Below are 72,089 nucleotides of genomic sequence, written 5' to 3' on the forward strand. Positions count from 1 at the left end.
TTTGTTAATCGGGCTAACTTTGACAAGTTGTACTAACTTTCACTTATTGTCATACTTTTTGTTAAGAGGTTACTATTCCAGTTCAACATTTGACTGGCTTCGCATTTGACTTTGTCTCTGATTCGTTCAACACAAGTTCATGTCTAACGAATGGAAAGGATCTATTGATGGGAAGCGTATACTGCTAGTGAGCATTTGTTTGTGTGAAATCTCTTTGGAGGTGGGAAAGCATTGGTTCACATGCGAAATGTTTGTTTTCACTAACAAATTATCAATGCTGATAATATCCTTTTCTAATTTTTCGTTATAAAAATAAAAAATTCAAAAATATTTTCTTTGTTTTTCAATTTTTCATTATAAAAATCTAAAATTAAAAAAAGTTTCTTTGTTTTTTATTTTCTCCTTTTAAAATTCAAAAATCCAGAAAGATTTTTATTATTGTTGTTTTTGCTTTATCAATATCTAAAATCCAAAAATATTTTTGTTATGTTTGAAATTTTGTTTGAAAAATAAAAAAACAAATATTTTCCTTATTTTTTAAACTGGGAAAATTATTTTGACAATATGTTGTTCTCTTGCATGTCAAAAGCGAAACTTGATAGGGAACTGGTATGATATGAAACTTTTGTAATACTTAAATAACCCTAAAAGCATGTGGCAACAATTTGTACACAAGCCTCATACAATCTTTGTGTAAAAATCCTTAGTGAAAATTTTCTTACAAAAGTTTCTTCCCAATCAGGCTGTATTCAAAATAGTTGACGAGCTACCTTTCTCTTCTCATTTTGAGTAAAGAAATTTCTGCTATGTCCAATTTTTCGTAGAGGTACAATGAGTTTTCACATCCAATATTTTTTACCCAAAATTTCTTACAGAATCACACACAATGACACATTCCCAAGACATCTCTGGTCAAATCCAACCAAGATATAGGTATGTCACAAATATGTGTTTATGATCTTAAATCATTTTTCTATAATGAAGGTGAGACCCAACAAACCAAAACTAAATGAATTGATGGTGAACATTTATTGTTCAAGATTCTAACAAAACACTTGTTTCACTTTACCATTTTCAATGTTCAAAATCTCATTTTCATTTCTTTTGCGTGATCTTGATGAAATGTACTCATCCCAAGTAATTTCTTCCCAGTAGATCCAAATTTTTAATTTTTTATGAAATAAGATTTTCGTATGAACATTTGTCTATCTTCTTTGTAACCTCAAAAATTTTCAAAGCCTACTTGTTCTTGACTACACTGCTCTTCCAAGTATTTTCACTGATATGTAGTTCAATCCAAGTATCAATGAGGCTGAGAAGATTGTTAATGAAGAAGAAGTCGATGACGATGATATGATGGTTTCTTTTGCTGATATGTAGTTCAATCCAGAGGAAGATGATGTGCCTGATGATGCAATAAATTCGGGTAAACAATTCAAAATTCTCAATTCAAAGATGAATTCAATTCTTCATTTTTTGAATGATACTTTTGGCAAGACTTTTCTGGTTTTGAGGTTGAATACCTCTTAAAAGCTCAAGAGTCTTGCATGAAAACTCCCATTGAAGATTTTGATAAATGAATAGATGAGAGACTGGTTACTTACTCTCATTCTTTCGATTCCTAGCTTTCGATATTACTTGATACTACTAAAGAGCGTCGTGTACTTTTCGAGAAGACGGTGTCTGAATCTAAAGCCTCTGTTGACTTGAAGATTAAGGAGTTTAGTGATTTTTTCGCCAATGAGGTTCGGAAGCTTGATAACTTCTATGTTTTGATGAATAAGAAAGTTGATTTATTGATGGGAGCAACCACTCGATTGGTGGAAGATATTACTGCATTCAATAATGACTATTCTGGTGATTTGAAGTCAAAGTTTGAAGAAGATGGGAAAACATTTGAGAAGGTTGATAAGTCTCTTTCTGATTTTCAAGAGACTTTGTCGAAAGTTGCTCTTTCGTCTCAATCTTCAATTTCTCAAGAATATATCTCTGCCATGATTTCGTCCATTGAGTCAAGATTCAAAACTGAATTGGTTCCAATACCGAATTTGGTTCTTTGCCTACCAATGAATGTTCCATGTCCTAAGAATGTCTCGTAAGGGAGAGAAAGGGTGGTTGGTTCATCCAAAGGATCTGGCGAAGATAAAGGCGTAGTTGTGGGAAGGGTTTTGTCTATGCAAATTCCTACATCAATCCAATGAAACCTATAGTATCAACAACAACAACATCAAAAACGAATGCTTCTCAAGTCAATGTAGACTTTTCAAAATAACAAAAGAAAGGAATTTTGATTGATGAAGAAGGTTAGAGTTTTGGAATTGTCAAGACAACACCAACAGTCGATCCTAAAGATAAAGGGAAAAGTATCCAGGTTGAACCTTCCAAAGAAGAGAAGAAAATATTGAAAGAGGTTGAAATCAAAAGGTAGAATCAAGTGAACAACATAACGAATCAAAGAGTGAATGATCCTCCCGGATTGAACAAGGGTGATCCCACAAGGCTTGGTGTTATGAGTCTATCGAAATTGATGTGCTCGACAAAGTAGATGAGTTTATGAAGAGACCCAAGAGACGTTATGCCATCAAAAAAACCAACTTCAATAAGCGTGATTTTCCTATAAATTGTCTGATGTTTTCTTTCATTCAATTCAAACTTGCTCCTAATTTCAAGGACAAGGATGAATACAAGAAGTTGAAAATTCGCTTTCACGCAGTTCTGGGAAAAAGCTAACAAGAAGTTTTGTCATTGGTGAAAATCGTGAGGGGGAGAATATGATACTATTCCAATTAATACTTTTGATGATTTCTTTGATGAACCTGAAATGACTATTTCTTCTGAGGCAAAAGTGGTTGATAATCAAGAAGATGAGTTGATGAAGCTTATTGATGATGCAATAAATAATGTTCAAGTTAGTATTGAGGTGGAGCCATCTATTCAAAATCATGACTCTAGTGTTCCAGTCAAGGTGGAGAATATAAGAACTCTCATGTCTCACACATGAAAATGGAGTCTAATTCTTGTGTACATTCAGATGATACTACATCTTTGTAGGGAGAGAATACAACAAGTCAAGATGATCCAATCCAAGGGAGAGTTCTTTACCTGATGACTTTATCCAGTGGGAGAGTTAACATGATCTTAACCAAGGCGAAAATCAACAAATTGGAGATAATGGTAATTATTCAAAAAATGAAGAAGTCTATTTTGAAATTATTCTTAAATATGATTCCAATTATCCACCATTGGTCAAATGGACGAAAGATCATCCAAAATCGTAAGTAATTGGTGAAACATTAACATGTGTTCTTACTAGAGCTCAACAAAAGGAGAAACATTCATTGCTGAATGAGAATCAAGAATTTTGTATGATCAAGTCTATCATATCAAAAATCGACCAAATACTATGAAAATTTCACTTGATCATTCTGATTGGGTCAAAGCAATGCTAGATGAGTTAAATGAATTTGAAAGAAATAAGGTTTGGAGATTAAATGCAACACCTCCAAATACTTTAGTCATATGTTTGAAATGGGTCTTTTACCAAAAGTTAGACAAATAAGCTAATGTTGTGTGAAACAAAGCACGTTTGTTAGTGAAAAGATATCTCTAGGATGAAGGAATTGACTATGAAGAGAGATTTGCTCCAGTTGCGAGGCTGGAATATGTTTGCATTTTCTTGGCATATGTTGCTCACAAAATTTTTGAATTTTTTTAGATGGTGTGAAGTGTGCATTTCTCAATGGAGAACTTGAAGAAATAGTATACGTTGAACAACCACCATGTTTAATTAATGAAGAGTATCCCAATCATTGCTATATACTTGAAAATTTTGTGTGTGGTCTTAAGCAAGCTTCTCGTGCATGGTATAAAACGCTTACTCATTTTCTTAAGTAATCTAAGTATAATCAGGGTTTCATTGATCCCACTTTCTTTCAAAAGAACGATAGTGATCATTTGATGATTGTCCAAATTTATGTTGATAATATTATTTTCGTTTCAACAAATCCTAAGTTGACCGATGAATTCCGAAACCTAGTGGAAACTAAATTCGATATCATCAATGAGTCCATTTTAGCTTTTCATTGGATTAAATATTAAATGGAGCAAAGAGGTGATTTTCATAAATTAGGAAGCTTTTACAAAGTCCATGCTTACAAATTTTGGCATGAATGGTGATAGAAATCAAAACTCCAATGGCGTTCAGAACCAAGTTGACACCATCTCTTAACAAACCAGCAGCATATCTTACTTTGTATAGACAGATGATTGGGTCCTTGCTTTATTTAACATCTAGTAGACCAAACATAATGGTTGTTGTTTGTTATTGTGTGAGATTCCAAGCAAATCCAAAAGAACCTCACATAACGATAGTGAATAATATTTTTAGATATCTTCTCAAAACTACTTCCTTAGGGTTGTGGTATTCTTCTTATATTGGGTTCTTTATGCATGCTTATTCAGATGCATATCTTGTGTAAGTACCAAATTCTCCTACGTATCAATCAAATTCACTTTGATGGTGTGGAATCCCAATCAAAGTGTATGATGCAAGATATAAGATGAATAAGAACAAGATAATTAATCTTCAATGCACACGATATATTGATTAATTGTCCGGTACACAAGATTCCAATTACACAATGTTTTTTCTATGTTTCTCTCTAGATCTCGTTCTAAGCTTATGGCAGCCCCCAAAACGTTCCACACTTCTATCTAGGCTAAAATAACACTATTTATACCTAGACCTAGTAACAAAGCCCAAGCCCAAACCCAAACAAAACAATATTAAGCTTAACCAAAATCACATGTGATTTTGGTCCAAGCAACACCAAAACATGGTGTTTTCGGTCCTAGACCGAGAACTTCAATAGCTTATGAAAAGCAAAGTGTAAACCATAATTTATAACCTAACAATCTCCCCCTTGTTTTATAACTCTCTTTTCACTTAGAATAAACCATAATTTAGTTCTAACAATCTCCCCCTTGGTTTATTGCTTTCTTTTCTTTTCAGTCTTCCTTGATCTTTGGCTTTCAGCTCTAATCTTTGATTTCTTCAAAACTTCAAGATGAACATATGAATTTCTTCATGAATGAATTCATCTTGAACAGTTGGACTTCCTTCAAAGAATTGACCTTGAATGCACATTGGATGTAGAGGCTTCTCGTAGAGATTCTTGAAAATCAGCACTTTCAGCTTTGAAACACTTCAGAGAAAATAACAGATAGACCAATTCTTATGGATCACTTTAACAATTTCATTGATAGTAGCAAATTGATTGAGGAGGCTTCAATGCAATCTGTCACAGAACTTCAAGTACAGCTTCACCTAGCTTTTGGGGTTGAAAGAATTGAATGTTGAAAAATAATATTCACTTCTTGTTCCTTCGAATGAGAATTCTTTAATGATCACCGTTGTGCTTTGAAAAGTAACCATTACTAAAAAGTCCCTGTGGATCAAAGAATCATAAAGATACTTCTCACCATAGTTGTTCAAGGACCCAACCTTGGCTCAGAAGGAGACTACTCACACTCTCACAGTATCTGTGTGAATACGGAGGAACGCACTGCGATTTGTTGAGTATCGGATAACTACTCATGAACTTTTTTTTGTTATCCCAATTATATCCTAGATCAAAGATCTCAATACATTTTTTCAAGTTAACAAGTTAACTTGGCCCCTGGTGATACGTTTAGCGATAATCGTGCCTTGCGAGGTGCATCGCCCTGGTTCCATGACATCTGGATAGTTTCAGACTTTTAATTCCTTAAATATGTCAATTCTTTGAAAGCTACTGCCTAACTAACAATTTGCACAGTTTCAATCCTTCATTTCCTTGTGAAAATAGAGTGATGTATAATGACCATCAACTCCTTTCCAAGTTTCTTCTCCTTGCTCAAAAATTCCGATACAGTCTCCTTGAGTCTCTAATCTTCTTTTTGAATTCGCTTTTAAGACAAATGAAACTTTGAGATAAAAAATAAAAGTAAAAATAAACTTAGCACACAATAGAAATAACTAAGAAATAAAAATAAAATTAAAATACACTCAAAATAAAAATAAAATATTTTGGATTTTTAATTTTCTAAAATGGAAATAAAACAAAAATAAACATTTTTTTTTAATTTTATGATTTTTTGTTTGATTTTTTTTTTAATTGCTTTTTTTTTGTTTGAGTTTTTTTGTTTGATTTTTTGTTAAAATTTTCCCCCTAAATTTTTGCATAGAGGAAAAATATGAACAAATTTAACAAAAACAAAAATAAGATACAAAATGTACAAAACAGAAATTTTTGGTATTAAAGTTGTCAAGCAATTTAATATCGTTTATCAGCACACACATGCATGTTTCGCTCTGGTCAATCACTAATATTGTGATCCACTTTAACACAAAGGATATTGACAAGTTGGACAGATTATAAGTGATAAGACATTGCACTTATATTCCTAAATAGACCATTTAGCTGACGACGACCAAGGATATTGTTGTCCACTTAAATTAAGTAACAAGATCTACAGATAGCCTTTAATCATGAACCAATTCAATTTTAAGCTCACTAGAACGTGTTCCCCAGTTCACGACATACCTTAGCAATCAAGGAATTCTAAAAAGCTCTTTACTTTAGGTGAGTGCTCAATTATTTGAGAGAGAAGATAGATATAGAGATGCATATGTTGTATCCCAGGTCGGATGTCATCCAATCATGCAGAGGGAACAATATATGACTAACATAGATAGAGGTTTAGAGAAATAGAAGGGTGCATATGCTGTGTTCCAGGTTGGATCTTCCGATCACGTAAAGGGGACAACATATGACTGACATAGATAGAAAGAGAGAAACATAGATAGAGATGTATAGAAACAAAGGTGCATATGTTGCGTCCCAGGTCGGATCTTCCGACCACACAAAGGGGGCAACATATGACTGAAAGAGAGGATAAGAAAGAAAACAAATTTCACACCGACCTACTTTATCAGAACCCCCCCAGTCACCCTATCAGCACCAGAATTAAGGACATAAGTCCGTACACTGAAGAAATGTTGAGCCACAGTTCTAGAGGATAAGTAACTTTAATGAATCTCATAGGCTCCCTTGTTTATCTCACTGCTCAATCTATCTAAGCGTCGTATGGTCAGTCCAAATGAAACTATCTAAGTCAAGATGTATTAACATAGTCTAGTCATTTCATTGTCAGTTGTGTGTAGTCCTTTAATTTTTCATCCTTCGTGCCTACCAGCACATTAAACACATGGTCTAAACAATTTAGCTTCAATGCATTACACGCATCTCATATCGCCCTTTAGCACTAGACTTCATATCACTTCCCAATAAAACTTACGAAAGAAAACATATATATATATATATATATATATATATATATATATATATATATATATATATATATATCTCCCCCTTAATTTGTGCATGGGAAGAAAGAAAAGAAAATAAATGTGCAATTTATAAAAAATTTGTCCTCAAAACGAATAATTTTATGAAAAACTTAGAAGTATCGAGAAGAAAACTAAAACCGTAATTCAACAATTGAAATTGCATCCAGATGATCTGATAATAGCACGCATATGCAAAAACACATTCAACCTTAGTTGTGTTTCAATTCCGGAAAATATTCAAAAATTCTTCACATCGTTAAGTACAATCCCCACTTGTGATCCTCTTCTTTCTTCCTTTCCCGCAAAAGACACATACTCTCAATGAAGATTCTGAATGTCGTACAAATGAGAGATGTCTCCTATCATGTGCCTGGAACAACCACTATCAACAAACCAAAGTCTGATGATATTCCTCCATAGCTGCTCCAACACAGAGTGCGAGATTAGTTGGTCTTTGCAACCCAATCCATTTTGAAGATGGGTTGACCATTATCATCTACACAAGGTACTCTCTCCTATGACATATCCTGTTGTCACACACAGAAGATGAAGAAAAGTTAGAATCATTAGATGATTCAGGAGTATGAACTTTTGGTACCCGTCCATAGTCGGGTTTCACCCATTTCTTGTTTGATCGGATGGATGCCTCATCACTTGCTTTAGAACTTGATACCGATCACCGAGATGACTTCGACCTAACCGATCTTTGTCTAATAGAACCATCTCTTGAATTTGGTTTCTTTTCATACATTCCCTTCCTATCCTTAGAATTTTGATTCTTTGCCTTTTTTGCATTCCAGTCACCATTGCGCGATTGTGACCTCGAAGAGTTTCTTTTGGAGGATCTCCCTCTTGGCGCGTTTTGCCAACCTTGTCTGTAGTAAGGAAAATACAAACGATGTGGGCAGTTTCTGGCAATGTGATTGGGAGTCCCATAGTTAAAACAAGTCTGTCTTTTCATATAAATCAGATTGTGACTTGGTCCTTGTCTAACTGATGTTCGTTTCGAAGAACTTCCACAAGAACAAGCACAAGAACATTTGTTACACTGCTTGACATATTTTTGTGGCTTGGATTTTTCAACAGTGGGAGTGTCATCATCACAAGCTTTTGAAACACTTTCAGCAGACTCATAATTGATTTTGATCTGCTCACTCCCATCTTGCACTGCTTCTTTATCTGCACATGAAGTAGAAGCATTAGACTTGTTCATCTTATCACAAGTTTTTGAATCATTTTCAGCAGAATAAGAGTTATTTTTGTTCTGCTCATGCCCATCTTGCACTGTGACTTGCTCTACACTTGAGGTAGAAGTATCAGAATCGTTCACCTCAACACTTCTAGTGGGGCCGGATTGTTCAGTCTTAGCTGAATTTATTACCAGGGGATGGCCATATTGTGCAGGTGTCTCTATCTCATTGGTTTCAAGGTGCGGGGTATAATTATCAGTGAAGGGAGGTGGAACACTGTGATACCCTAGACCCTTATTCTGATTATCTTTAAATTTTAATTGTTTTTCAATCATGGACTCAACTTTCTTACTTGACACATCAATTTTTATAAAATTAAAGTCTGCATTTTCAAACTTATTTTTCAATGTGTCAAGCTCGGCAGTTAGATTGGCAATCCTTATTTGAGCATAATCGTAGCGTTCACATTTAGTGTTATATTCTTCTTGAAGTTTTCTAAAGTCCTTGGTTTTAGCCTCTAATTGTTGTTTTAAGGGTTTTTGAGCCTTTCTGAGGGTATAGCCTTTATATTTAAGGTCCTCATTCTCTCTACGTAATATACCAATTTGACCACGAAGAAATTTAATTGTATCACTACAGGCTTGAGAACAGGAAGTTTCATTGACCTCTTTTGTGATTGATGAACTCATTATTCACAAATTTTTTTTACCTTAAATAGAAATGATTGTGAAACCAAGAAAAATGCCATTTGATCTGAAACCTCAAAAGTCAAGCTTAAAAGTCAAACTTTAAAGTCTAAGGTCAAACTTGAAAATCAAAAGTCAAACTTTTTGTCCAAAAAAAATAACCTTGACCGAAAACGAAAATTTCTAGACCGAAAACGAAATTTTTAGGCCAAAAACGTGAGTTTTTGAGCAAAAGTTAAATTTTGGACCGAAATCGCAAGGCCTCTTAACCAATCCAAGAAGGCTCGCACCGAAATCACTTAAGTGGACCGAAACAGCTTGACTTTCGGACCAAAAACTGCTGACCGAAAACCCCGAAGCTTCAGACCGAGAACGAGGGACCGAGAACCTCCGGACCGAGAATCTACGACGCCAAAGACTTCGGACCGAGATCTTGCGAATTCGACAACAAACGCTGCCGAGCTCCGAAATCTGCTGCTAGCTGCCGAGAACCTCCTAGGGTTTAACCGAGACAAAGGATTTCCGCCTAGATCTCGCAAATCTTGACCTAAAATGCCCAAACCTTGCCAAAAACACGGGATTTTCAAATCTTTAATGCCAAACTCGATCAAAACTCCAAAAATATGAAGAACACGAAGACCAATGGCCAAAAATTCATAAAATATAAATCAAAAACACCAAGAAACTCCAAGAAAAATCATTTGCAATGACCCGATTGATACTGATCCAAGCTCTAATACCACTTGTATGTCCCAAATTCTCCTACGAATCAAACATATTCACTTTGATGGTGCGGAATCCCAATCAAATGAATAATGCAAGATATAAGATGAATAAGAACAAGATAATTAATCTCCAATGCACACTATTTTGATGAATAGTCGGGTACATAAGATTCCGATTACACACTGTTTTCTATCTGTTTCTCTCTATATCACGTCCTTAGCATATGGCAGCCCCCAAGAACGTCCCTCTCTCCTATCTAGGCTAAAATAACACTATTTATACCTAGACCTAATAAAAAAGCCCAAGCCCAAAACCCAAACAAAACAATATTAAGCCTAAACAAAATCACATGTGATTTTGGTCCAAGCAACACCAAAACATGGTGTTTTCGGTCCTAGACCGAGAACTCTAATAGCTTATGAAAAGCAAAGTATAAACCACAATTTATGATCTAACATCTTGGTGGTTGTGATCTTAATTGTAAAAGTATAACTGGTGGATGTCAATTTCTTGATGGGAAGCTTGTAAGTTAGCAATCAAAGAAGCAAACATGTGTTTCATTTTCTACAACAGAAGTTGAATATATTGTTGTTTGCTTCTTGCACGTCGCATTATTTAGATTCAAAACCAATTGCAAGATTTTGGTTTAAGCATGAAGAAGATCACATTGTATTGCGATTCAGAGAGTGTTATTCGTATATGTTATTAAGGATCCTGTTGAAGATGAGAGTGTAGAAGTTCACCTTTTTAGATATGCTGATCAATTAGCAGACATATTTAGAAAAGCTTTACTAGAGGCAACTTTTAATCGAATTCTTCAAGGATAGGGGATGATGGAAGCAGAATCAGTTCCTTTTTCAAATTCAAAATGAAAATGCGAAATGTTATTGTTCACATGCGACGGGATGCGAACGTTCGCAGACAATCGCAACAGGTTTGTTCACATCATATTGTGACAGACACTTGTTCTTATCTTTGTTGTTCACAGTTTTTCATTTCTCGTTGTTACTATTCATCTACGATAGGCTACAAATGCTCCCAACACGTCGTAGTCGTAGCTTACTTGTTTTCTTCTTTTGCGATCAGTCATAGTTCAATTCTTTAACAAAACTTTCAAAAATACAGAAATATTTTTCTTTATAAAATTTTTTCAAGAATCCAAAAATATTTTTTCTTTTATAAAAATTTTCAAAATTCAAAAATATTTTTTTTTTCAAAAATCCAAAAATATTTTCATTATTTTTTTTTGGAACATTAATTTGTTCTGGTATGCAACAAGGAACTGACAATGAACACATGTCGTTCAAGCATGCAACTGAGGAATTTATGAAAAACACTTTTTATTTCGCAATGCTATTTACTAGTTAAGTGTCCCTTGAAGCATGTTGCAACATGTTGTCTAAAGCCTCATAGAGTCTCTCTTTGTGAAGACTTAATGAAATTTCCTTCCTCGAAGAATTTCTTCCCAATTAGCCGTATTAGCAGTAATCATCGAGCTATCTTTCTCTACTCATATTCGGAGTTTAGAGATGCCTTATTCTTATAGCAGAGATACTATGATTCTTCTTAATCAATCTTGAAACCAATGATGTCTCAGATATATACCAACATGGGTATAGGTTTCACAATCTCTAAACCATTATGAATTGACTATGAATTTGTTTACAGATTCTAGAATGGAACTATGAATTGATGGTAGAAACAATCTATGTTTCAATGTACCAACTTCATTTCATCCATTTCTTTTGTACATATCTTTTAGAATTTCATATAAGACCCTTGAGTTTTTGGGCTAATTCCAACTTGAAACGTAGATTTTATAAATTTTAGGTGATAATCACGCTACTTTCACCATAGTTACTGTGATACACCACAAACCTTACCAACTTTCCAAAATCTCGATTATCTAGCACATGCATACACATCACTTAAGACCCATAAGGTTTCAGGTATAAAACAACTCGAACCTTGGTTTTACAAAGTTTGAATTTATGATTACTTATCATTTTGACAATGGTATGTGTGAGATTCCTACCAACACATTTTTTTCTAAATTTCTCTAGAATATTTCACACATTTGCACTTGGAATCACTGAGGTCTAAAGTACAACCAACTTAAACCAAGATATCACAAATTCTAGTTTATGATTCTAATCATTCTTCCGATGATTGGATGAAACTCTTCTTATCCTGTTTCTAGTTACGATTTGGCATCATATGAAGGTAACATTGGTCGTAATTCCAATAAATACTATTTCAATATATATAATATTGAATGGTGGACTCATTGATTACAAAACTACTGGAAACTAAAATGGCATGTTTCTATGATGCAAACAACTCTTTTTTATATTATTATGCCAAGGCATTTATGTGCACAATTGAATAAAGTTGTTTGATTTCCGTTGAAGATAGGTTGAGCTAGCAAGTTCTTATTGGACCTCTTAAACATGATGAGTGGTGATACTCAAGTCTGACGTGGGATTGGATGGGCAATTATGGCATGTGTAACACCTGTATCCTCAGGTATGATTATCTAAGGTTAAATTGTTATTTGTTGCATTTTATGTGCTACGCTGAGCGTAGGATAGTCCCCTACGTTGAGCGTAGGAGGAAGAACTCATACGGGGGTTTAATGACCTACGCTGACCATAGATTCAGTTATTCTGAGCGTAGGTGTGCTGCACTAAGCCCCTAGTTCGTGGGGTTGTGAGCCCTATTTAAAGTCTCTAACTCTTTCAGGGGCTCTCCATGCTAAGCCTTCACCCTCTGAATTAGTCATATCGAAATCCTAGCCACGTTGTGAGAGTTTTGAGGCCATAGAGTGTTCTTGTGTGCATCTTTGAAGGAAGATTTCATTGGAGAAGCATTTAGGAGCTCCAAGCTTTTTAGATATAGATTTTGCACCTCATAATCCACCTCCATAAGGTATAAAGTTCCCATCTTGGTGTTCTTTCACGCTAGATCTAGTTTTATCATGGGTTTATATGCTTTTTGTCCAATAATATTGGTCTTTGAGAGTATGAGTTAATCCAGACCACTTAAATGCCATTTCCATATGTTTTTTTGGTTGTTGAGTCATAAAAATGAGAGCTTGCTCACTCTCAACCATCCATACATGAGTTATTGAGCATTTTGAGTACTTTTTGGACTTAGGGTTTTGTTTTATTGCTCTTTGTTGACATGAAAATGGATAAAGTCAAAGACTTTATCCATTAGATTATTCATTTAGTACACATTTTAAAGTTTAAGGGCCTAACTTTCTGTATTAAGAGATTAATGAGATTTTTGAACATCAGATGCCAACGCTGAGCGTAGATTCCTCTACACTAAGAGTAGCAAAGTTTTGGACCATTTTTCTTCTGGAATTCTACGCTAAGCATAGAGCAGCATGTACGATAAGCGTAGGTCAACTTAGGGTTGACCGTTGACTTTTTAAAAATTTTACTTTTGTTTAACTAGGATGGGTCTTAATATTGGAAGGGCAAAATGGTCTTGTATCCCAAGACAAGTTAGTTATGTACCAAGACCCTTTGAATGTGGGTTATTACCTGGGGTTTTATTATGTATATGTTTAGTGTGAGGAGTTCCTGTATCAGTAGCACGGGTGTGTGATTGTCTATCTACATATTAAGGTGAGTCTTCTTACTATAATGTGTAGGATACTAGTTGTATTTGTGACTCTTACATTTGTATGTTAGGCTGGGCCTATTTTTATGTTGGGTTGGGCCCATTTGTATTCTAGGCTAGTCTTGTTTGTATGTTGGTCGAGGCCTATTTGTATGTTAGGCGGGGATCATTTGTATGATGGGATGGTCCCGATGTGTGGGTTGGGCTCGCTATGATGGGCAGGGCCTGATGTTATGTATGGTTATGTGGTATTTTGGGAAACTCACTAAGCATTGTGCTTACGGTTTTGTGGTTTAAACATTTTCAGGTACTTCTAGTTCTAAAAGGAAGGGCCCGACTTGACTGCACAACATCCCTTGATGATTTTCCGCACTGATGATTGTTATTTTACTCTTATGATTATTTTACATTTTACTATAACGAACTTTGGAACATACATTGTGTGGATTTGATGGTTTGAAAAAATATTATTAGTATTTTTAGGATGTTACAAGTTGGTATCAGAGTCTTGGTTTGAGGGATTTAGGCACACCCTCGGGTGTGTTTGAACTTAAACTGAGGAATTGGTAATCTTTTTGAAAAAAATAAATATTCTAAAAAGATTTTTACAAAGAAATAGGTGTGATGTGTGAAATCAGCCGAGCTCAAGTAAGTGATTTGCAAAATACCCATACATGAGTATTATGTGTTTATGTGAATTGCATGCTAGAGTAGGGCTAAGGATACCTTCAGGAATTGCATGATAGAATTTTTTGATCTGTGTGATACCTTATAGCCTAAGAGGAATTAGATGTTATGCATTATATGGAGTCTATATTGGCAAAGTTAGTTGCTAAGTGTATGCTTAAAAATTGTATACGATTAGGATCGCATAGCCTTAGAATGATTGATTTAGCCTTAATTCATGATCCTTGTCTGGTTGTGGGCTTAGGGTAGAATCATTTATTTGACAATCTATTTGATCCCATATTGTGTATAATTTTCATGCATAAGTCAACCGACAATATTTTAGGATTGTAGAAGCAAGTGGGATGAGGATTCCTAGGATGGCCTAGGGAGTTTTGTAGCGAGATATGTATGTTGTTTGGTATAGGGTTTATGAGAGTTGCATAAGTAAAGTGACTTAGAGGATTCAGGATGATTCTTGATAGAAGTATGGATATATGTAGAAGGTAGTATTGGGCTCATACTACTAAACGCATTGGATATGTACTCGAATCAAGGAAAATCACGGAGATCCTAAGGAGCTTGCATTATGAGAATTTCTCGAGTATATTCTGATCATTTATATTTTTGTAATTCAGTATGGTGGTGAGCACTCAAAGAGGAGATTCTGGTTTAGGTTCTGGTTTTGGCTCTAGTGTTGAACCGATTGATAAGTCGAAGATCACTCACGGTATTCTAGATGCTACTCCTATGATGTTTTGTACCATCAAGGAGGGGATCATTGAGCTACTGTATGATTGTTTAGGGGCCTTTTGTGCTGAGATTGTAGCTGGCCAATTAGGGTCACAAACTCTCTCTTTTTGGGAGTTAAAGGCTGGTGAAACCCAGAGTTTTTCGAGAAGAAGGACCCTATTGCTAGGCGATGGATCGTTGAAATGGAGAATTCTCAGTGGAAGAGTTTCCACCTCAAGGGGTTGAAGGTGGGATTTGTATCTTGCCTTCTGAGGGATGAAGCCTGCGATTGGTGGGATGAGGTTGATCACTCTATGTGAATTGAGGTCATGGCGTCCATGACTTGAGATGATTTTGTGACGAGGTTCATAGATTAGTTTTCACCTGTTATTAAGGTGCAACAATAAGCGAGGGAGTTCCAGGTCCTTCGCCAGACTACAAAGACTATGGCGGAAATCACTACGAAGTTCCGGGAGAGGGCGTTGTCGGTACCCCGGTATGCTGTTGATGAAGAGATGAGGATGACTAGGTATCATGACATGCTCAAGGATAAAATTCGATAGTTTGTGTGCATGTCGAGCTGCAATACCATGGATGAAATTATTAATAGAGCCCGATAACGTGAGATTGAGTTGCAGCTTTGGACGAAGCGTAAGCTGGAGCAGGCACAATAGTAGTAGGCCAATCGAAGAATCCCAAGATTTTTTATTCGCGATCGAGACGCCGTTAGGTCCGAGGCTATTGTGACAAGTACGGGAGGTCTCACAAGGGGATTTTTCGTGGGAAGGGAGGGAACTGCTTCAGTTACGGCCAAATTGGTCATTTTAGCAGTAATTGCACTCGTGGAGCACTCATATGCTTCCATTGCAATCAAACGGGCCATAAGAAGGCTGGTTATCCGAGATTATCAGGTGGAGTTACGAAGGCCCCCGCTCCTACTACGCTGAGGATTACGGATGACCGGGAGTTCAAGGCAGAGGATCCTGTGGTGAGGATAAGAGTTTTTCAGTTGATGGCCGAAGAGGCCTGAGCAGCGCCATATGTGGACAATGGTTTGTATCTTTATCATGTCTTTTACTTCTTTCTCTGTTTATGCTTATGTTTCATCTAATCATGTATATGGACATTTTTATTAAATGGTAGGACTACTCATGTTATGTTCGATTAGGGTGCTACACGATCATTTGTGTCTCTTGCGCTTAGCAAGAATTTTAGCGACACACCGGGGACTCTAGAATACCCGTTGGAGGTGGAGATTGCCAATGATCATTCAGTAAGCGCTTCGAGAGTTAATCGAGGATGTGTTTTGAATATGTTCAGTGAGAGATATTCGATTGATCTGGCTCTGATTCCTCTGCGACGGTCGAAGGTTATAGTGGGTATGGACCGGTTGGGCCCAATAGGGTTATGATTCACCATGAGCACCAGTTAGTGAGAGTTCGAACCCCAATTGGGGGAGAACTAATTATTCATGGCGAGAGTGATTAGCAAGGACCGATTGTTTGTTCAGCTGCGAGATATCGGATATATATTCAGCAGGGGTGCTTCGGATTTCTTGCTTATGTGGTGGATATGCAAGTTGAGGATAAGACGACTGTGGACGACGTGCTCATTCTTAGTCACCCCGTATGTCACATGTCTCCTAAAACTTGACACGTGTATTGATGATTCACCTCTCACTACGTCATTGTAAGCATACCACCATGTCATGGTGGTCAAAGTTTGACCTTTGACTTGAATTTTGTTGATTTTCTCAAAATAGCAACCCATTTTCATCTTAACTTCAAAAGGTCACAACTTTTTAATACTAACTCCGTTTTCGATGATCTTTATGTCCACGAAATCATCTCAGAGTAATCTATCACTTTCTTCCACTAACTTCTGTACATTGTTCCACAATAATGCCTGTTATGAAAAACGGATATTACATTAGGCGGTTACGACACAGAATCACTAATTGTTTTATGCCAAGATCTTCATGTACACGTACACTGCTAGAGTTTGATCTAGGGATAGAGAAGACTAAGGGAAAATGAAGAAAGATGTGAAACCATTAAATATTTAACAAAGTTCTCAGCTTAATCATATTCTCTAACCCTGGGGAAAAACAACCCACAAGGCAGTCCATTGTGGAACGAACCCGAACCAACATTATCATATTTCCCAAAAGCACTGTCGTCTTCACCCTCTCATAGTAAATGAGAAACATACCTGTCATTGTCCATTAAATCCAAAACTACCAACTCTTCTCATTCCAACTTCGAAACACGTGCTCACAAATCAACTATGAGTAACACATACACCGAAGAGCGGATTCTCAGATAGTGTGATACACAAGAGGTCAATCAGCAACATATCTACATTACTTTTCCTGTTGCCTAGAATTTCGAACTTAAATCTGGGTTAATAAACCTCTTTCCCACATTCTAAGGTCTCAAAATAAAGACCCGTATAAATTCCTCAAGGAATTTCATGTAGTCTGTTCCGAAATGAAGCAACACGCCATCACAGAGGATTAGATAAAGTTAAGGGAATTTCCCTTTTCAGTTGAAGATTTAACAAAAAAAATGGTTATATGATCTCCCATCCAGCTTCATAACCATGTGGAATACGCTCGCAAAACTATTTCTACAAAAATATTTTCCGAAAGCGAGAGTTTTAAATCTTCACGTAGAGATACTTGGAATTAAACAAGCAAAAAGGGAAGCTCTACACACCTACTAGGAATGTTTCAACAAGTTGCTTGTTTCATGCCCACAACATGAAATCAATGACTATAAGTGGTACTGGGGTTCTGTGAAGGCCTCACACCCATGGAAAGACATTTGATAAATGCTTCAATCGAAGGATCATTAGGAGATATGACACTAACCTAAATACGAGAGTTAATTGAAAAACTAGCTATAGAATCGATGCATTTCGTAAACAGAAAGAATGGTATCTAGATCAACCGAGGGAAGTGAAAGAGATAAGAAATCCTCATCTCGAAAAGTAACTATCCAAACTGATGAAATCCATTATTTAGATGACATAAGATAAGGGAATTGAACCCAAAATCAAAGCTTGTGGAATATGTTTGTAGACCAAGAATCCAACATACATGTGCCCATTACTGCAAGAAGCTAATGAAGTTGTCCAAGTTGTAGGGGTTATCAGGGTCAGCAACATAGACAAATTAAGTAACCACGTAATAATCAAACTTACAGAGTTACAGGTATGATCACAACAATAACTTCCAGCAAAGACCCCAACAAAACTTCTAGCAAAGGAAGCAGTTCCAACACCCACCAAGATTTTAGCAACATGTTTTTTAGAAAAATCGGCAACAACTTGCTTTTTAGCAACAAGTTGTGCAGCAAAAAGCAAGCAACTCCAGCATGTCATTAGAAGACATCGTGAAAATTCTAACCACCAGCACTCAAGCTTTCTAGAACGAAACAAAATTGATCATCAAAAAATTGGAACAACAAATGGCACAACTCACTAACTTAATGAGAAAACTAGAAGTGTAATGAAAATTTTCGTCTCAGACTCAGAAAAATCCCAAGTATAATGCTTGTGTTATCACTTTGAGAGGTGGGAAAATCTACAAAGGACCGGATCACCTGAAAGATGATAAGGAAGAAAATATAGTGAGGAGAAAGAATACAAAGTGCCAAAAGAAGTTCCAAGGCAAGAGAAATCTACCGGAACTTAGGTAAAAATCACTCCTCCAAGTTACTCTTCAAGACTGCCAAAATACAAAAAAAGAAAAGGATGAGAATGAAATGATGGAACTTATCAGAATAGTTGAGGTAAATATTCCACTCTTAGATGATATTAATGAAATACCCCAATATGCCAAAATTTTGAAAGAATTATGTAATTCTAAAAATAAATCGGTAGGTAATGAAATAGTCAAGTTTAGTGAAAATATGTCAGCCGTCTTACAAAAAAGACTACCCCCAAAATGCAAAGACACGTGTGTTTTTACTATTCCCTATAGTTTGGTGAATCTTTTAGTACCATGTGCCATGTTACATCTAGGAGAACCATAAATCTTTTACCTTACTCAATTTACAAAACTGTTGGGGTAGGGCCATTAAAAAGAACTAGCATTATCATTCAGCTGGCTGAATGTCCGATAGCATAACCAAAAGGTGTATTAAAGGATATTTTAGTCCAAGTGAACGAATTCATCTTTTCAACTGATTTTTATGTTTTAGATATGGGAGATGACAACTCATTAAATTCTAGTTCTATTCTTTTAGGGCGACCTTTCTTAAAAACTACAAGAACTAAAATAGATGGTTTCAATGGTACCCTTTCCATGAAATTTAATAGTGAAGTTATCAAGTTCAATATTTATGCTACTATGTGATATCCCAGTGACATTTCAACTCTTACTTTTATAGATGTAATCAAACATTTGACTGATGAATATTTCGAGATTACTAACCATGATTTGCTAATTTTAGTATTCCACAAAAAATATTAATATTAACGCAACCAAGGAGTTATCAGAAAAATTTATTGTTGACAAGGAAGTGTGGGAATCACAGCTCATATGGACCAAAAGCAAATGATCGAGTATGATACTTAGATTTTAAAGTTACTGGATTCTAACTCCAAACTTTTTCCATATATAGTGCAAGCACCCAACGTGGAGATAAAAACCTTGTCGGGACATCTAAAGTACATATATCATAGAGAAAAGAAACATTGCCAGTCATCATATTAAACAAGTTGTTAAAAAAGAAGAAACTTAGTAGATCGTGATTCTTAAGTAGTACAAAAATGCGATTGGGTGGACCGTAGCTAACATAAAAGGGCTCTGTACATCACTTTGTATGCATAAAATTATAATGGAAGAAGGTTTCAAGCTCTCCCGAGAGGACTAATGTAGACTAAATTCGTCGATGATGGGAGTGGAAAAAAAGGAAATAATGAAGCTCTTAGATGTTGGAATCATATACACCATTTCTAACAGCAAATGGGTCAGTCTAGTTTAAGTTGTACGGAAAAAGTCGATGTTATGGTAGTTGAAAATAACGAACGAGAGTTAGTCCCAAACTTAATTCAAAGTGGATGGCGCATTTGTATCGACTACAGAAAATTAAACGCAGTCATCCGAAAATATCACTTTCTACTTCCATTCATTAATCAGATGTTGGAAAGACACGCCGAAAAATCACAATATTGTTGTTTGGAAAGGTTTTCAAGATTTCATCAAATTCCAGTTGCACCAGAAGATCATGATAAAAAAAATGTTTACCTGCCCATTCGGATTGTTCGCCTATCGACGCATGCCATTTGGATTCTGCAACGCACCAGCCACCTTTCAAAGGTGTATGTATCTTTTCTGAATATGTCAAAAAAACCATAGAAGTTTTTATGAACAATGTTAATGTCTATGACGACTCCTTTGATATTTATCTTAAAAACCTCCTAAATTTTCTTCAAAGATGTATTGAAATGGGTTTGGTCTTAACTTTTGAAAAATGTCACTTTATGGTTGTGACAAAAAGAGGTTTAGAAGTTGACAAAGCTACGATAGATATTCTAAAAAGCTTACCCAACCCGAAAAGTATCCGGGAAGCGCATTCTTTTCTTATTAATGCAAGTTTTTTTAGGAGGTTCATAAAAGATTTTTCGAAGATTATTGTTCCTATGTACAAGTCGCTGCAAAGAGATGCAGATTTTGAGTTCGGTGAAGATTGTAAAAAAAACTTTCGACATGCTGAAAACTCTACTTACCTTAGCTCCAATTATTTAGCCGCCAAATTGGAATTTGCCATTCGAGATTATGTGCGACGCAAGCAACACTATTGTCAAGGTTGTTTTAGCACAAAGAAAAGAAAGGGTGCCACATGTCATTTATGACACATCAAAAATTTTGGATAGTGCACAGTCGAACTACTCCACAACAGAAGAAGAGTTGATGTCCATTGTCTTCATGCTGGAAAAATTCAGATAGTACTTGTTGGGCACGAAAGTTATTTTTTCCAACCACGCAACGATCTGATACCTTCTCACAAAAAAATATTCCAAGCCAAGATTGATAAGATGGTTTCTATTGTTGCAAGAGTTCAACATTGAAACTTGTGAAAATAGTAGAAAAGAAAATTTGGTATATGATCACTTAATTTGAATCATCTTTCCTGAAGACCCAACACCTACTCACTAAACCTTTCCTGATGAACTTTTGTTTGCGGTCCAAACTCCACATTGGTTTGATGATACGTATGGGGCAAGCCCTATTTATAGAATTATTGTGCCGATAAATTAATTAGAAGGTGTGTGCAACAAGATGAGGTACAATCTATTCTAAATTTATGTCATACTAGAGCCTGTGGAGGACATTTTGATCCTCAACGAACTGCTCGTAAACTTTTAAATAACGGTATTTAACTGCCTCATATTTTTCATGATGCTTTTATGTTTTTCAAAAGTTATAACTGATCCCAAAAGACCGGTCCCTTGACCACCCAAAACCAAATGTCACTCACTCCAATTTTAATATGTGAAATCTTCGATGTATGGGGTATAGATTTCATGGGAGTCGTTTCCAACAACCTTTAGGTTTGTCTACATTCTAATAGTTGTGGATTATGTGTCGAAATGGGTTGTCTACATTCTATCTATCAATGGTGCTTAAACTCCATTCCCATGGTAAAATCATCTTCCCACCACAAAACCTAGCTTGTAGTTCAAAATTTCTTTTCAGATCTATTTCTCATTTTGGTAGATTAAGCTTGGGGAAGTTGAAGTAATTGTGTTTCTTGCGTAAGGAAGAGACTCACCGAAAAAACGATTAATAGATCTGTATTAGTTGTTTTTTATAGCATCTATTTTAGCTTTTTTTGACTTCTAATTTTTTTTGAAACAACATGGCCTAATATTAATCATTAATATTGGTCAATCATAAGGTGATATTTTTCAAAATGTACGACCAAAATTGTTTTAATGCATCTTTGAAGAATTTTTATGACGTTTTTTTAGAAAAATATCAAAGGAGTCTCCATAGACAGTAAAATCGTCCATAAAAACATCTATGATATTTTTCACATATTCAAAAAAGATACTTACCATACAAATTTGAAAGGTGACTGTTGTGTTGCAGAGTCCAAAGGGCATACGTCAGTAGGCGAACGTTCTGAATGGGCAGTTAAACGTCGTTTTCTTCTGATCTTCTGGTGCAACTGGAATTTGATGAATCCTGAAAACTTCTCCAAACCAAAGTAATGTGATTTTCTAGCCAGTCTTTCCATCATCCGATCAATGAATGGAAGCGGAAAGTGATTTTTAGGGTGGTTGTGTTTAATTTTCTGTAGTTGATAAAAATCTGCCATCCACTCTGAATTCGGGTTGGGACAACTGTCTTTCGTTATTTTCAACTACCATAACCATGACTTTTTTTGGTACGACTTGAAATGGACCGACCCATTTGCTATCAGATATGGCATATATTATTCTAGTATCTAAGAGCTTCATTAGATCCTTTTTACCACTTCCATCATTAGCGAATTTAGTTTATGTTGGGCCTCTCGGGAAGGCTTGAAATCTTCTTGAATCAGAATTTTATGCATACAAAGCAATGAACTGAGCCCTTTTATGTCAGCTATGGTCCACCCAATCGCATTTTACTGCTTCAGAATCACGATCAACTCAGTTTCTTCTTTTTCTGAAAACTTGTTTGATATGATGACCAACAATGTTTCTTCTTCTCCAAGATACACATACTTCAGATATCTCGGCAAGGTTTTCATCTCCAATTTGGGTGCTTGCACTACAGAGGGAAAAATTTTGTAGTTACAATCTGGTAACTTTAAAATCTGAATATCATACTTGATTTTTCTTCTTCTGGTCCATGCACTACAAGAATCAAGATCATTACCAACGAAGTTATTAGCGGCGACACTGGATTTTAGTGGCGACTTAAGCTTGGGTCATTGCTAAAAGCCGGTGTCGTCGCTAATAACGTCGCTGATAATGCTTTGGTGTATGTATGTGAAAATATATGTATTTGGTGTATCTATGTGTGTATAATATGTAACGAAGATGATAGTTCGTTGGATAATTAATTTGTGTTTTGTATGTTAAATTTGTCATGACACTTTGCTACTTGTTAGAATTATAAAACTTTGGTTGTTTATTTTCGTATGAAATTAGTTATAACACTATTTGGTATCTAATCGGATGTTATTATGTAATTTTTTTCTGCATTTAATGTCGTTATATATCTGTTTTTCTGCACCCAAAATCGTTGATTTAAAAAAAATGAAAAATGTTATTACGAACGACATTATTACCGGCGACAAGGGGTATTACTGGCAATGTCGGGTATTGCCGGCGACAAGAGCATTAGGGGTGAAAAATATCTTTACTGGCGACGTGTGGCCGCTATTACCTTTACCGACGACTTTTCAAGGCTTTAGCGGTGACTTTTGTCGCCGTTAATTCCTTTTCTTCTTGTAGTGATGTGAGCTATGATTTCATGCACTTCCTTGGTAACAATAAAATTTTCTAATAACTCCTTGGCTGCCTTAACACTAATATTTACACTAATATTTTGTGGAGTACTAAAGCTTGCGGATGACGGTTAGTCATCAGTCAAATGTTCAATAAAATTAAGAGTTGAAATGTCACTAGGATATCATATAGCATCATAAATATTGAAGTTTATAATTTCACCATCAAATTCCATGGAAATGGTAATATTAAAAACATCAATTTTAGTTAGTTTTTAAGAAATGTTGCCTTAAAATAATAGAACTATAATTTGATGAGTCGCCATCTCCCATATATTTAAAATGTAAAAATCAGTTGGAAAGATTAATCGATTTACTTGGACTAAAAGGTTTTGTAGTACATCATTTGGGTAAAAAGTAAGGTTTAATTCAAAAAACATATTTTGATTAAACAAATCAGTAAAAGAATATTGTTAGAACTTGTTAATGATTTTCAGTACAAGTTTAGGGATAACACAATTCAAAGAATCAAGTTGTAGGTTATTTGCATGATTAAGATAGTCGTCGTGGAACTAAAATTGCTTTTAATTATTTTAATTCTTTAAGGTATTTCGTTGCATTTTTTTTTCTATTATAATGTTACGTTTAATATTAAGTTTAATCATCAAATTCCCCCATTTAATTTCATGTTAGACTGACGTGCCTTATGTAAAAAAAAACATTGATTTTTGGGACGTGTCCTTGTGAATTCGATCATGCTTTCTTGTACTACCTCTTAGTTCAACCAAACAATATCTTTATACCTTTTTATTATCTATTTAGGCTCTAACTACACACTTAACATGTACACAGTAGTTAAAACGCCAACAACAAATATAACGACAAATAACAACTTTTCTATATTTTGATGCAATTGTTCATTTCTTATCTTATTTATATCTTGTATTATTTTTTTAATAAGGAAATAGTTTTATTTTTATTTAAGAGTATTTGCATCAAATAATTAAGTAGTTACGTAGAAATTATTAGTAGTAACTTAGAAATTGTTTTGAGGTCATGAAATGGTAGGTGTTTCTTTAATTAGATCATGTGAAGTGACAATCATGTATTATCAAGGTGATAGAACTTTCGCTATTGCGGGGTGATAGATAGAATCAATTGTGGATAACCTATTTATCCATATTTAAATCCTGAGACTATTTAGTTTTTGTGGCCTCGTGCTCTAGCAATTGCGTTCCCTAGCTAGACCCCTACCATGTAGTTGTTAGATAGGGACAATCAATCTGGGGATCTAGGAGGAATGAAGGTTCATCTGCAGTGACTTCAGGATATAGTCATAACCTCATTTTTATAGCGGATGATTAGTTGATTCGCGAAAGGGCTCCTAACCCAATGTTATCTAGTGTTGTCATCCATCTTTAAGGTTGAGGGTTCAAGTCCCGTAATAAACATAAATCGAATTATGAACTGTAGGTTTGATGTTTCATAAAAAAAGTGTGCATCAAGTTACCTCAGCTATACCAATATATGGTAGGGAACCATTTCCCATATCCTAATAAGGATACATATAATGACACTTATAAAATTAATCTATTTAAACTTAAAATAAAAAATAATAATTTTTATGAAGTTATTTTAATATTGACACGTGTAGATACCACCTAAAATCGTATCACTTAAGATTAGACCTACGTACGATATTGCCGGGGTCCATAAATGGTCACAACCCCATGTGAAAAATCCCAGAAGACCATGCGATATAATTTCTGATCACGGTGGTCCCTATTACATCCTCACCGTACTTATCTCAACCGTCCACTTATCACCCTGAACCCATTACCCAATAGTTACCGTTACAAGGATTAACTATAAGAGTAAATTACACGAATGGTCCCTATGGTTTAGGGTAATTTGCGCGTTTGGTCCATAACTTATTTTTTTAACTCGGAAGGTCCCTACTGTTTGTTTTTGTTACGCGGTTGGTCCCTATCTTACCTAAAAAGACTATTATGCCCTTGATTTTATTAATTTATCTAAATAAACACACCCCTAATCCCACCCCCTCACCTTACCTCACCTACCCCATCATTTTTCCTCTTTAAATAATAGTCTTTTTTAGATAAGACAAAGACAAAACGCGTAACAAAAATAAACAGTAAGGACCAAACGCGTAACAAAAACAAACCATAGGGATCTTCCGAGTTAAAAAAATAAGTTAAGGACCAAGCACACAAATTACCCAAAACCATATGGACCATTCGTGTAATTTACTCTAACTATAAAAGTGTGAACTTGAACTTGATAGGGATTGAGCTTCCCTCAACAAAATCGAAGTGATAGTTAGGAACTCGAGTTCAAATTTTCTTTAAAATATCTATTGCAATTATATTTGATTTGCAAGTTTAAATATCTCGAAAATATATTTATATAAATCATATTTAATGATACTTGATTTGATTGTTTAAGTATCACCAAAATATCTATAAAAATCATGTTTAAGGAAACAAATCTAATTAAAGCAAAAGTTATTCGATGCACACTGTCCTGCCTCCTTGTCATTATCGAGCTCAACAAATGGATTCGGCAGTTGCTTGAAGATGAAAAGCCTCGTTTTCCTATCATTAGGTTTGTAAACAAACTTAATATGATTATATGAACAAGATTGTTTATTTGCTCGTTCTGTTAAAAGAAAGAACATGGATATTGATGTAGTTCTCTTTACGTAAATACTTTAATGTGAAAGTGTATATACGATTTTCAGAATTTCTAAACCTTTTATTACCCTAAATTTCTAACAAAATCCACAAATCTAAAAATCAATATTGAGTTTGTTTTTTTTAAAGAGAAATGATTCGTACACAACAATTTTTTGTCATACACAAAAATTCATGCATTATATAGTTATACAATACAACATTTTAAAGCACTAATTGTTGTGTATGAAAAAAAAATTATTATATACGAATCAACTCATTTTTTTTTTAAAAATCCGGCAAAGATTAGGGGTGAGAAAATGAAGAAGAAAGGTATGGATTGGTGGGCCCCCTTAATTTTACTTTTTATAAGCAAAACTAAAAAAAAATAATCCATGGTATTTTCACCATATTTTTGGTAAATAAAAATCAAAGTATGTTGATTTGATAATTATTTATCTAATTGCCACCTTTTGGCAAGAAAAAAACTAATCATTTATGTGTTTGTGCCAACATAAGTCGGATTATGTCAACCAAATGAAGTTTTTTTGTCCATATATATATATATATATATATATATATATATATATATATATATATATATATATATATATATATATATATATATATATATATATATATATGTATGGAGTTGTTCAAATGAGAACCAAAAAATGTTAAAAATCGTAAGAACCTCTAACTTTAGATGTTTATAAAGGGTTTAGGGTAACCCTAAACCCTAAACCCTTTATAAACACCCTAAACCCTGAACCGTAAACCCTTTATAAAAATCTAAAATTAGAGGTTCTTAACCTTTTTTGGTTCTTATATGAACATTTACCTCTCTCTCTCTCTCTCTCTCTCTCTATATATATATATATATATATATATATATATATATATATATATATATATATATATATTAAATAGCGAATATATAAAATATGATTTATGCAAAATTGAAAACTATATTTTTAAAATTAATAATTCAAGTTTTTTAAAATAAAACAATTTACAATGATCATCAAAATTAGCATTAGGTAAGATTTTACATATTTGATATTTGAACCATTTGACTTGTTTATGAGCTAAATTTGTTTAGCTTATTGACAAATTGTGGGATTACTAATATATATTTACTTTCACGATAAATATTGTGAATGTATTTTATTTTCCTTCTAAGAATTGTTTTATAAAAGTCTTTATATTTTAAGTTTATTAATGATTAAAGTATTGTTTTATTTTTTAATAGAAAAGAACAAAATACCGGTCATTGTTTACATAAAATGATAAGAAATCGAAAATCATTTATACAGTTGGAGTTTTAGATAGTAATTTTGTATTTTTTATCCTGTAATTATCAGAAAAGTCTTTATATTTTTAGCTCACTAATAATAAAACCATGATTTTTTTGAACAGAAAAGATAATGAATTTCATCATACTACAATTTTACTATGACAAAAGAAATACATATCATTAAGATTGCAGTAAGGTTACACATTCAATAAACACATAAAATATAGTAACATTACAATAAGATAATAATTTATATCAATAAAATGTAGGTGACTATAGTAATTAGTAAGACAATAGGAATATTGTAATGTCTCGTTTTCATAACAAAAAATTTCCGTTTTTATTAAGGTAAAACTTCACCATTACGAAATCCATGTTAAGAAAACCATTTGCTCCAATTTACATTTGTTGAAAATCAGAGTAATATAATAAACACAAAATCTTCATTATTATTGATGAATGTGTACAGTCACGCCTTCGCATTTAACCAATGCTTCTTGAAAAATAACAACTAGGGAAGCACGAAGCTTAATGACTTTCCCCTAAAATACCGCAGACAAACAGAACATATACAAACATACATACTGGTTCCACAATCATTAGATTGGATTACCCTAGGTATGTTAGCATGTCGCCTTAACCCAACCGCTCTTCCCAAATCTCCGTGCCTACGACTTACAACTGACCCGCACCTGGTATCATGGGCTACAACACATAACATGTAACGACCCAAATTTTCCAAAGAATTTTTTTGTTTTTAATTAGTCAATCATAATTCGTAAAACATGAAGATCTAAATAATTGTTTTCAAATCCACCATCATTACACATTATTTTTAAAACATCGGAGTGTCTCCAAATCATAACGGAAAAGAGAGATAGAGTGCACGCCGCATCATCACGCCTTGCCTTTGCCCTTGGGCTCCGATGTACCTGAAACAAATCCACAAACGGTAAGCTAAAAGCTTAGTGAGTCACCCAGAGCATACCACACACAAAGTCCACATGTCATATTAGCTATAAAAGCTATCTCTACCACATAACACATATCGATTAGCTATAGTAGCTACCTCTACCACATATCACACATTATTTAGCTATGAAGCTATCTCTACCGTTAGCCACAAGGGCTATCTCTACCGTTAGCCAGAAGGGCTATCTCTACCGTTAGCCATAAGGCGATCTCTACCATCATCCATAAGGCTATGTCTACCATTATCCATAAGGCTATCTCTACAATTAGCCATAAAGCTATCGTTACCATTAGCCACAAAGGCTATCTCTACCAAATATCATGCACACATACATATCACACCTCTACATAGCAAGTAAACCAACTATCATAAAATGGGCCAGCCTTGGTGCCTTAGACCCATTGGTATGGTGAGAAAACTCACATCTCAAAGGCTGAACTGGCAAACTGAAGCCAGATATATCCCACGCTGCTCCTCCCAAACTGCCTATAATCAATGAGTAAATAACTCAGCATAATCCCATAAATGCCCCTAGGGTCAACCCTGGTCAAAGTCAAGGTTAACAATCCATATTGACCTTGACTCATCGAGTACAATCAGCTACTCGTCGGGTTCCCTGCTTAACTCATCGACTCGCCGAGTCACTCGAGAGACTCGTCGAGTTCCTTGATGTTCACTGTCGTAAACTTCCAACCGAACACCCTTGACTATGAACCCTTGGCCGTGAACCCTAGACCGTGAACCCTTGGCCGTGAAGGAGAAAACCCTCTTGACTCACCGAGTCACCAGAACGACTCGATAAGTTCTCACGTATTCGGTCCTTTCCAGTGGGATTTAAGGTCTCAAACTTCAGATCCATAATCTCCTAGTGAAGATGTCACGTAAAGTTGCAAACTTTACCTGCATGCATGGCCTCACATGGCCATAACACCAAAACTAACCTTCAATCAAGGTTTTCATTCATAGAGAGGGGATAAGCTTATAAAAAGATGTGACTTTATGATATTTGGGACCTAAGAAGGTTTAGATCTGAAACCATATCCTTGTGATAGGTCCAGATCCAAGCCTGATTCCATCTCTTCAAGGTTGGCCATAACTTCCAAAAAGAAATCAAGGCTTTAGGTAGTAGATTAATACCTCAGAAAGATGCCTAACACAAAATAGATGCTTGATCTAATACTTCTCCCTAGATACTTCCTCTTAAAACTTGGAATCCTCCCCAAAATGTTAAAGATAAGCTCCCAACTGTTCTTACTTCACACACTAAAGGGTTTGCGGCCGTGAACATTCTTCTATGGTGTTAAGGGAGGCTACTGGGGCAGATAATGACGTTTATATAGGGGGCAAACCCCAAAATTAGGGTTTTCTCTAAACAGCTCTGACTCGTCGAGTCGGGCCTTCCGACTCGCCGAGTCAGTTCCTACCCGCATCCAAGATGTCACGACCCTACTCGACGAGTTGGACTCCCAACTTGCCAAGTCCATGCATAAAATTTCCTCTAAATGGTAAACTCCAGCCAATCCTCGACATAGATATTACAAGTATTCCCCACTTGAACTAGACTTCGTCCTCGAAGTCTGCTGAAACGAACAATTCCGGATAGTGACCTGACATTTCCTCCTCCGAATCCCAAGTCTATTCGGAACCCATTCGATGCTGCCATTGCACCTTTACCAACCTTACTTCCTTGTTCTGAAGGACCTTGGTCTTCCTATCCAAAATCGCAACAGGATTCTCAATGTAATTTACCGTCTCATCCACTTGAATGTCATCCAACGAGACAACCGCAGCCTCGTCAGTGACACACTTTCGAAGCTGCGACACATGGAATGTGTTGTGAATCTGACTAAGCTCTGCTGGCAAATTCAAGCGGTAGGATACCTTACCTACCCGGTCTACAATCCGAAACGGTCTTATATATCGGGGCCCTAGCTTGCCCCTCTTTCGAAACCTGATGATCCCCTTCCAGGGTGACACCTTCAATAGTACAAAATCCCCCACCTGAAATTCCAGGTCTGAACGCCGTCGGTCGGCATAACTTTTATGACGAATCTACGCAATTCGCAGTCGGCCGCGCACTTGCTGAATCAGTCCGGTAGTCTTGAGCACTACCTCAGTGCTCCCCATGACCCGGTGTCCAACCTTATCCCAACAAACCGGGGCCCTGCACCTTCGACCATATAACATTTCGAATGGGGCTCACTCAATACTGGCATGATAACTGTTTTTGTACGAAAACACTGCCAGTGGAAGATACGTATTCCAACTCCCTCCAAAATCCAGCACACATGCTCGTAGAATATCCTCCAGTGCATGAATCGTCCTCTCGCTCTGACCGTCGGTCTGGGGGTGATACGCCGTGGTGAAGTGTAGCTGAGTGCCCATCTCCTCGTGGAATTTCTTCCAAAACCTAGATGTAAACCGAACATCACGTTCAGAAACTACCGACACAGGCACCCCGTGACTAGCCACCACCTCATGCACATAAATATCTGCCAACGTCTCTACGGATATACTTTTAGAAATCGGAATGAAATGGGCACTCTTCTTCAGCCTATCCACAATCACTCATATGACATCCACACCTATCGGCGTCCTTGGCAGCTTCGTTATGAAGTCCATCGTGATCTCCTCCCACTTCCACATGGGAATGGGTAGCGAATAGACCTTACCATGAGGCCGCTGATGCTCGGACTTGACCTTCCTGCAGGTCAAGCACCGGTCTACAAACCAAGCAATTTCCCGCTTCATGCAGGGCCACCAATAACTCAGCCTCAAGTCCCTATACATTTTCGTAGCTCCTGGATGTATAGAGAACCTGGACTTATGCGCTTCCTCCAATATCTTATGTCTCACTCCCCTAGTCGCTGGTACCCACACCTGACCACACTGCGTTAAAAGACCTCGGCTATCCTTAATAAACAAAGGATACTATCCTCGGATCCTCTCTACCTTCCAATTCTCTTTCTTCACTCCCTCAACCTTTGCCTCCTTGATCATCTCCAACAATGGAGAGATCACTGTCATCCTCAAACACACATTCCCAATCGAAGAACCTTCCGTCTTACGGCTCAAAGTGTCGGCCACTACGTTGGCCTTCCCTGGGTGGTATAGAATCTCGCAATCATAGTCGTTTAGCACGTCCAACCACCTTCTCTATCGCATGTTGAGGTTCTGTTGGTCCATTAAATACTTCAGACTCTTGTGGTTGGTGTAAATGGTACACCGCACTCCATACAAGTAATGCCTCCAAATCTTGAGTGCAAACACCACTGCCCCAATTCCAGATCGTGAGTGGGGTAATTCGCCTCATGCGGCTTCAAATGTCGCGAGGCGTATGCTATCATGTGCCCCTTCTGCATTAGTACCACACCTAACCCTGAAATCTATGCGTCACAGTACACCACCAGATCATCTAATCCCTCCAGTAGTACAAGAATCGGAGCCTCACACAATCTCCGCCTCAAGGTCTTGAAGGCCAACTGTTGATCCATACCCCACCGAAACGTCACATTCTTCTTGGTCAGATGGGACAATGGCACTGCAATCTTGGAGAAATCCTGGATAAATCTTCGGTAATAACCTGCTAAAACCAAGAAGCTACGAATCTCTGATGCATTGTTCGGTACTTCCCACCGCATCACAGCCTCAACCTTGGCTGGATCAACAAAAATACCATCCTGATTGATGATATGCCCCGAAAATTGTATCTCTCGCAGCCAGAAATCACACTTGGAGAACTTGGCGTACAACTTTTCTGCCCTTAGGGTCACCAACACCTCCCTTAAGTGCTGCTCGTGCTGTTCCTTGGTCTTAAAATAGATCAGGATATCATCAATAAAAACGATCACTGGCCGATCCAGCATCGGTCTGCACACCTTGTTCATGAGATCCATGAATGTTTCTGGGGCATTGGTCAACCCAAACGGTATCACCACAAACTCATAGTGCCCATACTGAGTCCTAAAAGCCGTCTTCGATGTGTCCTCGCCTCTAATCCTCATCTCATGATACCCTGACCGAAGATCAATCTTGGAAAACCAAGACGCACCCTGCAGTTGATCGAACAAGTCATCGATCCTCGGCAACAGATAAAGTTTCTTCACCGTTAGCTTGTTTAGTTCCCTATAATCGATACACATCCTGTGGGATCCATCCTTCTTTTTCACGAAAAGGATCGGTGCTCCCAACGGGGAACTGCTCGGACGAATGAACCCTCGGTCTAACAGCACCAGAAGCTGTGTAGATAACTCCTGCATCTCGGGTGGTGCCATCCGATATGGTGCCTTTGCTATCGGAGTGGAAACTGGCACCAAATCGATGCGAAACTCCACCTGCCTCTCCGGAGGCACTCCTGGTAACTCTTCGGGGGAAAACATCCCGAAAGTCCTAAACAACCAGCACACTGCCTACATCCGTTGGGGTCTCAACCCTCGTATCTGAGATATAAGCCAAAAATCCCATACATCCTTGCTGTAGAAACCTCCTAGCTCTCACAGCCGAACAGAGGGTCGGACCCTACGATACCCTATCTCCATGTATCATTAGTTCTCCTCCACTTGGGGTTCGAACCCTCACCAACTGATGTTTACAGTCGAACATGGCCCCGTTGGCCCCCAACCAATCCATTCTGATAATCACTTTCACCCCTCGCAATGGTATCGGGACTAGGTCGACACGAAATCTCTCACCAAGCACATTCAAGACATTGTCCCGATACACCCTCGCAGCACTAACGGTGCGGTCATCTGCAATCTCCACCTCGAGCGGGGAATCCAAAGTTCCTTGCGCGTCCCGGAACTTCTTGCTAAGCGCAAGAGATACGAACAATCGGGTTCGGGTAGCACCCGAATCAAACAAGACATGAGCAGACATACCATTGACCAAAAAGGTCCCTATACAAGTATATAATACACATAAGCCAAACAAATACATAAATCAGAGAAGAATAAATACGTACCAGCCACAACGTTTGGCGCTGCCCGTGCCTCCTCGGTAGTCAGCTGAAATCCACGGCTCTTCACTGTTGGAGCATCCGCATTGGTATGGCGGCCATTGGTAATCCTCAACGTGGAAGACGTAGGCGCCGCCACCACTACTCCCCCTTCCTATAACCTCGGGCAGTTGACCCGCTTATGGCCGATCTGGTAACAGTGAAAACAAATCAAGTTCTTCGCAGGGCAATCCCTGCTCAAGTGGCCTTGCTGGCCGCATGCATAAAATCCTGTACCAGAGATACGATACGCTCCATTGTGCACCCTACTACATTTTGCACACCGGCCCCGACCCTGTTGGCCCTTGCTAGAAGTGTCTTAGGTCTTAGGCTTCTTAGCCTGACCCACCGCTGTCTGTGCCTGCTCCGTCTTCCGCTTAGTGTGGAAGTCCAACTCCATTTCCCGTTCTCGGGCCTTCTATACCATCTCATTAAGGGTTTTGCACCCCTGTAAGGCTCACAAACTCCCGGATATCATCCCTCAGCATGGAATGATATCTCGTCCTCCGCATATCCTCATCGGTAGCATACTGCGGAATCAACAAAGATCGTTCCTGAAACTTGGCGGTGATCTCCGCCACAGTCTCGGTAGTTTGTTGAAGGTCATGAAACTCCCTCACAAGTCGTTGGACCTCAATAGCTGGTGCAAACTCCAAGTCGAACCGCCGAACAAACTCGGCCCAGGTCATCTCAGCCACACCGACTGCTCTCATCTTAATCGTAACCTTGCCCCACCAATCCCGGGCCCTTCCTCTCAGCATACAAGAAGCAAATCCCACCTTTGTCGCATCCGGGCAAGAACTCGTGCGCTAGGCGTTCTTGATATCCGCCACCCAGCATCGGCTAACAATGGGATCCCTGGCCCCGAAAAAATATGGCGCCCCACATGCCATGATATCAAACATGCCCTCCTTGGCCGTCCCAAAAATGACTGGGGTAGCATCTAGGATGCCCCTGGTAACCTCAGCTGCGATAAGCTCGCTCAGCCTCTCATCCATCACATCGGTAGTGTCACCTGACCCTGCCCCAGATCTAGACCCCGATCCTGACCCCCCTACTCCAAATCGTGTTATCACCATGCTGAGCTATAATGTAATAAATCATAACGATCATAATTTCCATACAAGGGATCTTCCCACCCTGGTCCTCCTTAAAGTTGTCAGATCTAACATTGGTTTGGGTATAGGTCCTGTGCTTCCAGTAGTACGAGCCCAATACTACCTTCCACACCCACCTGTACCTATCCCCACTGCTCTACCTGATAACTCCAATTCGTCCCACAACCAAACCATATCCCATAACTACCGCGCACATCAATCTCAGCCTGTCCTAAGATTTACTCTACTCATATCAATCAAACCAATCATAACAGGTTGCTTTCATGCGTGCAAATTGTACACAGAAAAGGATCAAATAGACTTTCGAATACAAGATTCTACCTTAGGACCACAACCACACAAGGAACAGGAAATAAGGCCAAATCAATCATTTTGAGGGTATAAGCTCCTAACCGTATACAATTTTAAAACATACACATAGCAAGTTGCATACGATCATCAAAGCTCAAATATCAGTATAACACGACTAGCACACTGGGAAACTACTTACTTGGCTCGGCTAATCACACGCGTTGCACTCTCATCTTTTCCTTTCTGTCAAAAGCTCTTTGTGTCATTTTTTTTAAAACAACTTTACCATATCCTTAGTTTGAGTGCTGACACACCTGAGAGTATGCCCAAATCCCTCAAACCAAGGCTCTGATACCAACTTGTAGCGACCCAAATTTTCCAAAGAAATTTTTTGTTTTTAATTAGTCAATCATAATTCGTAAAACATGAAGATCTAAATAATTGTTTTCAAATCCACCATCATTACACATTATTTTTAAAACAGCAGAGTGTTCCAAATCATAACGGAAAAGAGAGATAAAGTGCACGCCGCATCATCACGCCTTGTCTTTGCCCTTGGGCTCCAATGTACCTGAAACAAATCCACAAACGGTAAGCTGAAAGCTTAGTGAGTCACCCAGAGCATACCCCACACAAAGTCCACATTTCATATTAGCTATAAAAGCTATCTCTACCACATAACACATATCGATTAGCTATAGTAGCTACCTCTACCACATATCACACATTATTTAGCTATGAAGCTATCTCTACCATTAGCCACAAGGGCTATCTCTACCGTTAGCCACAAGGGCTATCTCTACCGTTAGCCATAAGGCTATCTCTACCATCATCCATAAGGCTATGTCTACCATTAGCCATAAGGCTATCTCTATAATTATCCATAAAAGCTATCTTTACCATTAGCCACAAAGGCTATCTCTACCAAATATCATGCACACATACATATCACACCTCTACATAGCAAGTAACCAACTATCATAAAATGGGCCAGCCTTGGTGCCTTGGACCCATTGGTATGGTGAGAAAACTCACATCTCAAAGGCTAAATTGGCAAACTGAAGCCAGATATATCCTACGCTGCTCCTCCCAAACTGCCTATAATCAATGAGTAAATAACTCAGCATAATCCCATAAATGCCCCTAGGTTCAACCCTGGTCAAAGTCAAGGTTAACAGTCCATATTGACCTTGACTCATCAAGTACAATCAGCCACTCGTCGGGTTCCCTGCTTAACTCATCGACTCACCGAGTCACTCGAGAGACTCGTCGAGTTCCTTGATTTTCACTGTCGTAAACTTCCAACCGAACACCCTTGACCGTGAACCCTTGGCCGTGAAGGAGAAAACCCTCTTGACTCACCGAGTCACCAGAACGACTCGACAAGTTCTCACGTATTCAGTCCTTTTCAGTGGGATTTAAGGTCTCAAACTTCAGATCCACAATCTCCTAGTGAAGATGTCACGTAAAGTTGCAAACTTTACGTGCATGCATGGCCTCACATGGCCATAACACCAAAACTAACCTTCAATCAAGGTTTTCATTCATGGAGAGGGGATAAGCTTATAAAAAGATGTGACTTTATGATATTTGGGACCTAAGAAGGTTCAGATCTGAAACCATATCCTTGTGATAGGTCCAGATCCAATCCTGATTCCATCTCTTCAAGGTTGGCCATAACTTCCAAAAAGAAATCAAGGCTTAAGGTAGTAGATTAATACCTCAGACAGATGCCTAACACAAAATAGATGCTTGATCTAATAGTTCTCCCTTGATACTTCCTCTTCAAACTTGGAATCCTCCCCAAAATGTCACAGATAAGCTCCCAATTGTTCTTACTTCACAAACTAGAGGGTCTACGGCCGTGAACGTTCTTCTATGGTGTTAATAGAGGCTAATAGGGCGGATAATAACGTTTATATAAGGGGCAAACCCTAAAATTAGGGTTTTCTCTAAACAAATCTAACTCGCCAAGTCGAGCCTTCCGACTCGCCTAGGTAGTTTCGGCCCGCGTCCAAGATGTCACGACCCTACTCGACAAGTTGGACTCCCTACTCGCCGAGTCCATACATAAAATTTCCCCAAAATGGTAAACTCTAGCCAATCCTCGACATAGATGTTACACAGCAGGACCGCCTCAACGTCATCCCCACCACCATATGTTGACATGTAAGAAATCAAGGATCAAGTAGGCATAGAATACGAGCAATTATCAGTCATACAACTAACCGCTACCTACTAGACCCCTCACAGCATACTGCTCCGCTACCACCTAATCTACATCGAATGCATGGTCCTAAGTAACCATAGGTGAGATAGCCACCCGAACATATGATCATACTTTAGAGCCACAACTAAACAAGGAACAACAAGAAATCATAGATAAAGAGTTCTCAGGCTATCCTACGTGACTACCTACAACCCCTAGGTCACTCCAGTAGACGATAACCATCCTACTGGTACTCTAACCAGCATACCACTATTGTTTCATCCTAACACACAGGGATATATATATATATATATATATATATATATATATATATATTAGATCACTACAGCACAACAACATCATATACACAAGGATACATAACCAACTCTCCAAGGAATGCATGGCCATATGTACCTAGAGGTGAGATAGACACTGGGACAGATGATCCTACTCTAGAGCCACAGCCAAACAAGGAACAAACAAGAAAGCCTAAATTAAGAGTCATTGATCTATCATGCGTGACTACATACATTCCCTAGGGCATCCCTCTACTAAATGATAACCAAAACTATGTTGGATTAGGTGTCTAAGCCCATAACTATTATTGGTATGTACTTGACCCGAGAGTAGCATGGTCCATTTGGGTTGCATGACATCAAAACAATTTGGATAGACTTTTGTTTAATGAGGATATTCATGATTTATTAATATATTATAAGTTCTAATATATTAATATGAAATCATATTATTTAATTAGTATTGATCAAGAACTAGTTTGGAATTAATTTTGTGATCAAAAGAGACTAATTAAATAAATAGGAATTGATTTGGTAAATCATTCATTCTTATAAAGTGGGCTTATGATCCATAGTTCCTCATGTTGGGCTAAACCCATATGGTGACCCATGGATACTCCATGGAGGTTAAAACCCATGGAGCATGAGGAATATGGAAAGTCATGAGTTATATGGTGTAACCCTAATGTGCACACTATATAAGAAGCCTTATAGCTCATGAAATTGGAACTAAGGAGTGACTAGTGATGGGCACATGAGGGGTAGCCGAATTTTGAGTGTATATAATCTACTCTTAAGTTATTCCAATTGTTGGTGGTGTTGTGTGAACCATTTAAGGTGCAACACTTGGGGAACTAAGCTCTTAAAGCTCCAAGGCTTCCAACAACAAGAAAAGGTATGTTATCCAACTTGTTTTATTACCCAGGTATTAAGCGTTTGTATGCTCGTTAGAGTAATACCTTGGAAAGTTTAAGTTTGCATGTATAATAGAGAAAACATACATCCAATGTATTTAGGGTTGCATGTACACCTTAGAAGTGTTAGAATGCTCAAAACCCAACAGTGGTATTAGAGCCTATGCTTGTTTTCAATCATACTTGATGCTAATTGCTTGGAAATGCTGTAAAAATCGATTTTCTGCTGTTATGGACACTGGACTCGTAGAGTCCACTGATGGACTCGTCGAGTCCACTGATGGACTCACCGAGTCCATGCACAAACTCATCCAACTCGCCGAGTTTGTTCTTGCTCTCGACGAGTTGGAGCCTCTAAGTGCATATTTTCGATGTTTTTGGCTGGAATTGGACTAGGATCATTACCCTAAGCTGTTTTAGAACTTATAAACTTGTTTTTGATGTGGTAATAATCATGCTTATCCAATTTATAAGATAATTGTCAAAGTTTCATATTTTGTGTTAGTTTATATGGTTAGGCTAATTATATGAAATTTGTTTGATATGAATTGTCTTGTTCTTATGAGTTTAATTTAGATCATAGACAAATTGTTTGTTTTTCTTGTTGGAATTTTTTGATCTAAATGATTTTGATGAATTTCGTAACTTGTCCTCAAGCTATGGAAAATGAAAAGTTTTTTCTTTAAAAGAGTCATTAAGCTCATAGGTTATAGAAACTCAAAGAGTCTTTTCCCATAAATGGTTTTATGAACTCCATAACTTGTCCTCAAGTTATGGAATGTCAAAAGTCTTTTCTTAAAACCTATATTAAACTCATAAGTTATGGATTCCAAAAGGTTTTTGAATTGCTCAAAACTTGCCCTCAAGTTTTGGAATTTGTAAAGTTTCATTTTTGAGTACTTTAATTCCAAACCCTAGAATTTTAAAAGTTTAAAAATTCAACCCTTATACTATTATAATATTATAGGTTTAATATTTATATATTTGTATAAGAGTAAAGTCAGTCTTACCGTTAGTAGACCTCATTCATGAAGCCGGTCTATAAGGGGGGTATAATGTTACTGCCTATAAAATGACAGTTTAATGGGTGTCCACTCTAACCCACCGCTTCCTTGACTGGTGGAGGGTCATTAGCTGAATGGGTAGGATAGGACTCTAATTCTCCCTTCATTAAAAGCATAATAATAAATACTAAGTAAACAAACACTTATAAATTCCCAATCTTAGTTACTTAGGAAAATGTGAATATGGTGCTAACCTACGAAATTGCAATTTGCACCTTGTTAAGTTGTTAGTGGAGCATGTGTGGTTAATCGGTACACTAATTGGGAATGATAGTGCATGGAAAATGGTAGCTTAATGTTAATCATAGATCAATGGAGCGTGTGTGGCTAACCGGCACATTGATTAGGTGGTTGTAACATTGGGTGTACCAAGCTAATTTGCATGGTTATTCACACCTTGTTTGTGATCCTCAGCATCCCTAATATGTGCATAATTAGTTAGTTATTTAGCATACATTTTTATTCATTTTTAACTAATTATGTGAATAATATGGAGAAAAGGTACTTAATATTGTTTAAATTTTGTTTTCAGTCCAAAAGACATGCTTGGGAGTGAAAGGGAACAAGGGAAAGCAATTGAAGACCAAAGAGTGAAGATTGAGGGACAAAAGCTCATCTACTCGGCGACTACACGAGTCTACTCGGCGAGTCCAACTGAATATTCCAGAAGATAGCCACGACTCCTGATTTAAGACGGATAACAACGAGTCTACTCGGCGAGTTGGGTCTACTACTCGCCGAGTACACCCTATTTTGAGATATCTATAAAAACCGAGCCTTTATCCGATGGGACTACTTTCTGGCAATTTTTGAAGATCCTTATACGATTGAGAACCCTGGAAGACGCTGGGGAATTCTAATCTTCAACCTTTTGAAGAATTGAAGCAACTAGGTTAATCATTCCACTTAGCTTTAGGATTTGAGTATGTCTAATCTAGTTAAACTTGTTTTTATGTTTGTTTTTACTGCAACTATGAGCTAAATACGTTTTTGTTTCTGTTTGGGGAATACCAAGGAACTCCTATAGTTTAATTCTTAGCTTTTGATTAATTGTTTATTGGTGATCTATTAAATTAAGTTTGTTAAAGAACCTTATGCATTAATCACAATTATTTTCTGTTAATTGGAAGACAATTAAGCTGCATGAACATCTCTTAGTTGTTAACCTCATATGTCTATGTGAATACTAAATCATATGCTTAGGACTAATGATTATGAAACTAAGATTAATAATACAATAGTTAGATTGATGTGTGAGCTTGTTTGAGAAACCATCAAACAAGAGGTTAATTAAACCACTAAATTGATTAACCACTACAAATCTTATTTAATCCAAATTGTTAATCTAGGGAATTAATTAGTTTAAACACTTGATCATTGCTTGAATTAATTGATTGTCTAAGGGTTAGGAGTAATGAACATGAACCTAACTACTATAATTGGTAGCCAATAACAATTAATCTATCATAAATACAAAATAACCATAGGAGTGAATTGGTTGAACCTAAATAGAAACATCTTTATCAAATTTGGTGAATTAGTTGTTTTCTTTAGTTGATTAGTTAATTAGGTGTGCTTAAGTTTCTAGTCTTGCAAAACTAGAAGAAAAACCTTTTACTTTCATTAATTGTTTTAGTTAAAATTAGTGATTAGTTTAATTTTCCGTTCCCTGAGTACGATACCTTACTTACTAAACTATACCACTAAAAGACAGGTTCACTGCCTTTGTGTGCTAAATTTATTAATAAAAAGTAGGGATAAAACAAGTGCATTTTACACACATCAAGTTTTTGGCGCCGTTGTCGGGGAACGGTTCTAAATAATTAATCTAATTCCTAATTTTTTCGATCCTTTGTGTGAGTTTACTTGCATAGAGTTAATTTATTACAATTTAGTAGTTAGTAATTAGGTTTTAGCATCTGTTTTAGTTTTAATATTAAGTTTTTAATTTTTTCAAAATTTCACTTATACTCGCCGAGTGCAGTCGCACCTACTCGGCGAGTACAAGCGTATTTAGCAGTTTAATTTTCGTTTTTTTTAGTACATTTTTTTGTTCTTTTTACGTTTTTATCTTGTTTATTTCAGGACTTTCATGATCACAGGATCAAACACCCCGCTGGTACCCCCGTTTGAAGATCCCGAATCCACATTGAAAAGGAACAAAGGAAAGGACGTGGAGAGCTCAAGTACACCAAAGAAATCACCTTTGTCCAATTTGAAGACTGTTTTTGGGAAAAAGAAGAGCAACAAATCAGGAGCATCCAACGCTTCTTTAGTAATCGACGAACCGGCTAAGGAAGATATTGAGTACGAGACCGAGGAAGAAGAGGAACCTACATACGAGCACAAAACCGATTCCGAGGAAGAGTTAGCTATCAAAATGGCTAACATTGATGAAATCCCCATGGGAGAATGGAAGAAGAGGATGCGCGACGACACCGGACTGGGACTTGTGCAACTCGCAATTCCCGCGACTGCTACCTTCGGGCTAAAGGGTCATATCCTAGCCTTACTTAAAGAAATACCTTTTTATGGAAAAGACCATGAAGATGCCTACAAGCATTTGGACGAAGTCAATGATGTAGCTGATTACTTCAATGTTCCAAATGTGCCCCACGAGACTCAGCTACTTCGTATGCTTCCGGTGACATTCAAAGGAGCTGCAAAAGACTGGCTCAAGTCACTTCCCCCCGGATCAGTCACCACTTAGGCCAAGATGAAAGAAGAATTCATTGATCACTTTTGCCCACCTTCCAAGATAGCCAAGTTGAAGAAGGCCATTGCTAACTTTGAGCAGCAAGCTGGAGAGTCGCTATATGAAGCATGGGAGAGGTACAAAAGCTTACTAAGAAACTGCCCACACCATGACCTAAACAGCCAGCAAGAAGTATCCATCTTCTATGATGGAGTCAATGTCACAACCAGACAGTTACTAGACTCGCAAGGCCCGCTCACGAAGAAGCCGCCCCCGATGATCAAAGAATTGATTGAAGAATTCTCTAAACACTCTAGAGAATACCACAACCCTAGACATGATGTCACTAGGGGAGCCGCTTATGCAGCTACTAAAGACTTATCTGCGGTCATGGCTATGCTTAAAACCATGGATAGGAGGATGGATAACATGGATCAAACAATCCATGCTATTCGGGTGGGTTGTGAAAATTGCAATGGGCCTCACCTCACTAGGGACTGTGATTTAGATGGGAATGGCAACAAGAAGGCGCAAGTGTGTTACTCAAGTGGAGACCAATATGATGAATACTGGCGCAAACAAAAGAAAGATTGGCTCCCTTATGAAGAGTACAAGAAAGCCAAGGAGGAAAGGTTTAGGCAAAAAGGGAGAGGGTTCTACCAAAAGGAGGAGCCGGTGCAAGAAAGGAAGCCAAGCTTGGAAGAAATGCTCACCAAATTTGTAGCTGCTTCAGAAAAAAGACATGGTGACCATGATGCTGCAATTCAAGAAACAAGAACCATGCTTAGGAACCAGCAAGCATCTATCCACAATATAGAAACACAGCTTGCGCAACTTGCTCAACAAATCAACCAAAGGTCACCGGGCGAACTTCCTAGCAAAACTGAAAATAACCCACGAGGCGCGCAAATAAACATAGTCACAAAAAGAAGTGGGAAGATAATCACTCCCCTGGCACCTATTCAAACTGAGTCATCCAAGAAATCACAGAAGGAGGAGGCAGAAAAGCAAGCAGAGAACCAAGACATACAATCTGACAGCCCTACTCGTCGAGTACCACGTATGGACTCGGCGAGTACATCACAAAATCCCACCGAACAGATTCCTGAAAAACTTTACCAGCCTCCCATGCCATACCCAGCCCGAGCTAAGAAGGAGAAGCAGGATGAGGAGTATCAGAAGTTTCTAGATCATATCAAAACTCTTCAAATAAACATACCCTTCATTGAAGCCGTCATGCAAATGCCCAAGTATGCAAAGTTCCTTAAGGAACTTCTCACTAATAGAAGGAAGATGGAAGAAGTGAAGAAGGTAGTGCTCAATGAAAACTGCTCAGCTGCTATGCTAAATAAGCTACCAAAGAAGAAAGGTGATCCGGGGAGTTTGACTTTACCTTGCCAATTTGGCAACTTGGCCACCATTCATGCCTTAGCCGATTCTGGAGCAAGTGTGAACCTAATGCCATATTCATTCTTTAAGAAGCTGGATCTCCCGGAACCAAGGCCAATTCGCATGGCAATACACTTGGCAAACAAGACAGTCACCTTCCCAAGAGGCAGATGCGAAGACATACTAGTCAAGGTGGACAAATTCGTCTTTCCCGCTAATTTTATCATTCTAGACATGGAGGCAGATCCACAAGTACCAATCATCCTTGGAAGGCCCTTCCTCAACACGGCAAGCGCTATAGTAGACATGAGGGACTCGAAGCTCACCTTGCGGGTAGGAGAAGATTCAGTCACATTTGGGGTAGACCAAGCTATGAAGTATTCAAGGAACAGTGACGACACGACATTCTCAATCGATATGTTAGACGAATTATTGAAGGAATGCATAACTGAAGATTCCATCAAGTTCACAACTGAGGATGAAGAATTTGATCCAGAAAAATACTTGATGGAAATTGAAAGACTGCTGGAAGAAGCGGACTATGAAGAATTGGTGAAGAACACTGACAGTCTTACTCGCCGAGTAGGACCGATCTACTCACCGAGTTCCTCTCTAGAAAAGGCAGAAGTCGTGAATACAGCCACCAACTCGCCGAGTACCCTACCTGCACTCGGCGAGTCCAACAGTCAGAACCAAAAAACGGAGCTTAAAACTTTACCAGAACATTTGGAGTATGCCTTCCTTGAAGAAGGCAACCAAAAGCCTGTAATCATAGCTGCTGACCTGTCCAATTCTGAAAAGGAAGAGCTCGTGCAAGTGTTGAAGAAGCGGAAGCGGGCCATAGCATGGAGCATAACTGACATCAAGGGAATAAGCCCATCTTATTGCTCCCATAAGATCAATCTAGAAGAAGGAGCAAAGCCGGTTGTACAACACCAAAGAAGGTTAAACCCGAACATGCAAGAAGTAGTCAAGAAGGAAGTGGTCAAACTCTTAGATTCGGGAATTATCTATTCCATTTCCGACAGTCCATGGGTGAGTCTGGTCCAAGTGGTGCCCAAGAAAGGAGGGATGACGGTCATAACCAACGAAAAGAACGAACTAATTCCGACACGAACGGTAACCGGTTGGAGAGTGTGCATCGATTATCGAAAGCTAAACGATGCCACTCGTAAAGACTATTTTCCCTTACCTTTTATTGATCAAATGTTAGAAAGACTATCGGGCCATAGCTATTATTGCTTTCTAGATGGATTTTCGGGTTATTTTCAAATACCCATAGACCCAATGGACCAAAAAAAGACCACATTCACTTGCCCAAGTGGGACTTTTGCTTATAGACGCATGCTTTTTGGGTTATGCAATGCACCCGCGACTTTTCAAAGGTGTATGACAGCTATATTCCACGATATGGTGGAAAAATTCATGGAAGTTTTTATGGACGACTTTTCCGTTTTTGGATCTTCTTTCCATGATTGTCTCACTAATCTTGACTTAGCTTGCTAGGTGTGAAAAAACTGACGTGGTCCTCAATTGGGAGAAATGTCACTTTATGGTAAAGGAGGGTATAGTTTTGGGCCACAAAGTTTCCAAAAAGGGAATTGAAGTGGATCGGGCAAAGATTGACACCATTGTCAAACTACCCCCACCAACTAATGTAAAGGACATTAGGAGTTTTCTAAGCCACGCGGTTGTTTATCGGCGTTTGATAAAAGATTTTTCCAAAATAACTAGACCTCTAACACAATTACTACTAAAAGATGCACCATTTAATTTTACTAAAGAGTGTTTAGAGTCATTTGAATTTTTAAAGGAAAAATTAACTAATTCCCCGATCATTATTGCACCAAATTGGAACTTACCCTTTGAGATTATGTGTGATGCTAGTGACTATGCATTAGGAGCTGTCCTTGGTCAACGGGTTGATAAGCACTTTCAACCCATATATTATGCTAGCAAGACTCTAAACCCCGCCCAAGAAAATTACACCACCACTGAAAAAGAATTATTAGCTGTGGTGTATGCCTTTGACAAATTCCGCCCTTACTTGGTTTTATCTAAAACTACTATTTCTACTGACCACTCGGCTATCAAGTATTTGTTTGCAAAACAGGATGCCAAGCCAAGACTGATACGATGGGTGCTACTTCTTCAAGAGTTCGACATAGAGATACGAGACAAGAAAGGAATGGAGAATGTAGCAGCTGACCACTTGTCAAGACTGGAGAACCCGCAATTGCAAGAAGATAAAGATGGAGACGACTTCCCGGACGAGTATATTATGGTGACCGTGGGAGAAGAGCCATGGTTCGCAGACATAGCTAATTATTTAGCTACAAAATACATCTTGAAAGATTTTAGCAGTCAACAGAAGAAGAAATTCTTTTTCGAATTAAAATACTACTTTTGGGACGAGCCATACCTCTTCCGGAGTTGTGTGGACGGGATCATACGAAGATGCGTATTCGGGAAGGAAAGCCGGAAAATATTAGAGCATTGTCATAGCGGGCCCACGGGTGGACATCATGGAGCACACTACACGGCAAAGAAGATCTTTGACATTGGGTTTTATTGGCCCACAATTTTTAAAGATGCAACCCAATTTTTCAAAGAATGTGATGCTTGTCAAAGAGTGGGAAACATTTCATCTCGAAATGAAATGCCACAACATAGTATCCAAGTGTGCGAGGTGTTTGATGTGTGGGGAATTGACTTCATGGGACCATTTCCCATGTCTAAAGGGAACAAATACATACTAGTGGTGGTGGATTATGTATCCAAATGGGCAGAGGCACAAGCATTACCAACGAATGACGGTCGGGTGGTGGTGTGGTTTTTAAAGAAATTATTTTCATGATTTGGAGTTCCGAAAGCCCTTATAAGTGACCGAGGCACACATTTTGCCAATGACCAATTGGAAAAGGTGTTAAAGAAATATGGGGTAACCCATAAGTTTTCCACATCATACCATCCACAAACTAGTGGACAAACTGAAGTGACAAATCGAGCCTTTAAGCGAATTTTGGAGAAATCGGTGGGGAACAACCTCAAGGAATGGTCGGATAAGCTAGATGATGCACTTTGGGCTTTTCGGACAGCTTTCAAAACACCTATTGGTACTACACCATATAGGTTAGTTTATGGAAAGCAATGCCATTTACCGGTGGAGCTAGAACACAAGGCGTTTTGGGCTTTGAAGAGGTGTAATTTCAACATGGAGGAACTAAAGAGCAACCGGTTAATGCAAATGAATGCTCTTGAAGAGCTAAGGAATGATGCATACTCTAGTTCATGGCTTTATAAAGAGAAGACCAAGATGTGGCATGACAAAAGGATTAAAGATAAAGAAATTCATGAAGGCCAAAAAGTGTTGCTCTTCAACTCAAGACTAAAGCTTTTCTCGGGAAAACTCAAGTCAAGGTGGGATGGGCCTTTTATAGTGAAGACGGTGTTTCCACATGGTGCTATAGAGCTATTATCAAGAGATGGCACGCCTTTCAAGGTCAATGGTCATAGGGTTAAAAAGTATGAAGAAGGAGTCCCCCGGAATGAAGGAATGGAAGAGTTGCTGCTGCTGGAAGGGATTGCAACCACGTAGAAGGGGAGCAGTCTAGATAATGGCTCCATAAAAAGAAGCGCTTCTCGGGAGGCAACCCGAGTTTCAAGTTTGCATTTTCTTTCCTTTTCTTTATTTTCATTATTTTCTTTTCTTCATCTATTTTTGAGAAAATAACTGCTTGAGGACAAGCAATGCCTAGAGTATGGGGTGGATGGCTTAAAAACATGAGAAAATACACTAATTTTTCAAAATTTTCACAATTTTTTCAAATTGCAAGGTTTACTCGCCGAGTAGGCACGTATACTCAGCGAGTACCTGCCCGAGTAACCCGAAAAAACGCGTAACTGCAATTATACTCGGCGAGTAGGGCCTTCCTACTCGGCGAGTAGACACTGAACACGGGTGAAATATAAAACTGTAAAAAAGAGGGTTTTCACCCATTTCATCCCCATACTCGCCGTGCACTGCGAACCCTCAAGCAGCCCCGGCGATTTTAGCGGTTTTGTCCGATCTCTCCAATTTTCCACTCGATTCTCATCATTCAAGAAAAAAGGTAACATCTTTACACTATAAACGCATGAAAGGTTCGATCTTTAGCATAGATTTGCCCCGAATTTGCTTGATTTCGGATTTGGGGGTTTCCTCAAATTCTAGGGTTTCAAATTAGCCATAAATTAGGTAATGTTAGGATGAATTTTTTTTATGATTTATGGTTAGATAGATCATTACAACAAACCCCTGTGAAAAATTTGGATTCTTGGACAGTTTATATAGGACCGACACGAACAGTCCCGATGTTCATACTACTCGCCGAGTAGACTGCCAATTTTTGATTTCCAAAACTGCTTTGGGCACTTTCACTGCAACAACTACCCACTTTTTGTGAGGATTTGCCACTAGAGATTTTCTTAAGAAGCTTGTTCCGTGAAATTTTCGAGCTGTCAACCACACGAGACAGGACACCCAAGCCATGGATGAGCTGTTCCCATGGCTAAAGTCAAGAGAAGAAGGAGCTAAAGAAGAGAGTATCAACCTATCGACTGCTACCCTAGGGGAGTTTGTTCCAATTCCCTCTATATATTTGCATTTTTATTTTTTTCATAGTATGCAATGAGGGCATTGCATAAAATAAGTGTGGGGTAGGGGGTTGGTCACATATTAGAAAACTTAGAATCTTAATTTAGGCTAATTTAAAAAAAAATTGTTGCATACCAAAAATATTACTTGGGGATTTAATTTAGAAAATTTTGGTAAAAGCAAATTAGGATTCCATATTAGAATTGTGTTGATGATTGCATGAAAACCCAAATGTTTAGTTGAGCCTATATATGTTCTAGTACATTTGTGGCTTCCTTATTCCAGTGAAATCATGGGACAAAAACACGACCCCGCACAGCCTGAGGGATGCAATATGTTTAGCAACCTAAACCTGAAATGTATCCAGGAATTATTATCTTTAGCCAATAAAGGTTGAGATTGAGCGCCCCTGCTTAAGCATGTAGGTTTTGAGTGAAAAAAGTGAGGTACATGTAAAAAAAAAGAGAATTACAAAAAAAGTTGTAAGAATTTTGGAGCAATCAAAGTGAAGATCAAAAGATCAAAATTCCAAGAAATTCAAAAAAGTTGAAGATACTAGAAATCAAATCAACCAAAGGTGGTGAATTCAAAGAAATCAAAGATCAAATGTCAAAGAATAGAAGAATTCAAGAGAGCTCCATAGTGGTATCGAAATGTTGTAATTCTAGATTATGTATGCTTGGGTTGCTCAATTAAAAATACCTTGAGGGTAAGAGGTTTTCTGCGGATGGATTCGGAGGGTTACATAAAATGAGAATAGTTCGGGGTGAGTGGGCGAATGTTTATGAGGATTGTGAGTATTTGGAGTACGGGGGGTCCTTAGGAAAAATTTTAGACACAAATGTATGCGTTGCGGTCTTGGCATAATGGCTGGGTTAGATTGGAGTTGTTATATGTGATTCTGATATGTTTAAAATTTAGTTTTGCTTGGGGGCAAGCAAAAGTCAAGTGTGGGGTATTTTGATATGTGCATAATTAGTTAGTTATTTAGCATACATTTTTATTCATTTTTAACTAATTATGTGAATAATATGGACAAAAGGTACTTAATATTGTTTAAATTTTGTTTTCAGTCCAAAAGACATGCTTGGGAGTGAAAGGGAACAAGGGAAAGCAATTGAAGAACAAAGAGTGAAGATTGAGGGACAAAAGCTCATCTACTCGGCGAGTCCAACTGAATATTCCAGAAGATAGCCATGACTCCTGATTTAAGACGGATAACAACGAGTCTACTCGGCGAGTTGGGTCTGCTACTCGCCAACTACACCCTGTTTTGAGATATCTATAAAAACCGAGCCTTTATCCGATGGGACTACTTTCTGGCAATTTTTGAAGATCCTTCTGCGATTGAGAACCCTGGAAGACGCTGAGGAATTCTAATATTCAACCTTTTGAAGAATTGAAGCAACTAGGTTAATCATTCCACTTAGCTTTAGGATTTGAGTATGTCTAATCTAGTTAAACTTGTTTTTATGTTTGTTTTTACTACAACTATGAGCTAAATACGTTTTTGTTTCTGTTTGGGGAATACCAAGGAACTCCTATGGTTTAATTCTTAGCTTTTGATTAATTGTTTATTGGTGATCTATTAAATTAAGTTTGTTAAAGAACCTTATGCATTAATCACAATTATTTTCTGTTAATTGGAAGACAATTAAGCTGCATGAACATCTCTTAGTTGTTAAACTCATATGTCTATGTGAATACTAAATCATATGCTTAGGACTAATGATTATGAAACTAAGATTAATAAGACAATAGTTAGATTGATGTGTGAGCTTGTTTGAGAAACCATCAAACAAGAGGTTAATTGAACCACTAAATTGATTAACCACTACAAATCTTATTTAATCCAAATTGTTAATCTAGGGAATTAATTAGTTTAAACACTTGATCACTGCTTGAATTAATTGATTGTCTAAGGGTTAGGAGTAATGAACATGAACCTAACTACTATAATTGGTAGCCAATAACAATTAATCTATCATAAATACAAAATAACCATAGGAGTGAATTGGTTGAACCTAACTAGAAACATCTTTATCAAATTTGGTGAATTAGTTGTTTTCTTTAGTTGATTAGTTAATTAGGTGTGCTTAAGTTTCTAGTCTTGCAAAACTAGAAGAAAAACCTTTTACTTTCATTAATTGTTTTAGTTAAAATTAGTGATTAGTTTAATTTTCCGTTCCCTAAGTTCGATACCTTACTTACTAAACTATACCACTAAAAGACAGGTTCACTGCCTTTGTGTGCTAAATTTATTAATAAAAAGTAGGGATAAAACAAGTACATTTTACACACATCAATCCCAGTTACAAACTTCAAGGGTAGAATCGAGATTTAAACATGCCAAAGGATCTAGGAGTTTCAATTCACTTAAAACCTAAAATTCTTTTTCTTTTTTTGTGGTGGAAATTGGTAAATCGTCATTTACCTACCTTCAAATATTTTGTAGTTTGGATTACGACATCCCTCTTCCAAATTGTAAAATATTGTGTTGGGTCCTAGCCTTAATATTTCATTTGGGTGTTATATTAAGGACTAAATCAACTAACTTGAATTTCTCCCTTGTAAATGTCTGCCTCAGATAACTATGGTATTCCTAAATCTTCTACTACAAGCTTTCATTCTGAAGATGATGTTCCATGATTAGATCGTGGAAGTGAAAATCATACTTCACTTCCTCCACCTCCTCCAATTATTCTCCATGACCCACAAGCTCGAAGACTTGAAAAGTTTAGGATCACTCAATCCCTATTGAATAGTAAACACAAAGATGGAAGGCATGTATGTACTCATGTCTTGGACATGAATTTGCATATTGATAGGCTGAGGATGTTGGGTGTCGTCTTCCTAAGGAAGCTGGCTATTCACTAGGTTATTCAGTCACTTCCTGAGTCATATAGTGAGTTCGTTAAAGACTACTATGTGAAAAATCACGACATGACCCTAATTGATCTCACCTATTTGCTAATTGCTGCTGAATCAGCAATGATTTGGCGCAATGGTCAAGCAAATCTGACTGGAAGATCAACATCCCAAGTTGACATGGACATACCAAGAAAGATTCCTTCTCCTAAAGGAAAGGAATTGGCCATGGTGATCATAAGAGAAAGGCCAATTCTGAGACTGCTCCATGTGAGCCTGTGTGTTTCTGCTGCCAAGGAAAGGGACATTGGAAGCGAAGCTGCCCTGACTACCTGAGAAATTTAATCAGATTGTATGGTTCTGCTTCAGCTAAGTCTACTGTCTAACTCTATTAAGTTCCTAATTGTTGATTCTTAATACATTGCATTTTGATGTTTTGTAGGATCAAGCAAAGGGAAGGAAGCTTAAAAGTAAGAGTGGGCTGAATCTAATCGCAAAGTGGATTTCAATCACATGGTTCGAAGATCGGATTTTTGAGATGCTGCTTAGGAGTTATGATAGATTGCTAGGAAATATGTAATAACATAGTTTTCATTTGTAATTGCATTGTAAGGAAAAGTTTTTTCCGCATTTTATAAATAAATAAAATTTTGTTTTATTTTTATATCTCCTTGCAATGGATTTTGTGAAAATTGACTTATCCAAGTGGGAGATTGTTGGATTAGGTGTCTAAGCCCATAACTATTACTGGTATGTACTTGACCCAAGAGTAGCATGGTCCATTTGCGTTGCATGACATTAGAACAATTTGGATATACTATTGTGAGAAGAGGATATTTATGATTTATTAATATATTATAAGTTCTAATATATTAATACGAAATCATATTATTTAATTAGTATTGATCATGAATTAGATTGGAATTAATTTTGTGATCAAAAGTGTAACATACACGTTTTGAAATCGTGTATTGTAAATTATAAAAGAGAATAATATTATGAAATATTATGTGAAATTGAGTGTTGAGTTCTAACAAATAGTTTTACTAGAAATGAAGTAAAACTATGTTTAGAATCACTCAGAAAATATTGGAAGTCTTATGAGATTCCAATTAAAAGTCAAATAGTGAAATTTAGCGAAAATATAAAATTTGAAATAATTAAAATTTTATTATTGAAAGTTGTAAATAATCTCGTTAGAAAGTTGTAGGCGAAAACCTCGTCGAAATCCGAGTTATAACGAAGAAGTTATGACCAATCGAAGATCCACGAAAAAACCGGCACAACAACGAATGACGTAAAAAGTGAGTTTTTGATAAACTACTTTTTAGCCTTAGTGATCTAAATGAAACTTGTAGTATTCGTTAAACCGAGAAGTTCGATAAAAAGAACGCCAAAATCTGACTTCGTATGAGGAAGTTATGATTTTTCTAAGTTTCAGCTTAGCAGTAGACAACTAAAAACTCGAATTTTAGATCGAGTGATTTTCAGCCGACACAACCTAAACGAGAATTGAAGGTCTCGTCAATATTAGTACAACGGTAAAAAGTCTGACGAAAACGGATGTCGGATGAAGAAGTTATGAATTTTTAACGGATTTTCCTGTCCCGGACTGTTAAAAATAACAATATTAAAAATAAATTCAAAATTAACCGACGAAGTCTAAACGAAATTTGTAGAATATATTCCCGCCTACGCGTTCATATAAACAACATCAAAAACGGAGCTCGTATGAGAAAGTTATGGATTTTATAAGATTTAGGCACAATTTCCGAGGAATCTCGCAAGGATAAGGCCAATCTCGGTGAGTCACCCGCTGAGTCCGACGCGTGTCGCTTGCTGATTGGACCGAAGCCGTAGCCTTTCCCCATCCAACGTGCAACTACTATCGACATTGCATTGTAGGCTCTGAACTCGGACGCGTGGCCTTGCATGCGAGACGTGTCCGACGCGTGTCTTCCTACGGATCTGACCACCTGGCCTTCGCTGCTGCTGCCACCTGCCTTCGCTGCCACCTCCTTCTCGGCTGAACCCTCACATCCTTGCCCTATAAATACAAGGCTTGCGAGTCTTCTCGGGAAATTTGGAGAAATTGCCATTTTCCACCCCTTTTCTATATTTTCACTATTTTGACATCCCCCGAAGCCCCGATATCAATTTTAGCACCTGAAACACGCCCCGAAGTGCCCGAAGACCCAGATAAATTTATCTTTTCGGTTTCAAGCTCAACCTTCACAGAGCCCGGTTTTCAAGAAAACTCCCGGTTTTCAACGAAGAAAGCCAATTATAGTAACGAAATGTTGCGCAAATTACTATTTTAACCCCTGATTATTTCACTGTGAGTTTAATATTTAGGAACAATGGTATGTTATGTGTTATATGTGCTATGTGCTTTTCAGTGTTATTATTCCAGGTTATTTTCCCGTGTTATTTTTATTCGCTATTTTTAATAACAAAGAAATACCTTTAACTATGTGATCAGTGAAAGGACTTAGATTCACATTGGTACTGGTATGTAGCCTTTGGCCATGTAGAGCATGTCTCCGTAAGAGAATGATTTCTATTCTATGGTATTGGAAGAAGGTTAGACAGGGCTATAAGCCTGAAATCTACCAAAATGTTAATCCGAAGTTGTATGTCTTCTGTGCCATTTGGGCCAAAGCTTTATTGATGTATATCAAGTATGGAAATTGTTATGTCTCATTGATTGTATATCTTTGAATCAAATCAATGATTGATATGGAAAGTTTGTTACATGATCACATATGCCCTTGTTGTTCCTTGTTCCTCTTTTCTTCTTCCATATTGAAGTATATATATATATATATATATATATATATATATATATATATATATATGGCATAACGTTATATTGTATCTATTATTGAACTCACTAAGCGTCACCGCTTACCCTCTCAATGTTTAACAAATTTGCAGGATATAAGTAACCAGTATAGTCATATACTATCGAAAGGTTTAGAATAGTTGTAATATTACTTTTGTATTTAGGGATCATGTATGTATAAATGTATAGTATCCTGGGTAGTTGTGTAATATATAACACTTTGTAGTAGTCGGTTTGTATCCAGTCATTTGTAATCTCTTTATCAATGTAAAATATTGTTTTTATGAATATGCAAGTAGCATGTTTTGGAGTAAATATATTGTCAAGTATGAAAGTTTGGGTCTTTCAGAAATACGGAAGTGAGGGTCTTTCAAAAAGAGACTAATTAAATAAATGGGGATTGATTTGGTAAATCATTCATTCTTATAAAGTGGGCTTATGATCCATAGTTCCTCATGTTGGGCTAAACCCATGTGGTGACCCATTGATACTGCATGGAGGTTAAAACCCATGGATCTTGAGGAATATGGAAAGCGATGAGTTACATGGTGTAACCCTAATGTGTACACTATATAAGAAGCCTCATAGCTCATGTAATTGGCATTAAGGAGTGACTAGTGATAGACACATGAGGGCTAGCCAAATTTTGAGTGTATATAATATTCTCATAAGTTATTCCAATTGTTGGTGGTGTTTTGTGAACCATTTGAGGTGCAACACTTGGGGCACTAAGCTCTTAAAGCTCCAAGGTTTCCAACTACAAGAAAAGGTGTGCCATCCAACTTGTTTTATTACCCAAGTATGACGCTTTTGTAAGCTAGTTAGGGTAAAACCTTGGAAAGTTCAAGTTTGCATGTATAATAGAGAAAACATAGATCCAAGGTATTTAGGGTTGCATGTACACCTTATGAGTGTTAGAATGCTCAAAACCCAACAAACTAGTGGTCTGGCATTGGTGCCTTCGACCCACGGGTACCATGAGGAAAACTCACTTGAATCGAAGAACCCCGAAACACTGCGACACGCTCCCCTTTCTGCACTGCTTGCTCCACGAGCCCTCTAGCCCAAAACATGGAAGAATCTTAATCGATAGTTCGAAACCTTTAATTTTGACCCAAATTCAATCTAGTCAAAAATTCAACGATCAACGGTCAACAGTCAACTGCCCCTGACGACGTGACACTCTATTAGTTACGTCGTGGGCTACTGAAAGAAAAAATAGTTGGGACTCTTTGATCCTCACGACGTGATAGGCATAGTCTCACGTCGTGAGATCTGTCTAAATGACATTTTCATAATTAAACTCCTTAAACTATTAAACCATTGTTCCATCTTCTCCAGAAGGGTTCTTAATGCCCCAAATACCTTAAAAATCGATGATTTAAGGTCTTACATTCCCAATGAAACACTTGATCTCAAATTATGGAATTCATGAAGAAAAAGGAGGTCAAAACTCAAGCATGATCTCAAACATTACCCAAATCTCAGATCCATCACATATAAACACCAATGGACTCTAAGAACCTATAAAGTTGCTAACTTTATGGGGTCTCAACACTCTAACTCATCTAACCATGGATAATCATGCATAAAACCTTTGACATAGTTGTATGGAATCATTAAATTTGAATATTGGTTAGTCACAATGGTCCAGTGATGTTGCTAGGAGATGCAAATGAAGCTTCCAAGCTGGATCTATGCTCCAAAGGTGATCCCTTCTTCTTCAAGCCACCAAAATCTCAAAAATCACAAAGACATGCTAGTGTTAGGGTTTTTATGTTTTTGAGGACCAATGAGGTTGTAAATTAACCCTAAAATGAACTTTATGGGGTTTAAATACGAAGGCAACCCTAAAAGATCATGGGCTTGGGCTGCAACACATCTCATGTCGTGAGCACTTATGTCTCACGTCGTGAGCTTAGTTAAATCACCATTTTCATTTATTCACTTGTCACATCATGACCTCTCTATGGTCATGTTGTGACACCTGGTTTTACCCACAAACAAGGCATTTGACTCCTTGAAGCCCTAAACCGATCCATTCTGGAAACTAGGTGTTACAAATATAGTAAGATTATATAAGATAACACGTTCACTCATATAAAGATAACACAATAACATTATAGTAAGATAATACTATTTATCATCTCTCTGAGTGAAGGTGTTATCTTAATTTAATCTTATGATATTATCTCCGTTTAACATATAATATTGTCTCACTATAATAAACAACATTATTTTGTTTTTTAAATGAGAGATTAGCTTACTGTAATGTTACTTCATTCTCTTTATATAACAAAGGGTCCTATCTTACCATAACTTTATGTATTTTATACGTTTGACATAAGATATTATTTGTTTGAATAAAATTGTCTTTTTCTTATTTTCAAATTGAGTTTTTAATCTTATAGTAAGACAAACCCCACTATCCGAAAAAAAATACAATAACATAACCTTAGCATAATAAACTCTTAAGACAAAAAAAAATACTTAACATCCTCTTTCCAGGAATTCATTTCCAAATTTAAACATTTTATTATTAAGTTTTAGTCTAGGTCACGTCGTGGCATTCACTGTTGAGGAACACGCATTTGTGTGTTGCAATAGCGTGGTGGTATGTTACCACAACGTGGCAGCCATTTTGGGCCAAAACCCTAATTTTCAGGATTGGTGCCCTATTTAAAGGCACTAACACCTAGGTTTGCCTCATTTTGCAGCCTCCATACTCTAGATCGAATCTCCTCCAAAACCTAACCTCCATATGTGTGTTTTGAGTGTGTGAAGCCACTTTTGTGAAGGATGAAGGAAGAAGGAGTCCATTTTGGAGCTTGTGTGCTTGGTTCCAGCTTAAATATTGCATATTCATTACATTCATGGTCTTTTGGAGGTATAAAGTCTTCACCTTGCTCTTTAGATCTCTAGATCTAGTGTTAGGTCATTTTATGAGCTTTTTGGTCCATATCTTTTGGTTCATGGAGTTTGAGTAAACTCTAGAGCCTTTGAGATCATGGTGGTGGTTAGAAAGAGGGCTTGTATGACTCAGTTGGGTGTCCATGCTTTTGGTGCAAGCATTGAGAGCTTAAGATTTGAGATCTTGGCTTATTTAGATGTCTTGATGGATAATGTTGGAAACTTTATCCATCTAGACCTTGAGAAGGTTCAAATCTGAGATTTAGGGTTCATGGGGTTAAGGCTTAAGAACTAAATTCGTTAAGCTGACGGAGCCCAGTTCCCACAGTGTGGCGATCTGGTTGCCATGACATGGAGATTGGTGTCACCACGACTGTTTTTCCGTGTAGCTGCCATGACATGGTCAATGGGTGGCCACGAATTGGAGGTCAGTTGGGGGCTGACTTTGACCCTTGACTTTTTGAAGAGTTTGATTTTGGTCAAACTTGGAGAGGTGTTAACCTATAGTCTGAGATTTAGCTTGTGACTAGTTTAGGAGGTTTGTGTAGCTAATTTTTTGGGACTTTATGTAGTGGATTTTAGCTCTTCCTCTAGGTGAGTATTCTCAGTATTTACCTGTGTGGTAATGTATACATGTTGACTAGCTGGTTCTTATTTGTTGATTGTTGTATATATGAGCTTGAGTTGTTGATAACACCTAGACTATTGTGAGTCCATGGGACTGCTGATAGTCCCCGTGGTTGCTAATAACTTGTGAGGTCTTGCTGTTAATCCACAGGGCTTGCTGTTAGCCCACTAGGACTGCTGATTGATAACCCAAAGTTGTTTATATTGTTTTTCTATGTTTGATATTCAGGGCTGCTAATAATCCCAAGGCTCTTATAACCCATAATTGATCATTATGTTGTGATGTATGTGATATTTTAGGCAACTCACTAATCTTTGTGGTTACAGTTATTGATTAAAATACTTTTCACGTATTTATCGAATTGCGAAGGCGGGACTGTACACACACATCAACGGTTTTATGATTCGAGATTTCACATTGTCTTCTTATAACTCTGATTTCTGAATAATGGTTTAGGAACAATTGGTTTAACCTAAACGCAACTTTATTAAAAATGGGTGTTTATTTTAATTTATATATGTAAATTTTATTCTGGAAGGCGGGACATTAGAAGTTGATATCAAAGCCCTGGTTCGAGGGATTTGGATGAACACTCGTGGGATTTCAAACTCAAACTATGGATCTAAGAGTTTTAATAAGCCTCTTTGGAAAATATACATTTCAAGAGAAGAAAAGAGAAGATGCAATGTGTAAAGTCATCCGGAGCTCGGGAAAGTGATCTCCCAAAATATCCATACTTGCTTTATATGTTGTATTTGAGTTGTTGTTATATGTGTTATAGTATGATGTGCATGCTATAACTTAGGCTAAGGATCTACTAAGGGTTGCATGTTAGAGTGCCTTCTTAAGAGAGATGCCTTTTTGTGTGTGATATGTAGCTATTAGAGATTCATCATAGCATGTAGGCTAAGGATCCTTAGTAATTACGTGTTAGAAATTCCTGATCCTTATGATGCTGTATTGCTTGTTGGTTCTTCTGCTTGAATGTTGCTTGCTTTGTCCTATGTGAAACCTATATTGATGTTAGTTAACTATTAAGTGAATATGTTAAGTTGCATGCCACGAAGATTAAATAGTTTTAGAATGTTTGATTTGGCCCTAAGCTCTTGTTTCACTCCAACCGTTGTAGTGCAGGATCTTTCAGTCGAAGGACTGTTTAATCCTTGTTTCATGTAATTGTATTCGTAAGATAGTTAGTTGACATTGGTAAAAGTTTCTTTCACAGTTGATAGCAGAGTGGGGTGAGCATTCCTAGTGACTTTGGAAGAGTGCTAGAGTGTGCTAGTATGAGCACTTGTGTATGAGGAAATTTAAGGAAATCTAGGCAGTTTGTGGTGGCGTTTCTAAGCATATGGGTATGCTGGTACACCTAGCAGTGGTGGAGTGCCTAGTGACGTAAGAAAAGTGTTAAAGTATTCTAGTGGGTTCATATGTATGTGAAGAATCCTAGAGGGAGAGTCTAGGAAGAGAAGTGGTGTGTTCCTGTGTGAGCACATGTATCTGCGGTTGGTAGTGGTCATATGTAGTGACTTAGGAACTTTGAGACAATTCGTGGGACACGTATGGATAGGTGTAGAAAGTAGTATAGGCTCGTACTACTGAATGTACAGGATCCATACGGGGGCCAGGAAGGGTAAAAAAAGGTTTCTAAGGAGCTAAGGGAGGGTAGATAGTGTGGCATAGAACCAACATTAATTGTAGTCACCTCCGTCGTTATCGGCCTACCAGCTATGATTTTTTAGGATAAGGATGAGACTGGTAATTGATTGGACCTTAGTGTTCGTGGCAGTTTGGGTCTAAATGGTACCAACCTGTGTGAGTTTTTTGATTCTAAGGTCTCAATGGACTCGCTTGAAGTAGTGCCAATATGAGTCATGGGACTCAAGGAGGAAGCCACTTTGATGATCGACTCGAGGATTACAGTCTGGGGCTGAGTGGTCAACCGATGGCAAGGGATGTCATTTTCTACGATGAAGTTATGTTTTTCAGCCTCTCGTGCTTGAAGGAGAAGAGATTGCATGTGTGTCGGTCGATAGTTAAGCAAAGAGGTGGTGTTCTTCTCATCATTTTCTACTATAAGAATGTGAAGATTGGTTTGTAGTAAATCGTCTCTGTTTTGTAGCGAGGGAATGTTCGAGACTCAAATTTTCTTTTGATTCGACGGAAAGGTTCAGGCCATGTTGCAGGTGGAATATGTTATGCAGATTCGAGAAGATCGAGTGTATCTGAGGAGGCATCAAGATGTTCCTGTTTTGGGTAGGAGAGTTCTATAGATATGTTGGTTTTTTTGAGCTACTATTTGAGTATATGTGAAGGATTCTAGAAGCATTAAAAGAGGATAATGTGTTGGATCACTTCTCTAAATGCAAGGTTTTCTATGTGTAAGTTCGGTTCGTAAGGTGCCCCATCAATAAAATGGTGTTATGTTTGATTTCGCTAAGCTTGAGGCGGAAATGTTGGGAAGAGTTTTTCAGGTCTCCATCTGAGGTTTAAGGTACCTTTATGATTGTTTGGTCATTATCCGAAGGAGTATTCTTAAGTTATGTTGCATTTCTAAATTCAAGGTTGGTGTGTATCTGGTTGAGCTGGTCCTAGACTCTAGTGTAGTAGACATCAGTCGTTGATGGTTCGAACCCTAAGTGGGGGAGAAATGGGTATTCTGCATGGAGGATCATCGGTTGGTCCGATTTTTATGGTTTCGGCAATGGATCAGAGGAATCTACGGTTTCGGTATTTAGATTTTTGGTTTGGGTTTATTGTTTCATAGAGAAGGAAAGTTGGCTACCATCGACGTGCTCATGGGTAGGAAGTTTCTTGTTATGTTCCTCAAATATTAGTCGGTCCTCCATGGTTATGAAGAACTTAAGTATTGGTCAGATTGTGGGTGCAGAGCAAGTTGCCGCTCAGGTTAGGTATCAGATATAGAGAACATGATTATCTCGTAATATGGGTTAGTTATCTTTGGTTGAGTTGGGCAATTGTTGACTAGCCTTATAGTTCAGTAAGAGTATTTTTGTGTGGACTTTGTTCAGTATGTGTGGGATCATGGAGTTTAGTTTTTGGCCTATTTATGATCGTTGGTTATGTCGTTCCTCATTAACAACTGAAGTTATTTGAAGGCTTCAAGTTGTATCAGTCGAGGGTGCAATTGATGCGTCGACCCTTAGTCAAGCTTTGTAAGGTGTACATCTTGGTCACTGTGTATGTGTACTCTTGATTTTTTGGTTGTGGAATTGTTGTTCCTGGTAGGCTTGAGTTTGCATCCGCCCTTGGCTATTGGAAATTTTATTGGTCAATTTGCACATTGGTGAGATCTGTTCGGCTTCATTAAGGTTTGGGATCTTGATTTGGTGGTTAGAGGAATGTTTCTATTAGCGATTGAGGTTCGTCATTTTCTTCGATTCGCTGGTACTTCACTTTTTGGGTAAGGTTATGTTAAGGAGGGATTATAGTCAGCTTAAGGAACATTGTGATTTCTCCTAGGGAGTGTGAAATGTTGTGTTCTCAAGCTGGGGCAATTGTTCAACTATATATCTTGTTTTCTGGTTGTATATGGTCATGTTTCTTCTGATGATGAGTCGGTGGCAGTATGGGTGGTGGAAGAGTTACGTATTGCAATATGGTATGACTCATGTGGTTTTTTCAAGTGTTGAATGGGTTCCTACAGGTCAATGGGATGATAATAGTATGTCTTTAGGTCCACTCAGTGCTGGTCGGGAGTCTTCATGTCTGTGGTTGGGTGATGGCAAGAACGGTGAGGAACCATGATTTTCTCATCCCAATGGTTGGATGGCATCATGGCGTTCCATGAGCCATCGTGGATTTTACTTTCGTGAGTGGGGACAGCAGTTGTGTAGCAGAGACCCGTGTGTTGGTTTGTTAGTCGTGTGGCATAAATGGGTGTTTGAGCAGTATAGTGTTATCACCGGTAGCTTAGTGACCAATAGGTTGGGTCGGGCAATGGTAGGGTGTTGAATTGTTGGGAAAGTCATGGTGGTATATTAGCAGTTCATTTTTGGGTTTCTTGTTAGTGGATTCATGTTCGTTTTATAAGAAAGGTCGTGTGCGGGTTAAGCTACTAGTGATATCATTCGTTGTAAGACTATTGGATGATTTGGTAGATGGTTGTGCACCTGAGTTGTTTTGGGAGCTTGAGTGTCACACGAGATTTGGTATTGACCATGGTTACACTCGTGGGAGAAGTTGTTAGTCACGACTTGTTAGGAAGTCCAGTGTATAATTGAGGACCTCAATCATGACATCTGAATTTGGGATGTTGATCAGACTCGTTGTTTATTTGGGAATATGTAGACTAGTTAGCCTTTACTGGTTTATATTTCGTTCTTGAGTTTGTATTCAAGGTTGTCAGCCTTGACTGTTGATTGTGCATTTTGTACACAGTTATCAGTGGGACAACGCGAGGCCGGGGAAAACCTTGGATGGATTGATTTTGTGAATTTTGGTCAGCATAGTTGATATGTGGAGTGGCCTTGTTTTCCTACAACCAATTTTGATCTGGAAGTTGTCAAATTATATTTAAGGGTTAAGTGCCTCTTGAGGTTGGTTAGTTGCAGTGTGATGGTGTTCGTTTCTTCTTCGAGTCGTGTGCTTCTTGTTGAGGATTGATTCAACTTTTATACCAATAAGAGGATGTCTATTTAGGGTATTGTTTTAGTGCTACATTTGACGAGACGTTAACTTTTCGGAAGTTCCATTTGGGAATGGCTTATGCATCTGTTTCTGAAATCCTTGTAATGATTGTTACATATTCTGGTACGTTGGATTGTGTCGGCTTGCGTGGAAGGGGTGGGCTTGGAAAACCTACAAGTCGTTTTGGGGATGTTTTTAAGAGAAATTCATAAGGGCATATTTCGGGGATGAGATCTAATTTAAGTGGGGGTGGGAGGAATAGTAACATCCTCTTTCCAGTTATTCATTTCCGAGTTTAACCATTTTGTTATTAAGTTTTAGTCTATGCCAAGGCATGGAATAAGAGGGGTAACGAAGTGACATTAACTGTTTAGGAAGCACATTTGTACGTTGCCACGACGTGGCAACCATTTTGGGCCAAAACCCTAGTTTTCGAGATTGGTGCCCTATTTAAAGGCACTAACTCCTAGGGTTGCCTCATTTGGCAACCTCTACCCTCTGAGATCGAATACCCTCCAAACCCTAGCCTCCATATGTGTGTTTTGAGTGCGTGAAACCACTTTTGTGATGGATGAAGGAAGAAGGAGTCCATTTTGGTGCTTATGTGCTTGGTTCCAGCTTAGATCTTCCATCTTCATCACATTCCTGGTCTTTTGGAGGTATAAAGTCTTCATCTTGCTCATTAGATCTCTACATATAGTACTAGGTCATTTTATGAGATTTTTGGCCCATATCTTATTATTCTTGGAGTTTTAGTGAACTCTAAAACCATTGAGACCATTTTTAAGACTTAGTTGGGTGTCTATGCTTTTGGTGCAAGCATTAAGAGCTTAAGATTTGAGATATTGGCTTATTGGGACGTCTTAATGGATAAAGTTGGAAGCTTTATCTGTCTAGACCTTGAGAAAGTTCAAATATGAGATTTGGGGTTCATGGGGTTAAGGATTAAGAGCATAATCCGTTAAGCTGAAGGAGCCCAGTTCCCACGACATGGTGGTTTGGTTGCTACGAAGTGGAGACTAGTGTCCCTAAAACTGTTTTGTCGTGTAGCTGCCACGACATGGCCTATGGGTGACCACGATGTGGCTTATGGGTGGCCACGAACTGGAGATCAGCTCGGGGATGACTTTAACCGTTGACTGTTGACTTTTTCACCAGTTTGACTTTTGGTCAAACTTGGAGAGGTGTTGAGTTATAGTCTGAGATTTAGCTTGTGATTGGTTTAAGAGGTTCGTGTAACTGATTTTGTGGGACTTTATGTAGTGGATTTCAGCTATTCGTCTAAGTGAGTCTTCTCACTATATTTACCTGTATGGTAGTGTATACATGCTGACCAGTTGGGTTTTATTTGTTGATTGTTGTATATGTGAACTAAGTTATTGATAACTCTTGGATGGTTGTGAGTCCATGGGACCGCTGATAGTCCCTGGGGTTTCTCATAACTTGTGAGGTGTGTCGTTAGCTGGATGGGACTGCTATTAGTCCCCAGGGTTGTTAATAACTCATAGTTGTTTATATTTTTGTGTTGTGTGTGATATCCAGGACTGCTGATAGTCCCAGTCTTGCTGATAACCCATAGTTGATTATTATGCTGTGAATTATGTGATATTTTGGGTAACTCACTAAGCTTTGTGTTTACAGTTGTGGATTTAATATTTTTCAGGTACGTATCGGATTGCGAATGCGAGACTATACACACACATCAACGGTTTTATGATTCGAGATTTCGCATTGTCTCCTTATAACTATAATTTCTGAATAATGGTTTAGGAACAAATGGTTTGTCCTGAATGTAACTTTATTAAAAATGGGTGCTTATTCTATATTAAAAATGAAAATTTTATTTTGGAAGGCAAGACATTACATATACAATAAGATGTATAATGATAAATTCTTTATCTTCTTTTGTTAAAAAACTTATGGCTTTATCATTAATGAGCCGAAAATATATGGACATTTTGATTGAAAACCAAAATTATCAACTAAAATCCAAAATGTGTAAACGATTGCAGCTTTCTTGTTCTTTTCTATAAATAATTGATAGTATTTTATACTCTTTTTTAAAGATGTCCTTAATATAAATATATTATTATTTTATGTCCAATGCATTTTTTTTTTCTGAAAATAGAAATATACAACATGAAACCTAGAAAATTCTTACAAGTTTCATGTTGCATATTGCTATGATCGATTATTGCTATTATGGGTAGGGTTTTGTATGTACAGTGGTATTGTGTGCATAGAAATATTAATATGTTTCTTTTATGGGTAATAACTTAAGTGGGTTTTATAGTTTCCAATTTATATAGTGCTATTATCGGTGAAAATATAAGTATGTTGCTATTATGTGTAAAATTTTGAATATTTGATGGTTTTCTAAGGTTACAACAAAATGCTCAATGCGGAAAATCACTTAACAATTAAGAAATGACACATGCAACCTAATAGGATCTATGTATTTCACATTAAGGCAACATACTTGTAATAAAAAAAATCTAGCATAAACCCTAGCAATTTCGAAAACTAGAAATTAGAGTTACATACCTTAAACTTGTTATAGAAAACAAGTTACTTGAATCCTTCCTTTGTAGACTTGAGAAGCTAGCACCAAAATTTTAGTGCCTCTAATGATTTATACCCAAACCCTAGCAACAAAAACACGAGAGGAGTAGAAATTCGGCTATCCTTCTAGCAAAGAGCATGGATGAAAACAAGACACCCAATGGGTCCTATTTATACATAATAGAAAAACCCTAGAAACCCTAATCCTGATTAAAATAATAATATTTCAATTTCAGGTGGTTATCCAGTTTCCATATCTTTAAAAGGAATATTCTAGATGTGTTTAATCACATATGATTATATGTATTTAGAACACATATGATTAAATAGATATAAACACATGTGACTAAATACATGAGATAAATTATTGAATCGTCATGAAATGAATATTGTCCACATAAATCATATGTTATTAAATGCATATAATCGCACTGATTAAATACATGAGAACATTATTGAATTAAGAAAGCAAAAACAAATTTTGTCCACATAAATCATATGTGATTAAATACATATAATCACATGTGATTATAAAAACGAGAACAACTATTGAATCTAGAACAAAAAAATAAATCTTATCCATATAAATTATATGTGATTAAATACATATAATCACATGTTATTAAATATACTAGAAATAATTATTAAATCAAGAGCACATAAATTAATCTAGTATAGATAAATTATATGTGATTAAATACATATAATCACATGTGATTAGATACATATAATCACATGTGAGTATAGACAACAGAACAACCATTGAATCAAAAATATGAAAAACATATATTGGTCACATTAAAGTTATGTTATTAAATACATATAATCAGATATGAATAAATATATGAGAAACATTATTGAATGGAAAAAAAATGAAAACAAAGATTATTTATATAAATCATATATGATTATATGTTTTTAATCACATGCGATTTATGTGATTGAATACGTGTAATCACAATTGATCTATGTCATTATATGCATTTAATCATATATGATGTTGGTGGTTGTAGGTAGTGGGTGGTGATACGTGGTGGGTGGTGGTGGTGGTGGAGATGGGGGGGTGATGAGTGTAGTATAGGTGATGAGTGACAATGGACGTAGGTGATGGTGGTTGTGTTGGTGATGGCGGGTGATAGGGATGGTGGTAGAGCGTGATGTTGATAATGGTGGGTGGGGTGGTTGTGGTAATGGTAATGAGTGGGGTGGTGGTGGTGGGTATTGTTCGGTAGTGGTGACGGGTTGTGGGGGTGGTTGTTGGTGGTGGTGGCGGATGGTGGTGGTGAGGGTGGCACATGGTGGGCGTGGTGGTGGCGGGTGATGGCATGCGGTAGAGGTGGTTGGTGATGATGGGTGGGTGGGTGGCGGTGGTGATGGGTGGTGGTTGGTAATGGAAGATGATGGTGATAGGGATGAATAGGTTGGTGATGGGGAGTATCGTGATGGAGGTGGTAGTGGCGGGTGGTGGTGATAGTGATGGTCGTGGGGTGGTGGAAGTAGATGGTGGTTGGTGGGTAGTGGGTAGTGGTGATGGTAATGGGTGAGTGGTGGTGATGAGTTGTGGGTGGTGATGAGTGGGTAGTGGTGGGTGATGATAATGGTGGTGGGTAGGGTGATAATGATGATGGTAGGTACGGTGATGGTGATGGTGATGGGTGGGGTGGTGGTAGTGGTGGGTGATGGTGGTGGTGACGGGTGATGGTGATGGTTGTGATGGTGGTGGTGGGTATGGTGTTGATGGTGATGGGTGGTGGTGATGGTGGTGGCGGTGGTGGTGTTGAGTGGTGGAGTGTTAGATTAGGTGTCTAAGCCTATAACTATAATTGGTATGTACTTGACCCGAGAGTAGCATGGTCCATTTGGGTTGCATATCACCAGGACAATTTGACAAGATGGACTTTTGAGAAGAGGATACTTATGATTTGTTAATATATTATAAGTTCTAATATATTAATATGAAATCATATTATTTAATTAGTATTGCTCAAGAATTAATTTGGAATTAATTTTATGATCAAAAGAGACTAATTAAATATGAGGGGTTGATTTGGTAAAATCATTCATTCTTATGGTGTGGGCCAATGACCCACTAAACCCATGTGCCAACCCATGGATGACCCATGGGGGTTTAAACCCATGGAGCCTAAGGAATATGGAAAGTCATACACATTAGGATTTACATGGTGTAACCCTAATCTTGCCACAACATATAAGAAGACCCTTAGCATCCAAAATTGACGACTACATACACTAGTGATCTTGGAGTTCATTGAGTTGATTTTGGTGCAAGAAATACTCTCTCAAAAGTCTCATTTGTTGTAGGTGTGTTGTGATTCCATTTGAGGTGCAACACTTGGGGCACTAAGTTCTTAATAGCCAAACTCAAGAAGCTCTACAAGCTAGAACAATGAGGTAATTTTATAACTCTCTTTTATGTTGATTATGTCATTTCCATGCTAGTTGTAGGCTTAATGCTTTGGAAACAATATTGCATGTATAATTAGAGAAAACATAGATCCAAAGCATTTAGGACTGTATGTGCACCATAGGATGTTGTAGTATACCAAAACCCATTAGTGGTATCACAGCCTAGGATTGTTTTCTATTATATTTTATGGAAATGTAATTTTCAAAGTTAAAAAATCGATTTTCTGCATTCTGGACAGTGAACTCGCCGAGTCCACTAAAAAAAAGTCCAACTCGATGAGTCCAGTTCATGTACTCGCCGAGTTGGTGCTCTAGTGGGCAGTTTTTTGAGTTTTTTTTGGCCTGTTTTGGATTAGAATCATTACCACAAAATGTTTTAGTTCATAAAATCTGATTTTGTTGATATGGTAATGATGATTCTCATCCAAATAAAAGATAATTGTCGAAGTTTAATGATTTGTATTAGTTTATGTGTTTAGGCAAATTTCTTGAAACTTGTTTGATATGAATAATCTTAACTTATGAGTTTAATTAGATCATAGGCAAACTTTTTTTTTGTTAGTTGTAATTTTTGATCTAATTGTTTTTGATGAAATCCATAACTTCTCCTCAAGTTATGGAAAGTGAAAAGTTTCATTTTTAAATGTCATCTTAAATGGTTTTAAGTCTTCCATAACTTGTCCTCAAGTTATGGAACTTGAAGAGTCTTTTACATATATGTTTTTTATGAACTCCATAACTTGTCCTCGAGTTTTGGAATGTCAAGAGTCTTTTCATAAAACCTATATTAAACTCATAAGTTATGGATACCAAAAGTTTTTGAATAGTTCAAAACTTGCCCTCAAGTTTTTGAATTTGTAAATGCAAAGTCTCACTTTGAAACATTTAGTTCCAAACCCTAGAATTTTAAAAGTTTAAACTCATAAGTTATGGATTCCAAAAGGTTTTTGAATTGTTCAAAACTTGCCCTCAAGTTTTGGAATTTGTAAAGTTTCACTGTTGAGTACTTTAATTCCAAACCCTAGAATTTTAAAAGTTTAAAATTCAAGCCTTATACTATTATAATATTATATGTTTGATATATATATATATATATATATATATATATATATATATATATATATATATATTTATATGTATGTATAAGAGTAAAGTCAGTTTTATCGTTAGTAGGCCTCATTCACGAAGCCGGTCTATAAGGTGGGTATAAGATTACTGCCTATAAAATGGTAGTTTAATGACTGTCCACTCTCACCCACCGCTACCTTGACTGGTGGAGGGTCGTTAGCCGAATGTGTTTGACAGGACATTTAAATTCTCATTAAAAGTATAATTAAATACTAAGTAACTAAACACTTATAAATTCCCAATCTTAGTTACTTAGGAAAATTTGAATTTGGTGTTAAGCCATGAAATTGCACTTTGCGCCTTGTTAAGCCATTAGTGGAGCGTGTGTGGTTAACCGACACACTAATCTGGGACTGAAAATGTGTGGAAAATGGTAGCTTGATGTTAATCATAGATCAATGAAGCGTGTGTGGTTAACCGACACATCGATTAGGTGGTTGTAACATTGGGTGTACCAATCTAATTTTCATGGTTATCCACACCTTGTTTGTGATCCTTGTCATCCCAGTCACAAACTTGAAGGGCACAATTGAGATTTAAACATGCCATTGAAAAGTTTAATGAATCTCAAAGGATCTAGGAATTTCAATCTATTTAAAACTTAATTATCAGTTTCGTTTTTCATGGTGGAAATTGGTAAATCGTTATTTACCTACATTCAAATATTTTGTAATAGGATTACAACATCATTCTTTCGAATTGTAAAATATTGTGTTGGGTCCTAGCCTTAATATTTCATTTGGGTGTTATATTAAGGACATAAATCAACTAACATGAATTTCTCCCATTGTAGATGTCTGGTTCAGACAACTATGGTCTTCCCAAATCTTTTGAAACAAGCTTTCCTCTTGAAGATGGTATCCCACATGGCGATCAAGGTGAAAAATTAATCCTTTTTTCATGTGTTAGTAGAAATGGAAATCATACTTCACTTCCTCCACCTCCTCCAATTATTCTCCCTAACCCACAAGTTCAAAGACTTGAAAAGTTCAAGATCACTCAATCCCTATTGGATAGCAAACACAGGGATGGAAAGTCAGTGTGTGCACATGTGTTAGATATGAAGTCACACATTGACAAGATGAGAATGTTGGGTGTGGTGTTCCCAAGGAAGTTGTCTATTGATTGGATTCTTTAGTCACTTCCCGAGTCATATAGTGAGTTCATTAAGGACTACTATGTGACAAACCACAACATGACCCTTATTGATCTTACCTATTTGCTTGTTGTTGCCGCATCAGCAATGATTTGGCACACTGGAAAAGCAAATTTGATTGGAAGATCCACTTCTCAAACTTCCATGGACATTAACAATGGTAACATTGGAAGTCCAGAAAAGATTTCTCTTCCCAATGGAAAGGGATCGGCCATAGTCAACTCGGTTGACCAAATGGTGAAGAGAAAGTCTAAGTATGTGATTTTCTCATGTACCAATGCAAAAGAAACCATTTGTTTCTACTGCCATTTGAAGGTACATTGGAAGTGAAGCTGCCCTGACTACCTGAAAGATCTGAGATAAGGTAGAATCAATAAGGTTTGACTCTGCTTCAGGTAAGTCTACTGTCTGACTCTATTAAGTTCCTAATTGTTGATTCTTAATACATGATGCGACAAGGTTGCATTTTGATGTTTTGTAGGATCATGTAAAAGGAAGGAAGCTTAAAGGAAGAGTATGTTGAATCTGGTCGCGAAGATGGATTTCAATGGCATGGTTCGATGATCGGATTTTTGAGCTGTTGCTTAACAGTTATGATAGATTGCTTAGAAATATGTAGTAACACAGTTTTCATTTGTAATTGCATTGTAAGGAAAAGTTTTTCCACATTTTATCAATAAATATATTTTTTTTATTTTGTTATATCTCCTTGCAATGGCATTTGTGAAAATTGATGTTTGTATGTTTCTACGTTAGCAATATGAATTTGATTCTTTCATTTGTGGTAGTGTCAAAATTTACCAAATAAGGAAAGATTCTCATCAACCAAGTTTCAGTCGGATAGAAACTTGGAATCATGAAACTTGCATTGTGTGATGAATGAGAACTTCATCTTTGGGAAATTAAGACTAATTCCTTGTTCACATGAGTATATGAGTCAAGTGAAGGACTGGGGGACCGGGTACACTTGGTTGTGCGCTGGTCAGGTCCACCTCAAAGAATGAAAAGACTATTCGTCATGATTTACTAAAGTTTGGTAAATATGGTTATGCTTACAATTTTAAGTATAATTTTGAACAGTTTCAATGTATGGCAGAACGAATGAGAAGAATCAAATTAGACAGAATGATAAAAGATGGGAGAGTACTTTAGTATTTTGTTTTATGATCATCTTAATGATTACAGAAAACCATATCACAATTGATCCTCTATGGACACCTTACTGCATTTGTATGACTAAGAAGAGGAATCGTGAATGGGTGAAATGGTTAAATCAAAAGGTGAATCATACTTCGTTCCAAATCGAGTCTTAGATTCATATTCCAAGATTGTAACTTGAGTGAAATAATCTTAAGGAAGGTTTAAAACACTCATCAAATGTAGAGTAAAATGTTTCTTACTCTTATACATTTGAAATTGGTAAGTTGTTATGTCTTGGTAAGGGCAGAGACCATCTAAGGCCAATTGTGTGAAGTGTTAGTCTTGATTAGAAACCGAACTGACTATTGAATATTTGTTTGTCAAGGAACGGTTCTTGACAAGAGAGTCTTATATGTCAAGAGGTCAGTGGGAGTCTTAAAGATCTTGAAAGTTTCAAGATCAAATCAAGAGTATACCTATTGTTAATCACTAGCACACGACTTGAGGATTGTAACCTATCGTGTTGACATATTCTTGTTTCGGTGCCCATTCATGTTAAAGTTGACTATGTAGGTGAGTTTTATGAGTTCTAAATTGTTTTCATAACAACTTGGAAGCAATGGTAGGCCCTTGTGTTTCCTAGTGGCAATAAATTAAGATTAAACAAGTTCAGTCCATATGGGTTTGGATTTGTCACTAACCTTGTCTTGTGATTATGGTTATGACAAATTCACATGGATAGGAAGACATATACCATAAAATCTAAGTGTCATAAGGTTTCTCTCCAATTCATGAAAATGATTGTGAGGAAACGCTTTCACTAAGTAGATTTTAAGGAGATAGATTTGTGATATTTGCATTCTCTAATTCAATTATGATTACGGCATCCATCTTCATAATTTGAATTGTGAGAAATGGCAAAGGGTCTAAACATTTGAGACTTACTGCGGTAAGTTCTAAAATTGTTTAGACACACATGTGAGATATCTAAGGAAAGGTGTATGAGTTTGAGAAGCCTAGATAAAGTCTTATCGAAGCATCTGTGTCAAAAATTTGAACTTTGGTAAGAAAGTCAATAAGTATTGATTTCTAGAAGTCCAGCTGATTTCTGAGTACATGTCAAAGCTAGTGGGAGCATAATTGTTATGCCAGTAAGATAATAATTATTATGCTAGTGGGAGCAAAATTATTATGGAAAGCGTTGCAAGTTAGCAATGTTAATTATAGAAAACAAAAGTTTCAATTTGCAAAGATGCAGGGTTTGAAAAGTTGTTTTGATATAATTAAGGGAGAGGAATTCATACTTCATTTCAAAATCTAAAAGCTTAGATTGAGTTTTAATCAAATTTAGTCTAATATATATGAATTTTATGTTGGAATGGTTCAACCTAAGGAAATTCTATATATGGAAATGATACTTGTGTTCCAAAATTTGATTATGATTACGACATCCCTCTTCATAATTCAAATTATGAGATGGAAAATAAAAATATTATAGCATAAGACCGATCAAGTATCATGTCTTTATGTTAGACATTATGAATCGCATCCCATATGCTTCAGGTATAGGATCGATTGCATATGCTATAATATTCTCGTGTTCTAAAATTTCCAAATCCCTAAGGCATCTAGAGGGAAAAAGGAATAGAATCGGGTATGACTAAAGTGGTTTAACAACTGTTAAGAACAATCTAAGGTTCGCGAAGGATTGGTCGGTTACAGACAGTTGGAAGTATA

At 37.3% G+C, this 72,089-nt stretch overlaps 1 non-coding gene across 1 annotated transcript; it reads right to left on the reverse strand.

Moving 5' to 3' along the window:
* Window positions 1–42,082: 42,082 nt before the first annotated feature.
* On the reverse strand, window positions 42,083–42,189 carry LOC145071564 (small nucleolar RNA R71). The gene has a single exon (XR_013690571.1). It is a non-coding gene; the product is annotated as a small nucleolar RNA R71 (small nucleolar RNA).
* Window positions 42,190–72,089: the final 29,900 nt, after the last annotated feature.

Source organism: Lactuca serriola, chromosome 8 (genome assembly GCF_051521515.1).
Source record: "Lactuca serriola cultivar US96UC23 chromosome 8, Lser_US96UC23_V15, whole genome shotgun sequence".
NCBI lineage: Eukaryota > Viridiplantae > Streptophyta > Magnoliopsida > Asterales > Asteraceae > Lactuca > Lactuca serriola.